The sequence below is a fragment of the Triticum aestivum genome, chromosome 4B, assembly GCF_018294505.1.
Source record: "Triticum aestivum cultivar Chinese Spring chromosome 4B, IWGSC CS RefSeq v2.1, whole genome shotgun sequence".
In the NCBI taxonomy this organism is placed as follows: Eukaryota; Viridiplantae; Streptophyta; class Magnoliopsida; order Poales; family Poaceae; genus Triticum; species Triticum aestivum.
Genome location: NC_057804.1, coordinates 26,560,910 through 26,632,593, shown reverse-complemented (window position 1 = coordinate 26,632,593; position 71,684 = coordinate 26,560,910). Strand labels below are relative to the sequence as shown.

Sequence of the window (71,684 nt, the reverse complement as noted above, 5' to 3'; positions counted from 1 at the left end):
CCATCTTACTGTGATTAGCTTGCCATGGTTGTATGCTTGCTCGATTGTATAGGGCCTTGGGGGCGGAACAGGAGCAGTGGCAGCAGCTGAGGCTTCAGGCTGCACAACAGGTGCTTCAGGAGCAATTGCCTCATTAGCTTCAGGTGCAGTGGCCTCATTAGCTTCAGGCACACTGATTGGTTCAAGCTCCACATTAGCTTCAGCCATGACAGCGTCATCGGCTTCATTATCGTTGGTGGTGGCAGCTTCAACATTTTCAACCTCCACTTGCTGAGCTGGAGGGTCGGGCACAGACACGTTCACTTCATGAACTTCTTCTTCTGGAATGGGGGGAGTAGGGACACGTTCTTCTTGTCGTTCTTCAGCGGCTGATGCAGCCGGGTTGTCTACAGCAGTTGTTGCTTCAGACACAGTGACATTCACAGTTGGAGTGGCTTCATAGAACACTTGACGTGCAACTGGTTGATGGTGCACTTCTCCTTCTGGAACGCTCGGAAGAGGGACTTGAGGCCTTGGTCCTTTGCGAAGCCTTTGTAGTATAGGCGATGCCTTTGGAGATGGGGTGGGCAGGTCCTCATCCTCTTCAACTTGGACGGATGGTGTGGTTTGTTGTTGTTAGGGAGTACTGGGGGAGTCTTATTGCTGTGGGCGATCAGCCCATGAAGCATCCTGAGCAATTGGCGTCAGAGGACGACCAATGCTGATGAGTTCGCTGTTCGTACGAACAGGCGATGATACCACATTATATTCGATTTGAGGAAGAACTTCATCATCTTCAACATTGTCATGATGACCAATGTCTTCAGCAGCGGTGGATTCAGCTGCTGGTATATCTTCAGCTTCAGGAGCCTCTGTGGAAGCAGGCTCATGAACAGTCATGCAGAGTTCTTGGGATGCAGATGCAGGACGAACCACTGAGATGGGTTCAACAACAAGGGGCTCTGTGGTAGCAGCCCGACTCTTCTTGGTCTTGCGCTTCTTCTTGGAGGGAGCGGCATCAGAGGCTTCAGTGTTCTTCCTCTTTCTGGCTTCAGCCTCGGCAGCCCTCGTCTTCTTTTGTTCTGAAGCGGTTGTGGTGACCTTTGGCTTCGAGCCAGTCATGCTGCTCGGGAAGATAATGCGTGGGGCTTCTTGGCTTGAAGGTGCAGGCTGGTCAGCAGAAAGCTTCTTCTTTTTCTTTGCAGCCATCCTGGGGTCAATGCCAGGACGGCCAAGTGACTTGCGCTTCTCAGCCTCATTGTAGGCAAGCACACACTTATCAGCCAAACGCTTCATGCGCTCACGAGAGCCTTGAGCTTCTTGGCGCTTCTTCAGAAAAGCTTCTTTAAGCTCATGCAGCATGACTTTGAAGTTTCGGACGTCTTGAACACTTAGCTTGGCCACATGCTTCTTGAATTGGGCCTTCTCATAATCAATCTTTTTCTTGAGCTCAACGATTCACTGAGCGAGAGCCAGCTCAGAAGCAATGGCACCATTGAAGGCGACACTGAGGCCAATGGGAAGCTGTAAATCTTCAAAGCTGACATTGGGGGTGTCGAACCACTCATCAATGAAATTGTGGATGATGGCCACATCAAAGAGAGGCAAGTTGTTGAAGATTTCTGCTTCTTCCTTGCTCTTTATCAGCTGCTCAAGAGCATCATCAGCAAGATCTTCATCACTTGACAGATCAATGGGTTCTTCACGCAGAATGGCGGCAGGAGTCAAGGCTTGATCAGTATGCCTGACAAGTTGCTTTTTCTTCTCCGTCTTCTTGGAGATACGGGATTGATCTTCAGACTGCACACTGGCTTCAGGAGGTGCAGTGGCCAGAGGCTTCGCGCGTAAAGCTTTTGGAGGTGCTGATTTAGAAGCCTTTAGCTTCTTTTGCTTCTGTGGCTTCGAAGGAGGAGCTGGGGCTTCATCAGTGTCAGCATCATTATCAGAATGATCTACCTTGGCACCTTGGACCAAGATGTAAGTGATGAGGCCATCAAGGTTTGCAAAGGGGCCAATTCTGTTTTCTTCAGCTTCACGTGTGCCATCATCACGGGGAGCAGAGGGACCAGGATTGAAGTCTAATCCCCGTGACTTCTTGTTTTCCTTTGCCGAAGCCTTAGCAAACTGGAAGTTGCGCTTGAAGAGATTGTCGTCACGACACCAGAGCAATGATGATGGGTCGGCTTCTTCAGGCTGTGGCCCACGGACCATGCAAGGATAGAATTCTTGCGCAATGGCTTCAGCTTTGTTCTTGGGGGGAAGGCCTCGATAGAGAATATCACCCCAAGGGCTCTTGATAGCATTTTTCTCTGCGTACTCCTGGGTGACGAACTTGTACTTGTACCACTGTTCAGCCCAATAGCGTCGAATCCATTGGATTCGAGTCTTGCGCTGATTGTAATCTTCTTCAGGATCTGTTTTATACATTTCTGCCAGATCATCAGGCAGATCCCTTGATGTTCCCCCACGATGCTGTCTGCCACCCTTCCTTGCTGATTTTTCTGCAGCCATGAACTTCAAGCTGAATGGCTTCAATACGTTCAGAGGCTTCAGAGATTTACGCTTGCTGGTCAAGCAGGAACTGGCTTCAGGAGAATTGATATGATGCTGTAAGTATTCTGCAAACGAATGCAGACTATGAGAACCAAGGGATTCTCCCACGGACATGTACCTGTGACAGCATTAGAGATGCGAGGGAAGGGGAAGAGGTCATATGCATTCTCAGAAGATTTTGAAGATAAATCAGTTTGAAGATATTGACCTCATGATGCGAAGACATTCACTTATATAGGTGAGTTGGTTCCAGATTTGTACCAATCCGTGAATGAGTACAAGTGAGGAATCAAACTAGACAGGAAATCTAAGTGAATTGACTCGGCAGTATGAGATGCAGACAGAATAGATCTAACATTGAATGGGCAGAAACTACTTTTGGTAAACAGGATGAATCTTGAAGATCAAAAAGGTGGTAAAAATAGAGTTATAATTACCGCACGAAGAACTGCTAGATGGGAAGAATAGGAGACCGAGCAGTTCAGCCCACCGTGCCCTAACTTGGCGACGGAGGACACCTACGGTGACGGCGGAGAGGACGATGTCCGCGGCCGGCGTGAGGACGGCGTCGGAGAAGTCGCGGCAGCTAAGCGCTTCGTCGCCGGCGTCATCGCGAGCTAGCGGTGGCGCTAGGGTTTTGACGGAGGTGGAGAGGTGGAAGAAGGATTTCTTTACCGCAGGGGACAAGTATTTATAAGTAGGTGAGAGACACAGCACAATTACGCTGGTGCCCCTGGAGGTTCACATCTGAGGGGTACGTGGCAAGCATGCAACATACTTAGAATTGTCCCACGTTCCCACGCCCGCCAGGCATGTCAGAAAGTTGTTCCGGCTTCTCCGGATTTCAACAATAAAGATAAGTCATTTAAAACAGATTTAATGTTTGTCTCTTTGCCTTCTGCTGACTAGGACGCAGAGAAGACATTCGACAGTTTCAATAGAATGCATATGATTTGGACAGATAGAGTTTGAGATAGGAAGCATAGAGAGGTTAGGGTCCGATCACATTCACTTAGTTCAAAAGATCCAATCTTGAAGACATAGCTATAAGTGAATGTTGTAGAGGACAGAACACTAGTATATATATATATATATATATATATATATATATATATATATATATATATATCAGAAAGCAATCAAATCATCATAGTGTAGAAGATCATGAAGATAAATTGAAACTGAAGACAAACCAAATGCGAAGTTATTGCAATATAACGCCATGAGTGAAACACTTCAAACAGAGAAAGTTGGTGGTGGCGTTACCCACCGTATAGGAAGTATTAGACCCAGACACGGCGCACAATTATCGTGGCGCTCCGAAGTCAAATTCCATGTTAATGTATTCACACTCAGAGTGTAAATCTTCATTGATTGAAGATATACATTACTTTGTGTGTTGCACATCTAAGTCATCAACATGCATAAGTGTTAGGATGTGTGCCTGATCACAGGACATTCGAGGATTCCAAGATATTTAGCTCACACCGTAACTTGCAAAACCTTTTCTCGTCCAAGGGCTTTGTGAAGATATCTGCCAGTTGCTCTTCAGTGTTGACATGCATGATATCTATATCTTTCTTCATAACATGATCTCTGAGAAAGTGATGACGTATTTCAATGTGCTTTGTCTTCGAGTGCTGGACTGGATTGTTGGCTATCTTGATGGCACTTTCGTTGTCGCAGAAGAGAGGTGCTTGGTTCAGGTTGATGCCATAATCCTTGAGAGTTTGCTTCATCCATAGAAGCTGAGCACAACAGGATCCAGCAGCAATGTATTCAGATTCAGCAGTTGAGAGTGATACACAGTTCTGCTTCTTTGAAGACCAACAGACAAGTGATCGACCAAGAAAATGACATGTGCCTGATGTAGACTTGCGATCCACCTTGTCACCAGCATAATCAGCATCCGAGAATCCAACCAAATCAAATTTTGAGCCCTTGGGATACCATAATCCGAGTGTTGGGGTGTAAGCCAAATATCGAAGAATTCGCTTCACAGCTAAGTGATGCGATTCCTTTGGTGCCGCTTGGAATCGAGCACACATGCAAACACTAAGCATAATATCTGGCCTAGATGCACATAAATAAAGCAAAGAACCAATCATGGAGCGGTATACCTTTTGATCGAACTCTTTACCATTGTCGTCGGGACCAAGATGGTGTTTGGCTGGCATTGGCGTCGTGTAGCCTTTGCAGTCTTCCATTCCAAACTTCTTCAGACAATCTTTGAGGTATTTTTCTTGAGATATGAAGATGCCATTTCGTTGCTGACGAATTTGAAGACCAAGGAAGAACTTCAGCTCACCCATCATGGACATTTGATATTGCTCTTGCATCATGTACCCAAACTCATCACTGTACTTCTGGTTGGTGCAGCCGAAGATTATGTCATCCACATATATTTGGCACACAAACAGTTCACCATCATATGTCTTCGTGAAGAGTGTGGGATCGAGGGATCCAGGTTTGAAGCCTTTGCTCTTCAGGAAGTCTTTGATTGTATCATACCAGGCACGAGGAGCTTGTTTGAGGCCATACAGTGCTTTGTTTAGCTTGTACACCATATCAGGATGTTTTGGATCTTCAAAGCCAGGTGGTTGTGCGACATATACTTCTTCTTCAATCTTGCCATTGAGAAATGCACTCTTTACATCCATTTGATATAGCAAGATGTTGTGATGATTAGCGTAGGCTAGCAGTATGCGAATAGCTTCAAGTCTAGCAACAGGAGCAAATGTTTCATCGAAGTCAATTCCTTCAACTTGAGTATATCCTTGAGCCACAAGACGTGCTTTGTTTCTGACGACTTGACCATGCTCATCTTGCTTGTTTCGATATATCCATTTTGTTCCAATAATGTTATGCATACGAGGATCAGGTCGCTTGACAAGTTCCCAAACATTATTCAGCTTGAACTGTTGAAGTTCTTCTTGCATGGCTTGAATCCATTCGGGTTCCATAAAAGCTTCAGCAACTTTCTTGGGTTCTGATATTGACACAAATGAAAAGTGCCCACAGAAGTTTGCTAACTGTGTTGCTCTTGAGCGAGTAAGCGGACCAGGCGCGTTGATGCTGTCAATTATCTTCTCGATTTGTACTTCATTTGCAACACGAGGATGAACAGGACGAAGATTTTGCTCTGGCTGATCATTGTCATCATTGGGAGGATTGTCTTCGGTCTGAGCAGTGTCTTCAGGTTGATTTGGTGCAGAGATGATAAGTTCCTCTTCAGGCTGTGCTTCAGAAGGCATGATTTCACCAGTTCCCATCAGCTTGATAGATTCGCTTGGAGGAGCTTCATCTAGTGTACTTGGCAGAATTTCTCTTTGTGAACCATTGGTTTCATCAAATTTCACATCCACAGTTTCAACGATCTTATAGAGAAAGAGGTTGAAGACTCTGTAGGAGTGTGAGTCCTTTCCATAGCCAAGCATGAAGCCTTCGTGAGCCTTAGGTGCAAATTTTGACTTGTGATGGGGATCCTTGATCCAGCATCTAGCTCCAAATACTCTGAAGTAACTGACATTTGGCTTCTTGCCAGTAAGGAGCTCATAGGATGTTTTGTTCAGAAGCTTGTGGATGTAAACACGGTTGATGATGTGACAGGCTGTATCAATAGCTTCAGGCCAGAACTTTCTTGGTGTCTTGTATTCATCTAGCATTGTTCGAGCCATCTCAATGAGGGTTCTGTTTTTGCGCTCAACGATGCCATTTTGCTGAGGTGTGTACGGAGCAGAGAACTCATGAGTGATTCCCATTGTATCCAGATACAGATCAAGTCCTGTGTTCTTGAATTCAGTGCCATTGTCACTTCTGATATGCTTGATCTTCACGCCATAATTGTTCATTGCTCGATTTGCGAAGCGCCTGAAGACATCTTGCACTTCAGTCTTGTAAAGAATTATATGAACCCATGTGTATCTTGAGTAGTCATCAACAATGACGAAGCCATAGAGACAGGCAGTTGTTGTGAGGGTGGAGTAGTGAGTAGGTCCAAATAAGTCCATGTGTAACAGCTCGAAGGGTTGAGATGTTGTCATGATTGTCTTCGAGGGGTGCTTTGCCCTTGTCATCTTTCCAGCTTCACAGGCACCACACAGATGATCCTTCTTGAACTTGACATCTTCGATGCCAATGACATGCTTCTTCTTGACAAGTGAGTGTAAGTTCCTCATGCCAGCATGTCCTAGCCTTCGATGCCAGAGCCAGCACTCTGAAGCTTTTGTGAGAAGACATACGGCAAGCTGTGGACCTGCTGAGAAATCTACCACGTATAGATCATCTTTCCTATATCCTTCAAAGACTAGAGATTTGTCAGATTCCATTAGTACAAGGCAACGATATTTTCCAAATAGCACAATCATGTTTAAGTCACAAAGCATTGAGACAGACATTAAGTTGAACCCAAGGGATTCAACAAGCATCACTTTATCCATGTGTTGATCCCTAGAGATTGCAACTCTACCTAGACCCAATACTTTGCTTTTACCAGTGTCAGCAAATGTGATTTGACTCTTGTCGGATGGACGTAAGGTTGAGTCCATGAGAAGACTTCGATCACCAGTCATATGATTAGTGCATCCGCTGTCAATAATCCATTCTGAAGCTTTTGGTGACATGCCCTACAGTGCAGTTAGGAGGATAGGCTTCACAAGGTATGTTGTGAAGCATAAGCATTTTATGCATACTAGGATTATCACAGCATAGATCAAGATTAGAACACACAGTATGACAGATAAGAGATTCATATGTGGAATACATAGTAAGTCATTTTATCATGCGTCCCTTTATGTTTTAGGTCCCCAGCAATAATATCGGACGCCATTGATTGCTGGCTGGAGACCACATTCTGCAAAAGAGAGTTAATTCTTCTTCACCACCCACATTTTCAGGGGTGGCTTAGAAGCAATGAGTCTAAGTGCAGCATCTGAGAATTTCGGCTTTGAAGCCCTAGCAAATAGCCTTGCAGGAAATGAATGATACTCATGTGAATAAGCAGAAAAGTTCTTAGTTCTATGAACATAGCGGTTTGAAGACACATGCTCATATTCATGAGTCTGAGTATGATTTCCCTGCAAAACATTGGCGTTAGGGTGACTCAAGTGAGTCCTGTGTTCGTAAGTAGCCGTTGGACCATATGATGCCTTTGGTCTGGGGTTTGTCTTCTTCCCTGGTGGTGTCATGATGACATTCACTGGAAGATTCTCAAGGCAGCTTTTGGGAACCCAGATCTTCTTCATAGGAGGTCCATTCCTGCAGTTAGTACCAATATACCTGGCAAACACTTCACCATTCTGATTTTTGAACAGTTTATAGTTTGCATCAAAGGATTCATCAATGATAATAGGATTAGCACAGGTAAATCCAGATAAAGTGGATGGATCCACTGAAGGTTCCTTTGCAGCAACCCATGTGGTTTTGGGATACTGCTCAGGCTTCCAATAGGAACCATCAGCATTCATTTTCCTCTCGAACCCAACACCCTCTTTCCTAGGGTTTCGGTTCAGAATCTGCTTTTTGAGGACATCGCAGAGTGTCTGATGTCCCTTCAAACTTTTGTACATCCCTGTTTCAAGCAATGTCTTCAACCTAGCATTTTCATCAGCAATACTAGTGGTATCCTCCGCAGAGGGGTTAGTAACCACATCAGTAGTTGAAGACAATGAAACAGCAGGAGCAGTGGAACATTCAGCAACAGATGTAGCGTTATCACGCTCAATGCATTTTAAACATGGTGGTTCAAATCCATCCTGAGCGGGACTGATCTGTTGAGCGCGAAGTGACTCATTCTCTGTTTGAAGGTCTTCATGAGTCGCTTTCAATTTCTCAAGCTCTTGCTTCCTTTGAAGATAATCATAGGAGAGCTTTTCATATGTGGTTGAGAGCGTCTCATGAAGACTTTCAAGTTCTTGGTACTTAGCATGAAGATTTTTTATGTCTTCTACTAAGGACTGTGAACGTGTCATTTCCGCGTCCAACAGGTCATCGCTTTTGTCTAACAGTTTTTGAGTATGTTCCATAGCCCTTTGTTGTTCAGTAGCAATTTTAGCAAGTGTTTTGTAGCTGGGTTTAGATTCACAATCAGAGTCATCTTCACTTGATGTTTGAAAGTAAGCATCGCGTGATTTTACCTTGGCACCGCGTGCCATGAAGCAGTAGGTGGGAGCAGGATTGTCCATGTCATCAGCTTCAGCGTTGGTGTGGAAGTCATTGCCTTCAGTGTTGAAGATGGACTTGGCAACATAGGCTGTGGCTAGAGCCAGACTCGCAACGCCAGGGTCGGACTCCTCTCCAGATTCCACCTCCGCCTCCTCAGAAGCAGACTCCTCCTCTGAATCCATTTCCTTGCCAACAAAGGCACGAGCCTTGCCTGATGAGCTCTTCTTGTGTGATGAAGACTTGGAAGAAGACTTTGAGGATTTCTTCTTCTTCTTGTCATCAGAATCATATTCCTTGCTCTTCTTCTTCTTCTTCTCATTGTCCCACTGTGGACACTCAGATATGTAGTGACCAGGTTTCTTGCACTTGTGGCAGGTTCTCTTCTTGTGGTCATGGGTGGAAGCTTCATCAATCTTGGAGCTGGATCGTGAAGACTTTCTGAAGCCCTTCTTCTTGGTGAACCTCTGAAACTTCTTCACAAGCATGGCAAGTTCCTTTCCGATGTCTTCAGGATCATCAGAACCGCAGTCAGATTCTTCTTCAGATGAGGAAATCACTTTTGCCTTCAAGGCACGAGTTCGGCCATAATTGGGACCATAGATATCTCTTTTCTCAGAAAGCTGGAACTCATGTGTGTTAAGCCTCTCAAGTATATTAGACGGATCGAGTGTCTTGAAGTCAAGACGTTCTTGAATCATGAGGGCAAGGGTGTCAAAGGAGCTGTCAAGTGATCTCAACAGTGTCTTGACAATTTCATGCTTGGTGATCTCAGTGGCGCCAAGAGCTTGAAGCTCATTTGTGATGTCAGTCAGATGATCAAACGTGAGCTGGACATTTTCATTGCCGTTCCTCTTGAAGCGGTTGAAGAGATTGCGAAGAACACTGATCCTCTGGTCTCTCTGTGTAGAGGTGCCTTCATTGACCTTGGACAGCCAGTCCCAGACTAGCTTTGACGTTTCCAGAGCACTCACACGGCCATACTGTCCTTTGGTCAGATGACCACAGATGATGTTCTTTGCAGTCGAGTCCAGTTGAATGAACTTCTTGACATCAGTAGGGGTGACACCTTCACCAGTTTTGGGAACGCCATTCTTGACGACATACCAGAGGTCGACATCAATGGCTTCAAGATGCATGCGCATCTTATTCTTCCAGTAGGGATATTCTGTTCCATCGAACACGGGGCAAGTAGCGGAGACTTTGATTATCCCTGCAGTCGACATAGCTAAACTCCAGGTGGTTAAACCGAATCACACAGAACAAGGGAGTACCTTGCTCTGATACCAATTGAAAGTGCTAGTTATCGACTAGAGGGGGGGTGAATAGGCGATTTTTATGAAAGTCTTCAAAACGTGGAAGTTTCGAAGACAAACAATAGAAATAACCTAATTGATATGCAGCGGAAGATAGACTACAACAAGCAAGCCATAGTCAAGTATGCAATAGCGTTAACGTACGAAGACTAATAGCAGCTAGGTAGTAGGATCAGGATGGAAGATAGTATGAAGCCAATCAACAATAGTAGTCAAGCAATGAAGTCAATCAGATAAGACAGATAAGCAATGACTTCACGAAGACAAACTCAAGTAAAGGAGGGAAGAGATAGAACCAGTCACTTGTTGAAGACACAGGATTTGTTGGACCAGTTCCAGTTGCTGTGACAACTGTACGTCTGGTTAGGGAGGCTGAGATTCAACTCAGAAGACCGTGTCTTCACCTTATTCCCCTTGAGCTAAGGACACTTAGTCCTCGCCCAATCACTCTGGTAAGTCTTCAAGGTAGACTTCCGAACCTTCACAGACTTCGTTCACCCGGCAATCCACAATGACTCTTGGATGCTCAGAACGCGACGCCTAACCGGCTGGAGGATACACAGTCCTCAAGTGTAATAAGTCTTCAGGTCACACAGACAGAAAGACTTCAGTGATGCCTAACACTCTTTGGCTCTGGGTGTTTGGGCTTTGTCCTCGCAAGGATTTTTCTCTCTCTCAAATGCTTCGAGGTGGGTTGCTCTCAAACGACAAAAGCCGTGTACAAACTCTGAGAAACCACCAATTTATGGTGTAGGGGGTGGGCTATTTATAGCCACTAGGAAACCCGACCTGATTTGTCCAAAATGACCCTGGGTCACTAAGGAACTGACACGTGTTCCAACGGTCAGATTTCAAACACACGCGGCAACTTTACTTGGGCTACAAGCAAAGCTGACTCATCCAGCTCTGGATAAGGTTTGCTCTCATTGTCTTCGCTCGAAGACATAGGATTTGAGTTGAGCATCACTTCAGTCACTCTGACTTAGTTCACTTGGACCCCACTTAACAGTACGGTGGTTCCTATGACTCAACAAAGAAGAAAAGGAAGCAACGAATCCACACAGTCTTCGCGCTCCATAGTCTTCACGCAATGTCTTCTCATGTCATAGTCTTCAATATGAATATCTTCTCATACCACCATTGTCTTCAATGTCTTCATACATTTTTAGGGGTCATCTCCGGTAGGTAAACCGAATCAATGAGGGACACTACCTGCGTTATCCTGCAATTCTCACAAACGCATTAGTCCCTCAACCAACTTTGTCGTCAATACTCCAAAACCAACTAGGGGTGGCACTAGATGCACTTACAGATATCACCCCTGCAGTAGACTCGGATCTAAATCCGGAGCAGGTTGCGTTGCCTAAGGATGGAGGGGTGGACCCCTCCCCGCAGGCCGCACACTCATCGGCGGTGGAGCTGAACACAGGTCTCACCTCTATGGAGGCCTGTAACCCCGGGCCCCCGGACTCGTATCTGGTTGTTGGTTCCGGTCCGCACACCCTCGAGCCAGCCGGGCCAGGTTGGGCTCCGGCAATGGAGTTTACCGATGCGGACATCTTCCAGCACTCGCCCTTTGGCGACATGCTGAACTCATTAAAGTCTCTCTCTCTTTGTCAAGAGGCTCTCGGCCGAACTATGTCCGGCTTGAGTGGGAAGCAGGCGACGAAGGAATTCGCTGCCCACCCACCACCCACTTCATAGCCACGGTCAATGATTTAACCGACGTGCTTGACTTCGACTCCGAATACATCGACGGTATGGACGACGATGCAGGAGCAGTACAGGAGCCACCGCTCATAAGGCGGTGGACAGCCACCTCCTCATACGATATATATGGTGGACACTCCAAAGGAAACCAATGGCGATGAGGCAGCGGAGGATAACCCCTCAGGAGGAAAAGCAAAGCATGGGCGTCTTTGGCGCCGCTCCAAGCCCCGCCACATCAATACCGGCCCCGGAGATGAAAGCAATCCGGATGGTGCCGAAGAGGAATACAGCCCTGATCATCCTACCTTCAAGCAGGCCAGACCGACCATGGTGGGATACTTGGAGAGGGACAACTATACACCCCCCCTCCGAAGACGAGGTAAGCCTCGGCAATGACGAATTCGGCATGCCTGAAGATCCAGTGGAACAAGTTCGCTTCAAGCGACGGCTCATGGCCATGGCAAGGAGCCTGCAAAGGAAGCAAGAGCAGCTTAAAGCTGACCAAGATTTGCTAGTGGATAGGTGGACCGAAAAGTACGGACTCGACCGCCCTAACAAAGGGCATACGCGGCACAACTGGCTACCTCAACCTAAGCAGGAGAACCAAAGGCACACAACCCGACGTCCACACACCACTACGGTCCAAGAAGGTAAGAAGGATACACGAAGAGGCATCCTCAAGCCTCGGCGCAATGGTCATAAACGTCAAGTCGGGGAAGCTGGTGCCAAGTCCAGCAACTCCCAGTCCGGTCAACGGACAAAGAACAGCTCAAGCCTATTCGGCCTGAGCCACACACTCGATCAACCGTGTGAAATTCACAGTACTCCTAGAAGGACGGCAAAGCATACCAATAGAGAATGCCGAATCCTCAAAACAAAAAAAACGGTCGTGTGTCGGAAACAATGAGGGGAGGCGTCTAGTCAAGAGACCCCCTAGAGCATAAAAGTACGGCCGATCGCCCCCGATCATACTCACCATAGCAATTCAATTGCCGTACCCCTAGACCTAGTAGTCCGGGGGCTCCATAACACACAAAGCCCCCACGGGTACGAAACCACAAATAACATCTTCTAAAGGATGCCAGCTGCGAAGGACAAGTTTATTGGCCCACCACCCTAATGGTTGTTTTCGAATCACCAAAAAAATGCCACGCCAAAGAGTAATTCTTCGGCACCTTCCCCTCCTACGGTAATTTACCGTATGCAAACGGGATGAACCACGTTGACTAGATTCCACGTGATAAACCATTAGGCCAACACTGTGTGATATAATCACGCCCACGGGCAAGGCCGGACCCCGCCCTTAGAGCGGAAATCATACAGCTGCCGGAGTAGCGAGTCGCGCATGCCTATCAAAATTTTGATATGACAACCAACTATCCGGACACCAACCGATGAGTCCGTGCTACTTCATGGTATAACGGTTGGGTTCACCAGGGTTCGATCAGGAACCCTTAGACCGACCACAAGAGGACGTTCAGCTGCCTCCAAGCATTTGCCTTTACAAACTAACTTCAACACAGAACAGGATTGGCGGCGTGGAATCGGCCCGGACACACAAGGGCAGGAACATGCGGGTAGAAGGCAGCTCGGATTCACTCTTGATCCACTCACAACCCCGTCTAGTCCGGACATCACAGGTTCCGCCAAAAACACCTCTTTTCATAATCATACATCGTACTCATATGCATAGACATATCATCCTACTACAATGCATAGACTTAAATAACACTTACCGGCCGTCGTTTATCGCTGACGCCTCTTTGCCAAAACAAAGGCAGCCACGCTTCGTGTTATGCCCAGTTATGCCAGGGGCTTCACAGTACGGCAATAAAGTCCGACCACCTTTTCGGTCGCTCGGCACCCAAACTTATAGCATTATATGAATCAGCTCCGAATCATGTCTTGGGTCATTGGTTGGGTTTGCCCGGCTCCCATGTTTTGGTACCTTACGTTCCGTTCTATCGGCTAAGGTAGCGTTGGGAGAACTACTGTGATTGTGTCCCGATTCTGCCGGACAAGCACCTTAGTAGAGAAAGCCGAAAACTGACTGTCATGATGCAGCGAGAGCTGGTCAGCTGTTCGAGGGGTTGAAAAATCCTTCAAGATTTATTTCGCACATGCCATTATAAATGCAGAGTGCGACGGATCGGTCTTCCGATCAGGCGCCAATAGAGCCCCTAGTTCGGCCTTCCGAACACTAGGGGTTGCGCCGACCATACTCGAATTCCTATGGCTAAGTGAGAGTAGTAAAGCCTTATAGTCCGATTGCCTGGTTCGTGGTGAGAAACACCTCCTTAAAAGGACCCAAATATGGGATAAAGAGTGTTCAGATATATCCCGAACACCCCCGTATTCTTTTTACGCAGGGGCAGAAGTCGACGACTGGACAACTCTCAGGATTTACATACAATAAACAGCCGCACAGGAAGAACATACGTTCAAACAAAACAGGCAATATATAATGACAGTGCCATTATCCCATATTACAAAGAGCGGCACGAATGCCCTCGGGGAAATATAATGTCTTTGGTACACTTATCCGCCGCAAGGTGGGCCCCTTTTAGTACACCTTCATAGTACATCTCGGGCTTGCGGTGCTCCTTACCCTCCGGCGGCCCCTCAGTCATCAGCTTCTCCATGTCAAGCTTCCCCCAATGCACTTTTGCACGGGCGAATGCCATGCGCGCACCTTCTATACAGACAGATCGCTTGATAGCATCAAGCCGGGGATAGGCACCCACAATCCGCTTTACGAGTCCAAACTAGCTGCTTGGAATTGACTCCGCAGGCCACAGCCGGACACCCAAGTCCTTCATGGCTAGTTCGGCCGCCTGGTGCAGTTCGACCAGCTGCTTCAGCTGATCGATAAAAGGCACCGGATAGTTTGGCGCCAAATACTGTGACCAGAAGTTTCTCTTCGCAGACTTCTTCTCCTCGGTCTGGTAAAATTGGGCGGCATCTAATATGCTGCGAGGCAGATCCGCAAACGCCCCTGTAAAAACAAGAATTCAGCTTGTCGCTTAGAGTTCTCCCCACTATCATGTAAAAATAGCCATGAATACAACAGGCCTTACCAGCCACAACTTTCCGGGCCTCCTGAATGTCCCGTACAGCACCTCGGGCTTCTTCCCGAGCATCTTCCGTGGCTTGGAGAGCTTGGGCGAGTTCGGATTCTTTCCCTACTAGACTCTGCTCCAAGCCCTCGATTTTCTTCATAGCCTCCTGGAGCTCCCGCTCAGTAGTGATGACCCTGGCCTCGTGTTTTTCACGAAGTGCCTGTTTGGCGGCAGCCTTCTCGTTGGCATCAGCCACAGCTTTCTTCAGTGCCTCATATTCGGCACTCGCCCCTAGGGCATACAACACAAATACTTTTCAATAGGCACAATTTCTCATTCGTGCCTAATGCAAGACAATGTTTCAACATACCTTGCTTATCCTCTAATTGCTTCTTCACACGGCCAAGTTCTTCCTCGGCCCTTTCCAGGCTCTGCTTCAGTTCGGACACTTCCGCATTATGAGCGGCCATCTTCTCCGCAGACGCCTGTTTTCAAACAAAAAGATACACGTCATTAACAAAGGTTCACACGAAAAAAGAGGATTTGATCCCCTCCTCGGCTCTCTATCTTTCGCTGGACAGTGTATCAGGGACTACTACTCATATTATGATGATTCCTCAAAGGTTTCTTAATAAACATACCTCAAAAGCGGCCAAGGCAGGACTCATTCAGCCTGCTTTCGGCAGACTGAATCTTTCCAACCACCGCACCCATGAGGGTCCGATGTTCATCGATGATAGACGTGTTCTTTAACGCTGTCGATAGACCGCCCGGCAGCTCTGCGTAGACACAGGTTACCGGTGGAGTAGGCAAACCTCCCTCCGTTGAGGGTGGCCGCTCGCCCGATCCGGGAGCCTTAGAGGCCTCCAAGACCTTATCCGGCTGTGGTCCGAACCTGAGATTGCCCCCATCGTCGACACGCCGTGGGGCCGCTGCCCCCATGTGTCCGGCTCCAGAGACATGCCCCCCTGCTCTTGGTCTCTTTGAGACGACACCTCAGTGTCGCACCTGGACTTCGGAAAAGGAGCCCCCGGAGGCGTCTCGCTCACCACAGCATCCGAGCTCAATGAATCCTCCGATGAGGACTATCCGGCAGGAGACCTCGCCGGGCTGTACAAGATGTGGCGACAGTTAAAACTACTGTACCCAGACGATCCTGGATGCATAGGCGCATTCGGATTTCGGTTACTTACGATTTTTTTAGGGGCTGGGACCTGGGATCCCACTCCGGGCTGTTATCGGCAGCCGGGGTGGATGCCTCTGGATGGGAACCTTTCCCCCTCTTTGGCGATTCGGCCTCCAGGGACGGGGAAGTCGCACGCTTCTTCCCACCTTCAGAGTGAGGCTCGTCCTCCTCTACTTCCTCCTCTTCGTCTTCGGAAGAAGGAGCGTCGCTGGAGTCTTTGGATTTGGCATCCAAAGCCTCGCAGCCATGGAGGACACTCCGGGTCTTCTTGACCTTCTTGGAGGCCTCCTTCTTTGGCGCCTCGTAAGGCGCAGGGACCAGCATCTTCGTTAGAAGAGGTCTGGCCGGTTCCTCCGGCAGCGGGGCCGGACAATGTATCCGCTCCACCTTCTTTATCCATCCTTGAGGTCACGATGAAACACGATTAAAATGTCTCCCTCATGACATGCCAACTGAAGCATGGATGGATAGGGCATGGTTGTAACTTACCGGGCTTGTAGAATGGGATAATTGATACCCCCGGTCCTCGGCGGAGTCCGGCCATGATTTGCCGGACTTGAAGAGCACCTTCCAGATATCCTTGTGGGAGGAATCATAGAGCTCCCGAAGGGTTTGGTGCTCGGTTGGGCCGAACTCCCACAAAGTGCAGGCTCGACGCTGGCAAGGGAGAACCAGGCGAACTAGCATCACCTGGACTACGTCGACGAGCTTGACGTCCTTGTCAACCACGCTCTGAATGCACGTCTGGAGTAGTGACAGCTCATCGGATGAGGACCAGTTCAGGCCCTTCTTGGGCCAGGACGTGAGCCGTAGTGGAGCTCCGGATCTGAACTCAGGAGCTGTAGCCCACTTTTTGCCGCGTGGTTCGGTGATAAAACCACTGCTGCTGCCACTCCTTGACGGAGTCGTTGAAGGTGCCCTTCGGCCAAACGGCCTTGGGCATCTTTCTCACCATGGCGCTGCCGCACTCGGCGTGTTCGCCACTCACCACCTTGGGCTTCACAGTGAAAATCTTCAGCCACAGGCCGAAGTGAGGCGGAATCCGGAGAAAGGCCTCACACACGACGATGAACGTCGAGATATTGAGAAAAGAGTTGGGGGAAAGATCATGAAAATCAATCCCATAGTAATACATGACTCCACGGACAAATGGGTGGAGGGGAAACCCGAGCCCGCGGATGAAGTGGGGAAGGAACACGACTCTCTCGTGAGGCTCCGGAGTGGGGACGACCTGTCCCGCTGGTGGGAGACGGTGGTCGATCTTCTTGGCCAGATACCCGGCTTCACGGAGCTTCTTGATATCCTTCTCCCGGAGGCCATCCATCTGCCTCCTGCTCCGGATCTGGACATCTTTGGAAAACTTCTCTTCGATGGAAAAGAAGAGTGTTTGGGTGTTAGGGCTCGAACAGAGGGGAATGAGCTAGCGGAAGGAGAAGGCGTGGGTAAAGAGAAAGAGACCTTATCTCTTTATAGGGGCGCTAAATGCTTTTTGCGCCTCCCCACTTGCCTGGTGGAACCCGTTCGACTCCCACTCGCCGTGATTAGCGATGCGGTTGGATTACCCATACCCGTATTGATGAGAATCCCATGATAAGGGGACACGATCTTTGCTTCGACAAGACGTGCCAAGGAAACCGCCTCGCAATATGCGCTGAGGCTGGATGTGGGAAACCGCCTTGATGACATGTCACGCTGTCTAGAAAGTTGCTAGCAGATTGCGTTTGTGAAATATCATTCTCTCGACGGCGATATGTGAGGATCATTTTGCGGATCCGGACACGGTTGAAGTGTTCGATAATTACCTTTGAGTATTCGAAGAAGGAACCCGCCTTGCAATGCCGAAGACAAGACTGTGCGCCGGACTCGTCGTCATTGAAGCCTGGTTCAGGGGCTACTGAGGGAGTCCTGGATTAGGGGGCATCCGGACAGCCGGACTGTATACATCGTCCGGACTATTGAAGCGTGAAGATACAAGACTCAAGACTTCGGCCCGTGTCCGGATGGGACCCTCCTTTGCGTGGAAGGCAAGCTTGGCGATCCAGATATTGTGTTTCCTTCCTTGTAACCGACTCCGTGTAAACCCTAGCCCTCTCCGTGTCTATATAAACCGGAGGGGTTGGTCCTTAGAAGGACGATCACAATTACAATCATACCATCATAGGCTAGCTCTTAGGGTTTAGCCTCTACGACCTCGTGGTAGATCTACTCTTGTACTACTCATATATTCAATATTAATCAAGCAGGAAGTAGGGTTTTACCTCCATCAAGAGGGCCCGAACCTGGGTAAACATTGTGTCCCTTGCTTCCTGTTACCATCAGCCTAAGACGCACAGATCGGGACCCCCTACCCGAGATCCGCCGGTTTTGACACCGACAACGGGCCAGAGTCGGTCAAAACTTCGAGTGTTGATGACCGACACGTAAGCGCACCTTGGGGTTCAACAACTATGGAAATCGCTTCGGGACCCCAAAACGGCGAGTAATAGTCCACGAAACGGGTCAGAATAGGTCAAAACTGTGAGTGTTGACGACGGACACGTAAACGCACCCCAGGGATCGTCAATCGTGGAAATCGCTCGGGGACCCCAAAACGGTGACTAATAGTGCACGAAATGGACTAGAATCAGCCAAAATTGTGAGTTTTGATGACCGACACGGAAACGCACCCCGAGGTTCGTCAATCATGTAAGTCACTTCGGGACCCCAAAATTGAGTAATAGTCTAAGAAATAGGCCAGAATTGGCCCAAACTGCGAGTCTTGACGACCAACACGTAAGCACACCTTGGGGTTCGACAACCATGGAAATCGCTTTGGACCCCAAAATGGTGAGTAATAGTCCAGGAAAGAGCCCGAAATTGGACAAGCCTAGGATTATTGAGGAACGATACATAAACGCAACCCCGTGTTCGTCAATAATGGAAATCGCTCAGGGACCCTAAATGAGTGAGTAATACTCCATGAAACGGGCCAGGATCGGCCAAAACTGCGAGTGTTGATGACCGACACATAAATGCACCCCGGTGTTCGTCAATCATGGAAATCACTCCGGGACCCCAAAACTGGGTAATCGTCCAAGAAACGGGCCAGAGTCGGCCAAAACTGTGATTGTTGATGACCGACACGTGAGGGGAACCCCTTGGATCTAGATCTTGGAGTTTTTGGTGTTCTCCTTCTTGTTCTTCCTCTCATTTTCTTCCCTAGCATTAGTTGCTTTGGTGGGATTTGGGAGAGAAGGACTTGGGCACTCTATGTGCCCTTGCCATTGCATTTGGTGCATCGTTTTGAGTTCTTCATGGTGATACATGGAAGTTAAAAGTTGAGAAGCTTATTACTCTTGGGTGCTTGGTACCCTTGAGCTTGTTCCTCTTGGGTGCTTGGGCGTCCTAGATGGTTGATGGTGTTCGGAGCTCAATCATTGTGGTGTAAAGCTTCGGGCAAGCGTCGGGGTCTCCAATTAGGTTGTGGAGATCGCCCTAAGCAATTTGACGGGTATCGGTGACCGCCCCATAGGGTTGCCAAAGTGTATGGGTTCGGTGACCGCCCCCAAGGGTTGCCATTTATACGGGTTTGGTGACCGCCCTCAAGGGTCCCTTGGTGGAATCACGGTATCTTGCATGGTGCGAGGGCGTGAGGATATTACGGTGGCCCTAGTGGCTTCTTGGGGAGCATTTTGCCACCACACCGCTCCAAACGGAGATTAGCATCCGCAAGGGTGTGAACTTGGGGATACATCGTCGTCTCCATGTGCCTCGGTTATCTCTTACCCAAGCCCTTTAATTATGCACTTTACTTTGTGATAGCCATATTGTTTCTTGTCATGTATCTTGCTATCACTTAGTTGTTTATCTTGCTTAGCATAAGTTATTGGTGCACATAGGTGAGCCTAGTTGTTGTAGGTTTTGTGCTTGACAAATTAATTGCTAGGTTTATTTCGCATTTGTTGAAGCCTAAAACGTAATTATTTTAAAGCGCCTATTCACCCCCCTCTAGGCGACATCCTCGATCTCTCAATCATGCCATGTCCATTTGCAATCCAACGCAAATTGATCGTATGCACATCTTCAGGTTGGCACGTTAGGCCAGGTCTGTAAGTGGCCTAGTGTAACCGTTCACCATTGCAACACATGCTTTGTTTTAAAATTTTCTTACAACAGACATCTTATTGCAGAACCTTTTTTGTGACAAACGTCTTGTTGCATTTTTTTGCAACAGACGTCTTGTTACAGTTTTTTTAAAGATTTTTTTTTTTGCAACAACCGTCTTCTTGCAGACTTTTTTTGCAACAGATTACTTATTGCAAGATTATTTCTAAAAACAAGGCTGCATCGCATCACACTAGTCGTTTACCTCCAAGATTTACAACAAGACCGCTATTGTTGAAACAGGTGCCTGCCTTCGCGTTGAGGACGTGTGGCACGCAACAAAGGTGGTGGACGGACCGTGATTATCAGCCGGGTGAGAGTAATCATTTTCCTTAAGCTTTTCTTTATTTTCATTTTTTTTCTAAGATTCTTCTTTTAGGACAGAAATCTTTTATTAGAAAAACTTTAGGCAAACCTCTGTTTCAGGGAAGAGTTTTTTATTTTTCGTTATGGTTTTTCTGGACCGTTTCTTCTTCGAGTTTTTTTTTGTTTTATCTTATTATTTTTCGTTTTGTTATTAGTTGTTCCTTTTTTTTCTTTCCTTTTTTATGTTTAAAATACATGGACATTTCCAAATTCGAAATTTTAAAAACAATTGAACTTTTCCCAGTTTTTTGTAAAAAACAATTCAATTTTGCAAAGAATAATCATAATTTGTGACCTTTCCCCAATTTATGAAATTCCATATTTTGAATTTTTTTTCAAATTTAGGATTTTTTTTTTGCGATGATCATTTTTTTTGAGTAACTTTTGCGATGATCAACTTGAAAAGGAACCCGGCGATGAAACAGTAGATGGGCCGGCCTAGGAGCGGGGGCACGTGAGCACCAGAACGGGCGCTACAAGCGCTGTATAGGTGCTCTCGTGGCATTAACCTATACTCACAACGGAGCCCAACTAGGCCAGCCTATTAGTACTGTAAGTGCAAGATTGTAGCACTTGCGGACATTTTTTTAAAGCGGGGACAGTTTTTAAATTTGTGAACTTTTGAAAAAAATAAGAAGAAAAAGAAAAGGTAGGAAAACATGAAAATAGAAGAAAAAAGAGAACAACCGGGCAAAAGAAAATCGGTTTATGAACCTTCTAGAAGCCCAAAACCGATTAAAAAAATGGATGGAACCTTATAGAATGTTCCCAAAACGTATGTTCGATGTGCTAAATAAGTTGCCCCAGTTTGATCGCTTGCTTGGTTGCTATGTGTGAAATGACAACAAGACGTTGCAACAAGTCTCACACAACCTTCCATATTTGATGCATACTAGTGGTTGGGGCGCCACACCCTGTGGCACCGTTTGAGAGGAAGTTATGTCACGCTTACATTTAAAAAAAAATATAGTCCTCGCCTCTATAGAAAAAAACATCTCAGAAAAAATCCTCACCTTCATCTAAAAATAATAAGTAAAAATAAAATAAAATTACCACCGCAGCCTACCAGTGAACGCCACTTTGCATAACCCTTCATTTAACAAATATTCCTCAACTTCATCTAAAAAAATTCAAAAGATTTCTCACCGCGGCCAACCAGCTTGCGCCACGTGGTATAGCTGGTTGGCCGCCATTCACGCGACGCTTAATGTGGGTTTAACTTCGTCAAATCGTTGTACAACGCACCTGAAAATGCTACTATGGGTCCGCCCAATTAGTTTATTTTTACATTTTCTTTCAAAAGTGTTCCTAAATTAAAAAAATTCATGTTTCTGAAAAATATTAGGATTTTTTTCTAAATGTTCACAAGTTCCAAAAAAAGTGGATATTTCCAAAAAAGAGAGAACATTAAAAAATAAAACCATGCCAAATTTTCAAAAAAAATATAACAATTTTTTTAAATGTTCACCCCCTATAATTTTTTTTACTTCCCTTAGAAAATATTCCTGTTGTTTGGAAATGTAACCAAAAACTAGAGAGAGAAAACAGGAGAAGTTAAAAAAATGAGAAGTCAAAATGGACCGAAAACATAGCAATGCTAGCTCCTAACCTTAAAATGGGCATGCCCAAGCGCGGTGGCTAGTGTGCGTCGGGAGAATATGCACCCACTCGTGTGGTGATGCACTCGATGCCAAAAAATGTGAAATAATGTTGCATGTGCACAAAACACATGTTTACTAAAAATTTCATCCTCAATTTTGGACCTACAACTCTAAAAGAAAGTCAAATCACGTTATGAATAGTGCTCATTTTAGATTGAGATATAAACTTGGCCAATCGACATGGCTGAAATATATCAATGTTTGTATTGTAGATTATTTTCAGATTTTTGCACACTTTTAATTTGACTTCTGGATATCAGGTGCACCGGTAGGACCACGAGGTTGGTTGGGCGCACCGGATTCGTTCCCTGTGTGCGTTACAAAGCAAGTGTGTTTTTTTAGGTCGGGCACTCAGAAAAGAAAAAAGAAAAAACTTGGCTGCTTCTGCCTGTGCTTCAGATCTCCTACATCCGTCCAAAGATATCAATCAAAATCCCATGCCGCAACGCAACCACGTCGAAGGCGAACATTTCCCGTCTTTGCTTCTTCCCTGCGATCACACCCGGCCCTTGCTGCGTCTCGGGCACGCGTCCTAAATTAAAATCATGCACCACGGCACGGCCACGTACCCCTGAGCCGTGCGTCAGCGCCGCCGCTTAGCTAGACTCGCCCAGTCCGATGCCAGCGAGTTTACGTGCGATCGCCACGGATAGCTCGTGGTCGTCGGCCGTCGGCCCGGGCCGGCCGACCTGCAGGATCCCGATCAGCTCTCCGCTTTGTTTTCTCGGCGGCGCGCGACGGCTTTTCCAAAGCCTCCGTCCATCCAAAGATATGTTGGCGGGCACGTGGAATTCCGCGAGTGCGCCCGTGCGCGTGAAGGCGCGGATTGGGACGTCCGTTGTGCGTGCTTCCGTTTGCGCCTGGGCAACTTAGTGATGCCAGGTTTTCCTTCCACTACAAAGTCACGCGAAATTTGGCATTATACGATGCAAGATGCTTAGGCCATGTACAATGCTATTGATGCTTCTGAAGATGCTTATAAAAAGATAAATTAAGGTTTTCTGCAGTATTAGTGTCCATTGGTACGCGAGGGTGATTAATTGAGCACCTACTTTCTACAAACAGTTTTGCTAGAACTCATGTAGATGAGATATAATTTGGTCTCATTCACCTTTTATAGTCATTGGATGTGATGCTATAAGATGCATGTGTGCTGACGTGGGTTGTATCTGTTCTTGATTTCAAAGTGAATGAGACCAAATTATATCTCATCTAGATGAGTTCTAGGTACTCCCTTCTACAAATAAGCACCGGTGCATGAAGAAACGTTGATTTTTTTTTAACATCAGTATAGACACAGTCGCTCATATACACGCGCATACACCACTGATTTTATTTTTTAAACACCTCTTCTAAGCATCTTGCATTGTACAAGGCCTTAGGTGGGGTGCTTGGTAAAATAAACCAAGCTTTACTCAAGCACCAATGCGATTTATGGGACGGGGTAGGGGTAACTCGACGAAAAAAGTAACTTGGATCAGTCAATTTGTTTTCAGCCATGCGATGCAAAACAAACGTGCTAGATGTCTTTTTCAATCTCATGACGCACTGTTCATCTTTTTTTTCAACCGGCTCACGAACCACTGGGCGAACCGTCAGCCGCCACCGCCAACGGCCGGCGGCACCCCCGCGCTAGCCTCGCCCCCTCCCCCTCAACCGCCTCACACCGCCATGCCGGCGCCGGCGTCGTCCCTAGACATCCCTCTAACCCTGGTGAATCTATAGTTTTTTTTTGCGAGTTTGCACCTTCACCCCACAGGGGCAGCCTGTGCCCCTAAGATAGACACCCGGCGAGCCTGCACCCGCACCCCTAGGATAGACCCAGAGGTCGCTGCTTCTCCGACGAGCCGCCGAGTGCTGCTTCCTTCATCTGAAATCGATTGATCCAAATATCATATTCAGGCGACTGGCATCCAGCTAAACTGTCGATTTATTTACTAGAACAGAGAAAGGACTAATACAAAACGGGTTTCTCTTAACAAAGACTAAGAGTAACCTCTTTGTATCTAAAAAAGAATTGCATTATCTAAAATATCCGAAGGTCTAGGTTTTCTCTAAGTCAAACACTTTGATCAAATATGTAGAAAAATATACCAACGTGTGTAACATCAAATTAGTTTCATTTTAAAATAACTTTTCAGACTTTATATATTTGATGTTGTAGATGTTTGCAATATTTTTCTATATACTCGGTCAAATTTATTGGATGTTGCAACCTAGAACTTAAAATTATTTTGGAATGGAGGGGGGAGAACTGGATTTCTTCTCTAGCTAATTTTTGACTAGTCACATAATTTTAGAGACATGCAAAAAATAATTGATAGAGACCACTCAAAGATATTATTAGTACAAAATACCAAAAGGATAGCAAGTACTACTCCCTATCAGCTATTTTTAGAGTCATGAGAAATTAATCGATAGATATCACTAAAAAATTATTCCAATACAAAATACTAGAAGAAACAAGTATTCTCCCTATCAATTAATTTTAGAGATATGCAAAAGTTAATTGATAGAGATGGCTAAAACATATTCTAATATAAATACTAGAACAGAAAAGTATTCTCTATCAACTAAGTTTAGAAACATGCATAACTGATAAAGATAACTGTAGAAGACATTCTAGCAGAAAATATTAAAAGAAAGCAAGTACTCATTATCAATTGATTTTAGAGATATGCAAAAATTAATTGAGACATATCGGTCAAATATATTCTATTCTAATACATTATACAAAATGCTACTTTGTACTCCCTCCATTCCTAAATATAATACCTTTTAGAGTTTTCAATATTTTTGCATGCGTGTTGAATTTCGTCAGACACCACTTTTCATCATGTATTGCAATTTCTTTATATCATATGATCATTGCATGATTGGATTCCAAGATATAAGGGGAGATCTCTACAATTTCATCCTACCATGTGCATTTGCAGTCCAAAGCAAATTCATTATATGCACATCTTCAGGGGGAGTTCCTCTATATCATGTAATCAAATTCTTCATACTCTGTACTTATACTTCCTATTATTTATCCCCATTGAAAACTTAACCAATTTGTCATCAATCACCAGAAATGGGGATATTGTAAGTGCATCTTGTGCCCCCTTAGTGGTTATGGAGTATTGAAGATAAATGGGTTAAGTGAGTAATGTATTTGCGAGTGTACACAAGAGTTCCATGAAGATTTGGTTTAACCGATGAAAGACAACCCCTAAAAATTTATTTCTTCAAGTGAATAATTTGTTGCGACATTTGAAGAAATTGAAGTGATGAATTGGAAGCTTGAAGACTTTGTTTTCATAGTTTTCTCTTCTTATTTTGAGGGAAACACCGTTCTGTATAAAGAGAGTCTAGGTGATACATAGACGTATTTTCGAAGTAATGCTCAAAACCTACACCTACCTATTTCTTAGAGTTGAAGACTTTGGGAATCTCTTGTAGTGTAGTCGAGTTCTTTAGTGCCAGAGACGAGTTCTACTGGTCGTTGACGAAATTGGTCTGACTGAGGAATTAGGATTTTGCCAGTGCGATTTGCCTACCGTGAGGAAATTGAGGGCCCCGATGAATATGAGAGTTCAAATTTCCAACTATTGTTGTGCTAGCCCCAGCTGTCGAGTGGACTCTTATCCTGACAGCGGTTATGTCCCAAGGGGCATTTATGACAATTCATGTCGGGTTCCCCTGGCTATAAATAGCCATCCACGACCATTTATTGGTTGGTTGCTCCAAGAGAGAGATTGGCACTTGTCATCTAAGAGCAACCTATATATCCTCCGACGACTTTGTGAAACCTAAGTGAGGAAAAATCCAACCAGAGCCATAGTGATTGAGCATCACTGAAAGGATTGATCTGTGTGATATGACGTCTATTACCTTTTAAGACCATCATTCGTCCAAACGGTTAGGCGTCATGTTCTGAGCATCCAAGAGTCATTGTGAATTGTCGATGAACAAGTCTGCGAATGTTTTGGAAGTCGGCCTTGAAGACTTACCACGAGTGATTGGGTGGGGTCTAAGTGATCTTATCTCAAGGAGAATATAGTGAATATTAAGTGTCTTCTAGGTTAAATATGAAGCCACTCCAACCAGATGTATAGTTGATGCAGCAACTAGAACTGGTCTACCAAATCATCGTTTCATCACCAAGCCAATCCTGGTTTCAAATTTGTCAACCCTTTGCTTTCGGTATTTCTGGTGCAAAAGAATTGTGATCTACATTTTGGAGAATTTGAAATGGAGACTTTCATCATGATGGTTTACATTTCTACAGTTCATTTTATGTATGCCTGATTGCTTGTATGGTTGCATATTCTTCACCTGCATCTATCTTGTATGCATGTTTTACTTTTCTGTGATGATTTAGTTTCACCTTTGTTTTTATTTCATCACTCTGATCTTCACCAAATTCATCAGAGTTTGACAAATTTTTAAAAATCTACCATTCACCCCGAGAGATAACCTGCACTTCACTATACACTATGTTCCCTAATTTTGAAGGCCTCATAATCAATTGAGGTCTTTAATTTCAAATTGGTCATCTGATTTTGACTGGGTCAACAATTTCTCAGAGAGCTTATTCAATACTTTTAATTCACTGTGCTTCCTAATTTTGGAGCTCTTGCAATCGAATGAGGTATTTAATTTTTGATTTGGTTACGATTTTGATTAGCCAATGATTTTTCAAATCAATTAGCAGCAACCGGCCTATGAAAACATATCAATCCTACGCACCCTCTTACCACATAGAGAAAAGAAGTGCGACCATGTGACATTGTAGCACCAATGTAGTACATGCAGCGATCGACGCGGAGAATTTCACACATAAACATAAGTTGATCAGCAGATAACATAGAATCACACTCGAAAAGGCCCACCAAAACACCGCACTATATAAATATAAATAAAACACACTCCATCATCTCCCCCCACTCGGCAACTATTTTCTGAGTCCCAAAATATAAGGTGCATTATTTTTTTGGAAACTCAAATTTCTTTCACTTTGACCAAGTTCAAAGTAAAAAATATCGACATCCGCAATAATAAATAAATAAAATATGAAAACTCATTTCATGGTGAATCTAATGATACTGATTTGATGTTATGGATTTTTATATATTTCTCCACTAATTTGATCAAACCTGAATAGGTTTGACTTTTCAAAAAACTAATAGACATTCTACTGTGAAACACAGTGAGTAAGAAATTTATGAAACCAAACAACACCAACGGCGCAACAAAACATTCACAACCTTTTTAGTGTAGGACTAAATGGCAAAAAGGCTTACATTTGTATACATAGGGGGTAGAAAAATATGGAACTGTCATAGTCCATTTCACTGCCAAACTTAACCATGGGTGGCTGCAGATATGCAGGGGAACAAGAGGGAAGAAAGCCAGGGCGTTGGTGCTGACTAGATCCTTTGCCCAAGTTGCCTCTTGGATATGCCTTGTGCTTACGATCTCAACTACACTTGGTGCTTGGTGATCACCACCCGTAGTATCCATCGGGTCCGGTAGGAAAGTGGCGAGACAGAGGCACTCGAGCGTCCCAAGGTAGGGCCTAGTTCTGCAATGCAGCCAACTCGTTCTTGTAAGCAGTAATATCCGGTGGCATGATGGTGTATCCATTTCTAGCATGGGAGTCAAACAAAGAAGGTGCAGGCAACAGAATAATATCACAAGTATTGTCACTAAATACCAAGTTATAACGAATGTGGCGAGGAGGCTCAGTGTTGTCGATAAAAGTGGTGATCTATCATAGACTAGTGATCTAAGTAGATCCTAGGCAACAAGTAATCATTGTGGCGTACATCAACATGGAAACCTCTCGCTAGGCGAGTAGCATAAATACCACCATAAATTTTACCCCTAGTCCTGTTAGTGTGCAAGCAGCGTGCAATGGTAGCTCCAAGGCTATAAGTGTTATCGTTGTGAAGTGCACGACGTAAAATGGCGAGGTCGGGGGCACTGAGCGCACCACCTTTCTCCCTAGCAGTCAAGCATTTATCTATGAATAAAGCAAAGTAGTGCACAGTAGAAAATGGAAGCTAGTAGCTGGGCTCTCGACACGCCCATATACTCTCCCATTGTTAAAGTACGGAGGAAACCCTCGAACTCCTCTGGTCGAGGCTCCATCAATTCCCTATCAGAAGGAATCAAATGTATCTCACAAAACTCAATAAGTGGTATTTCATGATGTTTAACATATAAATCAAAACGTACCATGTGAATATCAAGCCTATGCATGAAATAGAAATTTTGCACAAAGAAATTTGTACGGATGTGGTATTGGTCACACTCATCTGCGAGGAAGTCGGTCAACCCGGCAAATGGTATTGGTCACACTCATCTGCGAGGAGTCGGTCAACCCGGCATTTGCAATGAATTGCATGAACTCTGAATGAAAACTGGCATCGTTCATGAAAGCATTGTGTGGCAATTTGCATGGCCGGACCTCTGTCCTACGCGGAATGTTAAGGTCACAGTCCGGGGCATCCCCGGTGATCCCCTTGGGACTCTGGCTCAAAGAACTTCTCTGAAAGAATTTATTTTCCCAAGAACAAATTTCTGAAATTTTTGGACCATAAAAGGTGTCAACAAAAGTTTACAAGATTGATAGGAACTACTCATATGAATGTGTAGAGGCTAATCAAGCATTCAAACTACTTGGAACTCAAAGAATTCAACATGCAAGCTCATTTTCAGTAGCACCAAGAGCAGCTAATTATGCATAGTATAATCCACAAAAACAAAAACCAAGTGGAGCAATCGATGAGTCACATACCAAGGAGAAATCCCCCAAATAGTTTCAAAAACAGAGCTTCGAGCAAAGAGATCGAAAATCTCAGTTTTGAGAGCAAGAACACGAGGGAGAGAGCAATCGGGATTTTTTTTTCTGGAGGTAAGAGATAAAGTGACCTAAATGGATAGTGAGGCAGTCAGTAGACCTTCAAATTCTCGAGCTCTTCCTTTTGATGAACTTCCTCGACAGTCCGACGATGTGTTGAGGTGGCGCCTCCACCCGCTCCGCCCGCTTGCCACGGTGATGGAGCAGTGTGAAGAACACGATGGCGTTGACGTATCTCTGCCCTTGCAGGCGTCTGTGGTCGATGGAGATGAGTTAAAGACAAGGTAGATGAGGCCGTTGGGTGATAAAAGTTGCACTACCATTGAGGTCTCCGGTCAACTTCTGCTTCCCCTTTCAGGTAATAGCCAACATGCCCTTGCGCGCCTTCGCCGGAATCTCTGACCATCGTCGTAGGATGGCGTAGCCCTGTGGTTCTTTAGATCCGGCCCTGACAACCACCCCATCATGATTTCTAGGAGAGATAGGAGAGGGGATGGGATGAGGTGTGGCGCCGGTCCGGGGAAGCATAGGAAACGGGATGGTGGCGCTCCATGGGAGAGGAGGAATGGAACGTGGGGAGGGCTCCACAAACGGGGAGGCATGTATAGACCACAATAAGAAGGCGGTGTCTGGGGTCCTCGCTTGATTACCTACCATGATTGATTCCTTCCCAAGAATTTATTGTTTACCATTCTTACCAAAGAAGAAATTGATTGTCGTCCGGAAATTTAGTGCATTGCCAAAGAAATGATTAATTACTACCAAAGAGTGATCTGATTGCCAAAAATGAAAGCGTAGGAGGGGGTCGGTTGGACGAAGCGTGGGGGACATAAGAGGGGAAAGGGAACGCTACGTTTCTTTTAGGTAGTAGAGATTTCATGATGAATCTAATTATGCCAATTTGATGCTATGGATTTTGATATACTTCTCTACTAATTTGATCAAACCTTTATTCGCAAAAACAATTTGATCAAACCTAAAGAGGTTTGGCTTTTAGAAAAAACTAATAGACCTTCTATTTTGAAACAGTGAGTAAGAAATTTACAGAGACCCAACAACACTAACGGCGCAGCAAAACGCGTCCAACCCTTTCAGTGCGGGATTAAACGGCGAAAAGGCGTACATTTGTACACCGAGGGGGTAGAAAATAAATGAAACTGTCGTAATCCATTTCGCTGTCAAACTTAATAAGTACTTAACCCTCGCTAGCTGCAGATATGCTGGGGAACAGAGGGCAGAAAGCTGGGGGGGCTGGTGCTGACTAGATCCTGCCCAAGTTGCCTCCTGGATATGTCTCGTGCTTACGATTGCAACTACGCTTTCGTGAGAGATTGCTTTATGGGAAACAACTGCCCAGATTGTGCGCAATCAGCCGCACTACGTACCCCCCAATCTTCAACGTGTCAACAGATGTGGAAGTGTACGATGTATGCTTAGCCCTCCAAGCAAAAGCAACATTTTTGAGTGCACGCACGCACACACACAAGGCAAGCAGCAATGGCCGGAGCTGAGCGGGGCAGCGGCAATTAACGGCGCAATTAACAATCTCCAAAGAAACGCCGCACGCCACGGCCGTGCGCCCGCCGTATCGTCGGCGGGCAAACCGGGGTAGGAAATGGGTATCTCGTAGTAATAATCTCCTGCCGTCTTAAACCCCGGGGAAAGTTCCAACCTTTCCCTCCTCGGAGCAAGCTCCAAACGTAACCGACGAAGAAGCCGCACGACGCGACGCGGGCAGCCGGCCGGCCAGCGGCGTCCCACCAGAGACAGCGAGACATGCGCCGGCCGCGCCGCCCCGCCGCCGGGCTCCGGCCGCTGCTGCTGCTGCTCCTGCCCGCCGCCGCGCTCCTCTACGCCGCCGCGCTCTCCCTCCGCTACCCCGGCCGCCCCCTCGGCCCCACCACCGTCTCCGTCGCCCTCACCGCCGCCGAGGCCACCGGCTCCGACGTCGCCCGTCCGCGGCTCCCCACCCCGGCGTCCCCGCGCAACAGGCGCCGCCTCGACGTCTCCCGGATCGACGTGCGCGCGCTGGACGCCGGCACGCCGCTGCACGCGGCGGCCGCCCGCGCGTTCCGCGACGGCGCACGCCTCCTCCGCGACGCCCTCTCCGCCTCCTCATCCTCCGCCGCGACGCCCTCCCCGTGCCCCGCGCCGCCGCGGTGCCCGACCTCCGTCGCGCGGCCCGCCGACACGCTCCGGGCCGCCGGCGCGCCCCGCGCCCTCGCCCTGCAATGCGGGCTGGCGCTGGGGTCCCACGTCACGGTGGTGGCCCGGCCGCGGCGGGTGCCCGGCGAAGGCGGCCTGGCGCAGTTCGCGGTGGAGCTGCGGGGCGCGGGGGACGGGGACGCCGCCACCACCATCCTCCACCTCAACCCGCGCCTCCGGGGCGACTGGAGCGGCCGCCCCGTCGTCGAGCTCAACACCCGCTTCCGCGGCCAGTGGGGCCCCGCGCTCCGCTGCGAGGGCTGGCGCCGCTCCGACGAGGACACCGGTGCGTCACCTGCTCTGCATACTCTCACTCAATTTTCACCTGCAAATTTCACCCCTGATTACATTCCACGGTGACACATACTATCAAACATTTTCGTTAGCAGCAGTACACACGCACAGCAGGATCACTGCAGTTGTTAGTACTCCTACTAATTACCAACCAATCTGTGGGGAGCTCTAATGCTCTAGGCTATACATATATTAGTACCACCACTAGTGCATATGTGCTGGTAAATGGTAATTAACCAAGTGGCCTGTACATACGATCTGCATTCAGTGTCATGTTTCGTGATCGGTGCTTAACCTCATTGGGGCTCCATCGCAGTACCATGTTTGGTGAAACGGCTCTAGGTTCCTTTTGGAAAATTTCAATGATTTCGTAGCATTTGTCCTGTGCAGCGCAAAAGCGCGCTGTTCTCAGAAAGTGCAGCATCCTCACTCGCCATGTTTGATAACTGTACTGCCATCGCTATACCGCTGTTTGATCCATCCATGGCCCATTTCAGCATTTCCAAAGTTAATAAGAACAGGGGAGAAAAATGAGTGTATTCGAGCTTTGCGGAGTGATCCAGGGATTTTTGCTGGATGTTTCCGGCAGTGAAACAAGATCCTTCAGTTGATTCATGCACGTAGATTAGACTGACCATTCATTCGCATATTTTGGCACGTTGAATATGTTTCGGAAAGTGTAGCATCCTCACTCGCCATGTTTGATAACTATACCACTGATCTTGATCCATGGCCCTTGGCCCTTGGCATTGATGTACACCGTGCCGTTTCAACATATCCAAAGGTAACAACAAGAGGGGAGAACTACGAGTGTATTCGAGTTTTGAGGAGTAATCTAGGGATTTTTGCTGGATGTCAGTTTTTGCAACAGTGAAACAATTGAATGTGTCCAAAGAATCTGTAAGGCATAGTAACTGTTTACGGAGGAGTCAGGTAATTTTCTTTGAAGATACACGAGGACATGAACCTGGGTGGTGGGATTGTACATTCACTCCCCCACTGAGTTAGGTTCAGCAGACCTATTTGCCTTGATATAGATGACACGCCCGAATATCCATTTCAGCTCCCGAGCTCATCTGATCTCGGTGTGTTTTGATAAAATGTAGAATTGCCTCCTTGCCTCCTTTGTGTTGAGGACCCATATAGACACCTTACGTTTTTACCGGTTACTATTGCATCATATGGAAAATGAACTTGTGACGTTGTCACATTTAGTATAGGTCATCCTTGGTTCTGGATAGTCTCTTTGTTTTCCTAACAGCAGTCTTCGTGCTCTCATTTCCAACTGTATGATACCCGCTAAATGCTTATATTTCTCCTCCGTGTGAATAGATAGGAGGATTTCAAGATGCTCAATTTTGAACTCTGAAGTTCTGAACTGTTGCAGATGCTCAATTTTCAACCTTGAATTTCAAGACCTGTTGTTTTTAACCTGAACTTGCCAAGCTTTACATAACCTCCAAGATCCCATTTCAGATAGTTTTGAGCTGACTCGGATGGCAGGTGGCTGACAACTGTATTTATCATCTAAAAAAACCTAAGTAGATTGATGATCAGCAGTGGATGCTATACCATTACTAGATCATCCATACCCTGTCATATTACTCACACCGACAAATTTTGATGGCAAATTTCATCCATTTTCTACTTTGGCTTTGGTAACTAAAATAGTACTAGAGGACAATAACATGTGCGGTACTGCTGCCTGACCTCTCCTAATATAGTTTGATTATATTTGGTATTTACATGGTTCCTATGGATATCCATTTGATGGAATATCTATTTGATGGCCTGATGATAAATTCCTTGCAAATGCTTTAGGGCTGGTGATTCCCACCGGACGTCCATTTAGTATTTACATTACTAATAAGAGAGCTCTACTAATAATTTGAGCTGAGAAAATGTTTAACATGTGGTAGATTATCTGGTGATCATCGCAAGATTTTCTTATATTGCTTTCATGTGGCGCAGTTGATGGATTGGTGACATGTGAGCAATGGACCTGGAACACTGGTGGTACACTTGAGGAGTTGAAGAGTATGTTGCTGCGTAACCGTGTTGCTGGACAGAGCAGCAGGGGTTTGATAGATTGGCCTTATCCTTTTGTGGAGGGTGAATTATTTGCTCTAACAATAAGCTCCGGCTTGGAAGGTTATCATGTTCAAGTTGATGGGAGGCATGTCGCGTCTTTTCCTTATCGTGTTGTAAGTAGTGTTTCCTTCTGCAGTTGTCCTACAATGTGTGCTTCTATACTTCCTAGCTGGAACCTGTGCACATCTTTGCTGTGGTTAGGATGTAGATTAGCATTTCAAATGAAAATGTGGTTAGGACGTAGATCAGCTCCTCCCCACTGTTATTTTGGCAAGATTTGCTGATGCGCCAATTCATTGATTACCATTTGTTCTTTCAAGGGCTTTGACCTCGAGGATGTCGCTACGGTGCAAGCAAATGGTGATATTGAGGTTGAATCAATGTTTGCCGGTACATTACCTGCGGTCCATCCTAACATCTTGCAAAGAAATCTGGAGTTGCTGTCCGAACTGAAAGCCCCTCCACCTGAAGAACCTGTGGAGCTGTTCATAGGCATCCTTTCAGCAGGAAGCCACTTCACCGAGCGCATGGCTGTGAGGAGATCATGGATGTCTGCAGTTCGAAATTCATCAAGTACCATGGCTCGGTTTTTTGTCGCCTTGGTAATTTATTGTCTCGCCGTTTAGTTCCGGCAGCTTTCTTTCCCTTCTTCTCATGACAAGATATATAACCAAACCATGTTTCAGGGCAGAATGGAAGAAGGGAAGTTAATGAAGATTTGAAGAAAGAAGCGGATTTCTTCGGGGACATTATCATTGTGCCCTTTGTGGATAGCTACGACCTGGTTGTTCTGAAGACTGTTGCCATCTGCGAGTATGCGGTATGTAGCATAAGGGGTGGATTTAACATTGTCACACTGACTTTAAATTACCTTTTGGACAGTTCTTATGCAATCTCAATGTTCTTTTTAATTTATTTATACTTTGTCCTTGAAGGCTCGTGTTGTTGCTGCGAGGTATGTCATGAAGTGCGATGATGATACCTTTGTTAGGCTTGATTCAGTCATGGCTGAAATCAAGAAAATCCCAGAAGATAAAAGCTTCTACATGGGGAACATGAACTACTACCACAGACCACTCCGAGAAGGAAAATGGGCCGTCTCATACGAGGTGAAGTGAACTACTGCATTTTTCTCCTGTTTCTGCAAATCTCATCGGCAAATGTTATCTTGAAATTACACAGATTGACTACTTGCATCTCTTTTTACTCAAGTGATCAAAAGTAATTAAATGCTCACGTCCTGTGACAACATCCATAACGATGAACAGTATCTCCCAGAAAGACAAACCAGTACATAGGAGCTGCATTAAGTTTCATCAGAAAGAAGATACCAAACCAGTGTTGTACAAACTTTTTGTCGACCGCGTCAATTTCAGACGATTACTGCTCATGAACAGCATTGTTTTTGTGTCGCCACTCATCAGTCCTATTACAGTTCCTGGACTTAGCAACACAGACAGCGTGTTCATGTTCCTGATGTGCCAAATAATGGTACATGAGAACCACATGATTACATGAACGACTGGTATGCGCTGCCCACATGAATATGTTTATTGTCTCATGTAATCATGCTGGCTAACTACATTCGTTCGTTAGCGCAATCATTGGCGCGCCATCATTATTGACCTCGTCCTGTGCCGCCGCGCTGACCTCTTTGGTGACATTCCCCGCTCAAATTCCAGGAGTGGCCCAGGGACACCTACCCGACGTACGCCGACGGCGCTGGCTACATTGTTTCTTCCGACATCGCCGGCTTCGTCGCGTCGGAGATGGAGAAGGGCAGGCTGAATGTAAGCCCTCCGCACCTAAAACACCTTTCATCCTCTGTGTTTCATTCCATGTCAGTTATCAAGTGGCATTTGGGAATGTGATCCCATGTAGTGACTGCATCTCACATTCCACATTCCACACAAGCACTCGAGAGCCAGGCACCATCTGGCTGGGCTGGTTTAAAGTTTGGTGCTATGAATGATGCCGATTCTGATCGAAAATCGGGGGCCCAATCACGCGTGGGCCGAAAAGATGGCCCATGCCACACCACACCACACCAGAAAAGCCAAAAGTTGTATCCGTTCATCCATCAATCATCAATACATAGTACATCACCTTGTATTAACAAACGAATGATTGCGCTCTGCTTTGGCCATGGCAGCTGTTCAAGATGGAGGACGTGAGCGTGGGCATGTGGGTGGGGCAGCTCGACGCCGGCGGCGGCACCGGCGGCGTGGAGTACGTCCACGGCGCGGGGTTCTGCCAGGCGGGGTGCGCCGACGACTACCTGACGGCGCACTACCAGTCGCCGGGGCAGATGCTGTGCCTCTGGGAGAAGCTGCGGCAGGGCAGGCCGCAGTGCTGCAACGCCGGATGACATGGCATGGCACACAGCTCTTGCCACCGTGGGAGGGACGATCCAAGCTCATTTTTCAGGGGAGGTTGGGTATGACGTATGAGCTGAGCAGCAGCCTTAGGCAGCAGTGGAACCTGACAGGTTTAAGTTAATTACTACTCACTTGCACCGCCTCACCTCACAGCTCACATGTGATGTATGCACATAATCAGCCAGGTAGTGGTACAAACATTAGTTACCCCGTCAGGTCAGGTCAGGTCGATAGTAACCTATATATACTTACCAAATGATTATATACATGTTGTTATTATTATCATAATAAATAAACTAACTCTAGCCGGCTCTCCATGCTATTCATCATCATGATCGACGGTTGCACGTGATGAGTCCACAAGTAGCGCTGATCATATTTTGGCGCCAAGCCCATAACGCAGTAGAAAAGAATGTGCGTCTGTAAATTTAAGTAGGGATGCGGCCATGATCGGTCGACATGTGGTTGGGTTGTGGGGCAGCGGCGACATGCGCCGTGTGGGGGTGGTGGTGGTGGTGGTGGCAGGAGGGAATAGCACGCGCCGGAGTGCCGCTGCCGGTGCTGGTCGAGGTTGACCCTACTAACATGCGCCTCCTGCCTGCTGCGCTAGGCGTTTTGTCTGCGCCTCTGCTGCGGTTGTGTATACTACTCCCTCTGTAAACTAATATAAGAGTGTTTAGATCACTAAAGTAGTGATCTAAACGCTCTTATATTAATTTACGGAGGGAGTAGTATTTATTTAGTACTGCTGCTGTTATACTGTAGTACAACACTTCTCTTTCTGCTGCTGCTGCTGCTGCTCCTTGTGGTAAACTATGGTGGTCAGATACTAGGAGATGATCAAAGCGACATTGAACATGGCCATAATGTTGGCCCTCACGCGGTCACGCCCGCGTTAGCTTTTTTTTTTTTTTTTGAAAGATCCAGATCTATTGTAAAGGTTAACCAGAAGTACGAACCATCCCAATTATGAAAAAAAATTACATCCAGATCTCTGGACCACCGAACAACCACTCTAGTCGTCAAAAGAAGCCGCCGACGCCGGGCGCTATCACCATTCCCATACCGGTTTCATGCACGTACCCGTAAGGGCCAACCCAGGAGCCAACCCAGGAGCCGCAGTTTGATTCTTTGGCTCGGTTTGGAAAATCTGGCACCAAATTTCACCGTGACACCCCGTTTGCTTTTATTTATCTACCCTTGTCTGCTCATCGTTTTAATTGTAATAAATGTTGCCATAAGTACGACCCATTTGTGGAAAAAATTACCTCGAGATCTTTGGACCATGGAACTGTCGCCAAAACAAGCCGCTTACGCGGTGCTGTCACCGCTTCCATACCGGAGCCGGCCGACCTTGTCGATGACAGGCGAAAGAGGTTTCGTGCACGTACCCTTAAGGACCGGCCTGTTTTTGACTCCTTGACTCGATTTGGAAAATGTGGCACCAAATCTCACCGTCACGCCCCATTTTGCGTCCATTTACCCTTGTCTGCCCATCATCTCCGGTGAAGTGACGAGCAGTCGTTAGATCTGAAATTCAAGCCGGCCTTGCCCTTTCCTTTTCACCCCGTTCAATTTACCATGCATGCGTGGCCAAAAGCCAGCGGAGTTCTTCTCTCTCTCAAAAAAAAAAAAGCCAGCGGAGTTCTGAGCCTCTGATCGTCTCATCATGTGTTACGTGGACCTGGAGTCTTGGGAGCTGCTCTACTTCATCATGCATCCATGCTTGTGCTCGCGCACGGTGTGTGTGTATGGACAAGGGAGACGCGCCACCAACCTATCCGTAGACGCGGGTGGCCATGCTAGAAGGTATAATTTCAGTGGAATTTGGCACCTAGTAGTACAATGATTTAGTACACTGGACCTGCCGGTCTGGTGCTCGCACATGCTCTTTGCAACGTTCTCTTTGTAGCCCAATACAGATTAGAAACACAAATGTACAAGCAAAATGTCCGTACTTTCTCCATCTAGGTTTTACTAGCTTGCTCTCCGATGACCTCCTTGATCCAGGCAGCGGCGAAGCCAGCCTAAAAAATCCGTCGAGTTAATGCTATTTTTTTGAAAAATATTCTTCACAATATACAGTAAGTGTATGTTGTTCTTAGGCTATTTGTCTCAAAAGTTGTAGAGTCAACTGACCCCGCAGCTTACACATAGAGACGTTACTGGATTCAGGGATGATGACCATATGGCAATCAAGGGTAAAAAACAGGATCTAGGTTTTTGGCTGGCTGTTGTACCTTCGTGGGTTGAACACTCGATCAAATCTTCACCTCAAGAACTTCATTACGGATCAAAGTTTCCCAAGATGCTCACACTCGGTGACGATAGACCAAATTTGGGACGTGGGAAGATTTTGGCGGGCTAAAATTTCACCAAACCAACGAATTTTGGGCATCAACAATGCCTTCCCATCTGCCTCCCGCCATCAGTAAATTCGTCCTCTTGACTGTGCTCTGGAAAATTTGGGACGTGTGTAACCAAATGGTATTTAATGGTGTGTCTATCACATTCGGTCACCATTCACTTCATCATTGAGGAGCTTACAATTTGGTCTAATAGGCTAAAAACGCCTACACTACTGGATCATGCCAGATTGTGGCTTGATCACCTTTCCTCCCGCCTATCTTAGTGGATGTATGAAACGCTTGCAACACCCTTTGAAATATATTAAGGTGGAGAGCCTTTCCCTCTGGGTGACCATTTAAGAAAAAAAAATGACCTTATACTAAACTAGAATAGATAAATAAATTATATACCAAAAAATAGAATCATTGGGAAAAAATCATATACGAATACAACAATATAAATTTTATGGCATACAACTTATATTTTGCTAGTCAAATGTATGGTCAAAATTTGACACAAAATACGAGGAGAACCAATAAATCATAATACATCGAGCAATCATTATTGTGCTGCACATCTTTTTTTCGAAGGTATTACGAGAGTGCTTCCATAGGTCATGCCATGAGTACTCGGACCGCAAGGAAAGTAAGTAAGAGGACTGCTAGGTCAAGAGCATGAGAAAAAGGCTAAAAGCAAAAAAAAAAGGAAAAGCGATAAGTGACACTTGGGAAGCAAGGAATCAGGTGTTAGGAGCCACAGCGAGCTGATGACCGACCACCTAAAGACCATCGAGCATGCCACATCAAGCCAACCCCTGCCCCGCCGCCTACACAACAGATGACACCGCAGCAAAAAAACGCAAAGGATCTAAAGAGAGAGTTAGAAGCACGCCGTGGTGTCTCGGGCCGCCGACAGCGGAGAGGGAAGGGCCTGCCGCAGTTCGTTCCTCTCTTGAAACATGCTTTCACCCTGCTTTATAGGTACTAATAAAGCCAAATTCATTTGGGGCTATACTAATTCTAGGGAGAGCATTGCATGTGACAAAATAATATACTTTCTCCGTCTCAAAATAGGTGTCCCAATTTTTACTAGAGCTAGTGTAAAGTTGTATGAAGCTCGAGACATTTATTTTGGGACTGAGGAGGTTAACATTCCCGAAGCTACGAGCTATGGCCGCCCTGATCTCTAGAGCGGAAGACAAACTCCGCAAAAGCGGGGGTGAGCGCCAATGATCCATCACCAATCAGTCATACCCCCAATCACACGCCCAACAACCAAATCATCAGCAGCAGCGTCAGCTTGCTTGACTGAACAAAATGGACGCGCGCTAGCTTTATTTAGGCTTTTAGCATTGCCAGCGCACAGCAGCACGGCGCCACGAGCTAAACTACAAGCACAAGCAGCACTATAAAAATTATCAGGTCAAAAAGGCCTCCCCTTCTCCCCGAACGCACGGCAGCAGTTGTTTAACAGTCCCAGCCTTTGACTTTGACTTCTGGCCAAGAGAGAAAAAAGCAGTACTACTGCCCTCTGGTGGGGTAAAAAAGCAACAGTCTTTCATTTATTACCGCTACTACTACAGGGGGTTATGGTGGGCCCGCGGCGTCAGCGTCCTCGATGAGGGACGATGCACGCACGCACGGCCTCCACTGCTGCGCCCTCGAAGCCCCGCTGACCTACCGCCGTCGTCCTGGTCGTCGGAGGAAAGGGAGAGAGAGGCCACTGACGGATTTAAAATTCTCTGCCCGATTTTCTGCCAGGCTGCCTGCAGAGTATCCACTACCGCCACCACTACCATCGATCCGCCGTCTGGCCGTCTCGTGCTCCTGTGCTCGATTTTGGGGAGAAATGGGACGTGGAGACGGAGCCCGCGCCGGCCAAGGGGAGGTTGACCCCGCCGCTGCTATTCTCTGCTTGCGTACATTGTTCTTCTTGTATGGTACGCGCGCGGCTATGCAGACGCAGGGTCTACTGCTACTGCTATTGCTACTGCTACTGCTTATGGGGAGCCACGCTGATGCGGCCGGCCAAAGCCATTATATCACAGTGCAAAACGAATCTGATGCTGCCACCGTTACAGGAACACAATTGCGGTGGCAGTTTCAAGATCGCGCCGCCGCGAAAGAAAGGGATTCGATCAGGCCAACTCCACCGCGCGACCATATCCTGTCCGGACCCGTCCGTTTGAGGTAAAAACGGATAAACCAGACGGCCTAGCGCGCGGTAGCAAACGGACATTTGTCCGTTTTGTGTCCATTTTTAACCCATCCGCGGCCCAAGTTTGCGCCGCTTTTGGGGCGAAACGGATAGCGCGCGGACGGGCGGGACGCGCACGCTTGTCCGCCCCTGGCCCGCATATCGGTGAAAGAAAGCAACCCCCTTCCCCTCCCCGGGCCCCTTTGGCGCCATTCCCCCCAAACCTTCCCTCGTCCTGCCCGTCCCACTCTCTCCCCCGTCCATGGCCGATGCCCAGCCGAACTCCGGCGGGCTGCTGGCCGCCGACCCGCCCGGAATGGCCAAGAAAAAGAAGGGTAAGGCGCCAAGGAAGCCGCGGTCAGAGTGCACGCCGGAGGAGATCGCAAAGTTGGACGCAGAAACGGCGAAGAGGAGGAGCCAGAGGGCGGTCGCCAAGAACAACGTCGCCGCGGCCAGGAGAGCCGCCGAGCACGCTGCGATTGAGGCCGCGCGGCACAAGGCCGAGGTCGAGGAGAAGGAGGCCATCATCAGCAAAGCGCACGCCCTTCTCATGCATGGCATTTGTCGCCCGCCCGGTTTCTCTAGAGGGGCCGTCGGTCCGGCGAGCACATGTTCGTCGGTCGCCCGGCCTCCGCATTGCCAGTCGTCGATGTCGCGGAGCACGCCCTTGTCGCCCGGCTTTCCTCCGCCAAGGCACAACAGCCAAACCCGTTTCGGGGGGTCGCCGGACATGAGCGTGATCGTGCCGTCCACACCACGCCCCTCGGCCATCATCGACCTCAATGTCACCCCTGGGTCCAGCAGCGGCGGTCGGCCGTCTGTCGAGATGCAAAGAAAGCAAGCACGACCGCCGTTTACCGGCACCATGCCGTCCCCCCGCGTCTTGTTCGACGAAATGCCAACACCAACGGCACCGGTCGACGACCCCTACTACGACTAGTTCATGGAGGAAGTGATCTATGAGGGAGGTCACGTCCCTGTCTACGACCCCGAGGAGACCCAAAGTCAGGATGGCCGCGGCCAGTTCACCGCCGGTGCAGATGGCGATGACTACGACCATGGCGACTCGTGGCATGAAGACGATGACATCTATGTCGAAGGTGATGAAGAAGAAATCAATGACGTTGACATTAGTGGCAAGCCATTGTTCATCGATGAGCTGACACAAAGAGCGGAAGCACAAAAAAAGAGGAAGAGCATTCGCACGGGTTCATACACACAAGATGAAGACAAGTTGATTTGCCAAGCTTGGATGGAGATTAGCCAAGATCCAAGGACCGGCACGCAACAAAAGGGTATTGTTTTTTGGACGAGAGTCCACAAAACATTCCATGAAAGGAAGTTGTTTGAGCCCTACCAATTTGAAAGCAAACATGGCGTCGGTTCGATTCAAAAGAGATGGTTGTTCATACAACAAGAGTGCAACAAGTATCAAACCGCATTCGAAAGCGTTCAAGCATGACCCGTGAGTGGTACCGGCGTTGGGGGCATGGTATGCTCTCCTTCCTTGCCCTTTCCTTGCTACGGCCATGAGACTTCGGCCTTGTACATGGTTGCATGTTCACTTTGTTGTTGATCATATGGTGTAGGCATTTCAATCTTTGGAGGTATTCAAGGCCCGGCACAACGACAAGCCGTTCACTCTTACGCATTGTTGGACTATGATCAACAATTGTCCTAAGTTTAAGGACCAATACCGTGAGCTCCAAAGGGAGAGAGGCCTGAAGACGGCCAAGTTCGCCGGAGGTGGAGATGGCGAGGCGTTGAAGAGGCCGAGGGGCAAGACCAACTCCAAGGTTGACGACATTCGTGATGCCTTATCCATGGCATTGCATGACACTTTGCATGGCATGATGTCGCAAAAAGATGTGAGGGACGAGAAGAAGCGGCAAAGTAAGGACGAGCAAATGAAGCAATACCTAGAGCTCCAAACGAAGAAGCTTGAAATGGAGGAGGCGGCCAAGAGAAGGAAGATCGACATGGAGGAGGCGGCCCGGCAGAGGCAGCTCGACATCGAGGAGGCGGTCCGGCAAAGGCAACTCGACATCGAGGCCGACAACGTCAAGGCCAAGCAAAGACAGCTCGACATCGAGGCCACCAATGCCGCCACCAAAACGAAAGAGGTGGCCCTGGCGATCATGAGCGTGGACTTGTCGAAGATGAGCGAGAAGACGAGGGCCTGGTTCGAGGCCAGGTAGAAGGAGATGCTCGACGCCGACGGCCTGAACTAGGTCGTTCGATCGGCCGTGGCCGTTCTTTTTTGGAGGCTCGCATGGTTGCCCCCCGCCCCGCTGGACCGTTGGCCGTGTGCCGGCGAGAAAAATATTCATTTTGAAGGCCGGCTGTTTTGCCGGCCACTGGCTGTGTTACCGGCGAGGACAACCATTCATTTTGAAGGCCGGGCTGTGTTGCTGGCCGCTGGCTGATGCCGGCGATGGACGTGTAGGCCGCTGGCTTTGTTGCCGGCGTGCGTGATGAACTGCGGCCGTAGGGCTTGGCATTTGACATGTTTCTCTTTTTATTTTAAATGGACACGGACAGGATGGGGTAAAGGATGCGGCCGCGTGCTAGGCGCACGGCCACCGTATCCCCGGACACGACCCCATCCCACTGTCTAAAACGGACAAAATCCGGATAAAACGGACGTCCGTTTGGGATCGCGCGGTGAAGTTGACCTTAAGTACTTTTTTCTTTTTTATAAAGCTTTATTTATGGTAGGTCGTACGTAGTGCCTCCGTCGTCTTTGGTCCGGAGAATGGGATGGAGAGATCCCACGCGACACGAAACAGTCACACACGAACGAGGCTCCAGGGCTGGGCTGATGTGGATTTAGGATGCTACGAGGCCTAGACCTTTTTCTCTTCTTTTTTCTTCTTTTTGCGGGTGCCCTTTTCTGCTTCTTCATCGCCTAAAAAGGAGACGCCTGGGGATCATACGGAGTGCCCTCCACTCCACCCGCAGACAATCCTAGGCATCGGCATACGACCCTCGTAGCATTGACTGAATGGGAGGACTATTTATATTTATTAAAAAAAAGCCGCTCCAAGTACGCACACTCGAGGCTTTTTTTTTCTGGTAATACGTGTCTCATTCATATCATAAAGAACAAAGTACAAGTCACGTAAGAACCGACATGACAAAACTGAAGAGCAGAACATCTTTGAGCTTGACACTAACGCCCGTCACCTGCCTCCGGCACCACCACATCAGCCACCGAAAAAAAAGAATGACGTATCACCTCCTCACCCGAGCTCGACGCAGCTCCATCGCTGATATGCAGCTTTGCGGACCTCCAAGGTGGCTCACCAAAAGTGAAGTCATTGCCGTTGAACGAATCAGACCGGGGCAACACCCCGGACACGCCATCGAACTCCAGATCTAGCACCGCACCACGACTAAGACGCCGAAGGAGGAAACCATACCTGCCATCCACGAACCATGAACCCAGCACACGTTCCGTCTTCCAGATGTCGTCGATGCAGACCACAATCTGCATCTGCTCCTGGACTACCTCCCAAACTCCACGCCGACGCTGGAGCAAACGTCGTCGCAACGACGGAGCCCGAGGACACAGGTCCACCACGAGGATGCCGCCGCCGCCACGCCATCCTTGCTTGAACTTCTATACGCCAATCATCATGGCACCCAAGGCATTTCCGCTCTCGGACCTCTCTACGCGGAGTAGCAGTAGACCTAGTCACTCCGTGGGATTGGTCCACCGCTCTGCCTACCCTAAAACTCACGAAATGTCCAGTGTTACGTTTACACTCGAGATATTGTACGTATTGCCGCCTTCTTTGTGAAGAAAAAATGGCTTAGGTTTACCGAGGCAATCATCACTAGTACTCCTACATGCACATGGACTACTACGTACGCATGTCTCCCCTAGGCGACGGCTAGGGTTTTGACCTCCCCTCCGTGTTCACCTCGCCGCCGAGTCCTCAACAGAATCTCCCTAGAGTTCGACGACGCTAGTCTCAAGCCTACGCTATGGCATCTCCTTCGGATGCGTGATCTGCGACAAGTGGTGGTTCTTGGTGTGCAACCCAGTTGACCGAGATGATTTTTCTTCGGGCAGCTTGACATGGGAGAGGAAGAATCCGATGATCTGATAATCGACGAGGAGGACCTCGTGATCAATGAGTGTGTGTGTTGGCTTGCCGGAGCACATGTGCATACTAGATCTGGCCATGGGCAGCCCGGCCCGGTCGGCCCGACCCGGCCTTGTCCACGGGCCGGACTCGGGCCAGGCCCGGGCCCGCCATATTAGCGCATTAACGAAGAGGCCCGAGGTCCGGCGGGCTTTTACGCCGATGGGCCGGGCTTGGATAGGTATAGTGCATACTGAGAAATCTTTCAGCCAGGTGTCATTCTTGCATGGAATCCCGCACAGGAGGTGTTTTTCTGGCCGGTCGGCGCCATCCCTTCATGGTGCAGGCCTCTTGTTTCGATGACTGGGAATGTATCATCTATCATTGTTCATGGATTTTGTGGTTCTTGGCGGTGTTGCTTCTGTCGTATGACGGTTTGAGCCGTGCAGAGGACGCTAAGTTGGTGTAGTTTGTGTACATATAAATCTAGTTGCAAATTCACAAGCTCCCAGATGGCTATTGCAACGAGGATATTGTCAAGAAACTGATAAATATGGCTATTGCAAGGTATGACACATGCCATCCAACATACGGACTTGCCGGTCCTTGTTCAGTCGGACTCGTGTGAACATGGGCGGATCTAGAGGGTGGACAGGGTGGGCCACGGCCCACCCTCGGATTTCGGACCAGCCCATATACTACAGGAGGTAAAACTGTGAATAAAATAAAAGCCCAACACTCTCTTTTAACTAGGAAATTCGACACCGCACTGTGTGTGTGCTGATGTTCCGATCAGAAAGACACTCTACTCGTCCGCTGCTTCCTCCTGACTTTGCTACTACCTACAGCTCTTGCTACCCTCTCGCGGACTCTGACGCCCAATTACAACCGCTGATTTTCCAAAATCTCTTTGTCACGTTGATGCCCAATTACAATCTCATTGTCAGCACAAGAATATTTCTACAATGAAAGGATAACAGTGCCATGCCTTCTTATGAAAAAAAAATGTTCTTGTTACATAATACTATCAGATATTACATCAGACAATTTTTGTTGGTCTTTATTTTAAACACCCAAGTTTGGATCATGGATCCTCACTGCCGTGTAAAATTAGTGGCCAAGTTTTTTTTATGGTGGACCACCCTGCTTCAAAATCCTAGATCCACCATTGCGTGTGAAGCTCTCTCTATTCTATCCGGCGATACCTTTTTCCGCTCAGCATATGGTCATTTAGTTACTGAGATTAAGGCCCTCATATAAAAAGTAGGGATTTTGTTCCACAGAAAACTAGAAGAGTACAAAATATGGTAGCAGATCTGTTAGGTGTTTAATTACGGTCATACCGAGTCTTGCATGGCTGTTTGGATGGCCAGAGATCCTCTCCATGTATTAAGGAATTGTTGCCTCTAGATTGTAAACCTGTTACTCCCTCTGTCTCGGTTTGCAAGTCCTACGCGTATAACTAGGTTGCCAATTTTATCACCCTAATATTAACTATATAACACAAAAATTATACTTTTTGAAAGTAGAACATCTGAAGTTTATATTGGTATATTTTTTGTAATATATGACTTGTATTAGGTTGGTCAAATTGATGACCTAGAGGTACGCGCACGCCCCATAAACTGAGAGAGAGGGAGTACCACATTGGAACAAAGCCCCCATTTTCCTGGGAAAAAAACCCCTGAGGCAATCATCTTCTCAAAAGAAAAACGAAGCCAATTATGTCCCCCAAAAAAACCGTTCGGATTCGCCTAACGGTAGGTGGTTAACGTGCGGTGGAGAGAGCACGTGGACTCGAGGAGTCAAGCCAAATTTACTTGTATATTCTCCAAAATGTGGATGAAACGAGTGTTTTCCTTCACCGAATCACCATGTCCAAGGGAGGACTCCGAGGAGGATAAGTTCCCACAAGAAAACAATCCTATAAAATCTCTGCAAATTTCCTCTGGTTTCAAATGATCACCGGCCAAAGGAACACCGTGGGCTCGTGCGCCTGGTCCACAGCCATGCCGACCTCGATCTCGGCAATCACCACCAATGGCCTCCGCTTCGCGTTGCGTCGCGTCGCCGACCCGACGACACGCATTAAATGCCCGCCATTGCCACCCACCCCGCCAAAAGCGCGCCTCGTAGTACGTTACGCGCCCCCCTCCCTCTCCCTCGTCACCCCACCCGCCACAACCGCTCGCCGTCCGTCCGTCCGTCCCGTCCACCGCCGTTTCCACCCACCACCTCAACCCACTGCAGTGCATTCCTCCGGTCCTCCCACCCCGCGGCTCCTCTGCCCGGCCGTGCCGTTTGACCTCGCGCCCGCCCCGTCCCTCTCCATGGTCCATGCTCCCTGCCCTGCCCTGACGCGCGCTGCACTGCACCGCACGTAGCCCTGCCGCCGAGGACGGCGACCTCGCCTTGCCCCCTCTCCGGCTCGCCCCGCAGTTACTCGCCTGTCCCGCGGCAAAAAGCTTCTCCCCCGCCCTCGCCCATCCCCTGCTCGATAAAGTTCGCAATGCAGCTCCATGCCCGCCATTAATGCCCACCTTCCTTCCTCGGCACCTTCCCGGTCAGAGATTCCTCCTCCGTCTCGCTAGCGCAGTTGCCGTTCCCGTGCGTGCTTCCCCTGCTCGATCTGCTCTGCTTCCGTCCCGCTGGGAGCTTTTCCCGGGGCTTGGAGCCATCTGCTTGTCCCCTTCCCTCTCGTGTTTCCCTGCCCGCCCACGCCCTCGCACCCGCAGCCTGTCCAAAAAGTTTCAATCTTGGAGCCCCCTACTCCTCCTCCCCCCCCCCCCCCCCCCCCCCCCCCCCCCCCCCATCTCTCTCTCTCACCCGGCCGCAAGCGTGGCTCCAATAAAAGCTTCCCGCGCCGCAGCCATCCCCACTCCAGTCCACCTCCCGTGTGGGTTGAATTTTGGCCGGCTTCCGGTTCAGCCTTTCAGGTACCTCTACCCAGCGCGTACCTCGCAGAACCGATTTCTTCTTCTTGGAGTAGTAGAATTCCCTCCCTGTTCTCCGTTCTCCTCTGATTGCTCAAAGAAAAATACTAAAATGCAGGTTCTGGAGGCGCGCGCCGGGTGATTCCTCCATTGCCGAAAGCTTCCGCCGTCTCGGAGGTACCCCCGCCCCGCTGTTTTCTTGCTCGCCGGGAAGCTACCGGATTTTGGTGGCACCCGGCGAGCCAATTCCGGCCATGATCTTGTATTTTGTGCCGCCCGACGGATGGACGGACGGAACAGCCGCAAGGGTCCAAACACCTTTTTCTTCGGATGCTCTGCCTCTGCTAGTCCCCTCCGGCGCTGATTTCGAGCCAGCCAGGCGAACTGACGCTGGCTCCGCGATCTTGCAGGTGTGCATTTTGGCAGTCTGCCATTGCCGAGGGCGGGGGAGAGGCGCTTCGGTCTCGGCGCGGGGGATGGAGGGGCGGGGGAGGCGGCCGCGGAGCCCGGAGCGGCGGAGGCCGCCGGCGAGGAAGGTGCCGGTGGTGTACTACCTCACGCGGAGCCGCCACCTCGAGCACCCGCACTTCGTCGAGGTGCCGGCGCCCTCCTCCTCCGACGGGCTCTACCTCCGAGGTCAGTGCACGGACGGACGCCGCCGCCACATGGCCCCCGCGTGCAGCGCAGTCAGTCTGCTCGTACCACAGCTTGTGTAGTGGCGATTGATTGATTGGTTGGTTGATTGCTTTGGTGCGCAGATGTGATTCGTCACCTCAACATGGTGCGCGGCAAGGGCATGGCCTCCATGTACTCCTGGTCCTGCAAGAGGTAAACCAACCAAGCTACCAAGCAACCAAGCGAAATTCTTTGAAGAATTTCATGGAGTTCTCTGAATTTTCTGAACTCCATGCACTCCATGAGTTGTCTGAACTTTGGCGAGTTGACAAGAAGTTTTCTGAATTTTTGAGTTCCTGAATTTCCAGGAGCTACAAGAATGGGTTTGTGTGGCACGATCTCGCAGAGGACGACCTCGTCCTCCCGGCCACCGACGGCGAGTATGTGCTCAAGGGCTCCGAGATCCTGGACCAACCTTCTTCAGGTAATTCTTTTTGTTCCCTTCGAGCTGCCATTTGCTCTTGTGAACATCGACTGGGAGCTTGAGTGCTGATTGGTGTTGCCATACCATCTTTTGCCTGTTTGTTTAAATATGTGCAGGTCAATTTCACCATGGTAGTAATGGCAACCAGAAGCAGCAGAGCAGGGTGAAAGAGGGTAGTACAAGGTTGCCTTTGTCAAGGGAGGCCTCCTTCTCCTCCTCCCCACCCAGTGTGACAGTCAGAGAAGCCAAGCCTCGGCGCGTGCCATCGGTGCCTTCGCGGGACGAGGACGACTCCCCCTCGCCCTGCCGGGGCACCTCCTCGGAGACAATGTCGCCGGAGTCGGAGCCTCAGAGGACTGTCATGTCACGGCCGACGCCGGCAGAATTCAGGGTTTTCAAGCCCACCGGTTTGATGGATGCCGCAACTCAAACCGATGACCTCGGCAGAAGATCAGCTCGGAGAGCACCTGAGATGCACAAGAAGAGTCTGAGCACTGATCATGACGCTGTGGTTCGTGATGTTACCGAGTACCGGCAGCAGAGCCATCCGCGCCGGTCGGCCGAGCTCCAGGGGATCTCCAGGGATGTCATGTCCCACTGTGCCACTCCACTGAGCATGGCCTCAACCCATGGCAAGTCCGAGAGCTTGGAGTCGTTGATACGTGCCGACAACGCGTCAGCTAACAGCTTCAGGATTCTTGAGGAGGATGACATTGTCGTGCCGACCTGCCCGAAGCTGAGGCCGGCGAATGTGCTGATGCAGCTCATCACCTGTGGTTCACTTTCAGTGAAGGATCATGACAACATTGGCCTTGTTGGGGCTTACAAGCCAAGGTTCCCGAACCTGAAGTTCCCGTCGCCGCTGATTTCTCGCTCCATGATGATGGGTGAGCTCGATTACCTATCAGAGAACCCCAGATTCATTGGGACACGGATTGAAGATAAGGAGTATTTTAGTGGGAGCATCATCGAGACCAAGACGCAGAGAGACGTTCCCGCCGAGAGGCACTCGGTGCTTAAAAGGTCTTCTTCGTATAACGCAGAAAGGTAAATTCAGTGCTTCCGCGTTACATTTCGGTTGTGCTTAAATAGCTTAGAATTTAGAAATTTTCCCTTTTGTGCTTAGATAACTTAAGACTATTTGTATTACTTGACCTATGCCACTGGTTAAGAAAATAGGTTTGTGGCTAATTCTGTAGTGGTTACTTGACAGTTCATACTTTACAATCCTATAATGCATTTTTCCCTTGTGTGTTTTTCTGTCTCAGAAAATACTTGACAGCTTCATACTTCACCTTGGTGTTTTAAGCATGCCAACTTAGATTTGATTGATTGGGTGCTTCATTTTTCAAAATCATTTCTATTTTGTAGTCATGAGATGTCAGCGTTTGAAATATGGATATTGAAGCTGAACTTTTGCAGTGATTGCTCATTTAAGAGCATTGAGTTGCGCATAATATCCACAGAAAGGGGGGGTTAGGGTAGGCTGGGCTCGGCGAATTTAGAGATAGGAAAAGTGCCACGTACCATATAGATTTTATGAATTCAAGGACCATTGCTTTTCCGCCATTTAGTGATCCCCGGACTCTAGACGAGGCCATTTTGCAGTTAGCTCGGTGCCAACGGCACTGCTAAGTTCATGTCCTGCGTTGCCATGGTGCAGCTGGCATCCACGCAGCAAACAAAATAACAAAGTACAGGGAATCTACTGAAGAAAACCGAGGTCAGGGCATTGCAAAATTGGTAGACGCGCCTACTAAGCGAGATCGGAAATTTTACTTTTGCGCATTTCACCTTAGTAGTTCTGTTTTGGACAATGCGATGCATATTTTTGAACTAGGAACAGCGCCATACGTAGCTTGCCTTGCACAAATTCTTGTTAGTTGGTAGATGAAGAACATGGGTAGATTGGTGCAAAGCAGGAGTTACCGAAAGTAAAGGGTGACAATTTTCTTTCTTCTGAAGATTTTTTTGCCCTCCTGTTACTCCTTTTTGTCACTACTCCAATTCTACAGTTTTAATTCTATGGCAGTAGCTTCACTTGTTCATTGCCAGACACAGCACGAGCATATGTCAGATGTAGTTTAGAGGACCACACTACATGGCTGGCTGGCGAGATTCTTCAGTTGCTCAACTGAAAATGCAGCAGTAGCAGATATCCTATTGCTTCATACTGATGAACAGTGGTTGTTGCTATCCTAGAAGAATTGTCACTGTTATAGACGGACAGATCCGTGAACTGAACTGCAAATGCCAGCGCGGTTCATGCGCCGATCCCGATCCCGGCTGGACCATTTTCTGTTTCACCCTGTTAGAATCCAAAGAATTCAGGTAGCATACGTCTGAATTTTTGTTAGCAGGAGATTTGGTCGTTGGCACAACGGTTGTTTCAGTTCAGAGGCAGTAACATTTCCTTGGCATTTGCCTAGGATCTTACTTACTTACTTACCATGCGAGTTTCATCGGTTTCCAGTTAATTCATTCATGTGGTGGTGTTCTTGACCATGGATGGACGATCTCGCAGGGGCGGCGAGAACCTCTGCGACTGCACGGGGCCCGATGAAGAAGAGATGGTACCGCGCTCGAGGTGCCTGCCCCGGACGCCAATACTGTCATCCTTGCTGCACCCGAAGAGCGAGACGCAGAAGTCCCCGGTATCGGACTGCAGGAGGAGCTCCTCGGCCGGGCCGGACTCGATTGACGGCGGGAGCAAGCGGTTCACCGACGCGTCGTCGAGGGTAGAGTCCTTCAGGAAGGAGAGCAAGGAGAAGCTCGTCAAGATCGAGGAAAGTTAAGTGCTCCAACTCTTTGTCACTGCACTGGGTATGCACTCGAGGCTTTGATTTCCCCCTTGCAACATACCGAAGATCCCGCGCGATATGCGACGATGGTATTGAGGTTTTTGTTGTGGATCGTGTGTGCGCAGGCTGCCGTCGGGAGCCCGCGTCGTGATCCAGTGCACCGTGCCCTGCGACGACGGCGACGAAGATGCATTCTGAAGCCTCCTGGACTTGCAGCTGACCTGGCCACGTGACGTGGCGCTCTCTTTGCTTCTTTAGATGATGATGAATGAGTTGCTGACGAGTTTGTGTTTTCTTTCTTGAGATGTGTAGTGTGTTAGCTTTATTCTTCAGGCGTAATGTATATTTTTTTTTTCTGTTCTTTGGTTTTGTTGAAATTTTGTCCTCGTTATCAGTTGTAGTAAGTGCCTGTTAATCCCATTTTGTGCTCGTTATCAGTTGTAAGCTTTATGGTTTAATCTGTGCTTAGCAGAATTATGTGTGCTAATAGGTGTTTTTTGCATTAAAAAACTCACCAGAAACAGGAAATGCACGTTTCAGTTTTTTCAGCATAAGAAATGCATGTGTTTTAGGATTTTTTTTGAGAATGGCTAAATATATTGATAAAAACGTGTAATATTGGTACAATAATAAGTAGACCGTCCCCGCAAAATAATAATAATAAGTAGACCGAAGAAAGCAGTAATCAGTACAGTAAAAATGAAAGTTATGTCATGAGGCCAAACCTCCACTGAAGATTTTTCGTTGTTGCTTTGAAGAAACATGAAATGCTCCTATAAGTTTTCTCAGCACAGGAAATGTACTTGTAAGTGTGATTTTAAGCATATTCGGCCCAAGTTCAACTACTTGGGCTGTTGCTGTTAACAGAATTTTGGTAGGATCTTGGGCCAAACGAGCTTATTATTAAGATTAGAGGACTGGCCAAAATACGAAATCACTAATTAAGGAGTACTTCTTGCGGAGATCACTCTAACTTTCCCAGGTTGCGACAAGTGGCGCGCTGTATGTGCGCCACTTGTCGCAACCTGAGAGTTTTCCCTTTTTTCGTAGATACGTTTATTCAAAATGTTTTATCTCTTAAACCGTGCGCCCAAATCTCCAACCGCTTTCGCCGTTGGATTCCTCGCGTCGAAATCTTCAAAACTAGATCCCATGTTGATAGGTCTTGATGAACTTTTTTTTCATGAAAAAACCGAACGAAAAAACCAACGAAAAAACCGAACCGGGAACACGGGTTTTTTCCCTTTACGAAAGAGGCACGCCCGTGCCTCTGACGAAATCACAACTGTGCCTCTCACGAAAGCAAAACCGTGCCTCTCGCGAAAGAAAAAAAAAATAGAAAACGCGTGTCTTTTTCCTTTTCGAAAGAGGCACGCCCGCGCCTCTCGCGAAAGCACAACCGGGCCTCTCGCGGAAGCAAAACCGTGCCTCTCGCAAAAGAAAAAAAACAGAAAACACGTTTTTCCCTTTCCGAAAGAGGCACGCCGGTGCCTCTCGCGAAAGCACAACCGTGCCTCTGTCGGAAGCAAAATCGTGCCTCTCGCGAAAGAAAAAAAAACAGAAAATGCATTTTTTCCCTTTTCGAAAGAGGCACGTCCGTGCCTCTCGCGGAAGCAAAACCGTGCCTATCATGAAAGAAAAAAAAACACGTTTTTTTTCGTTTCCAAGAGGCATGGCCGTGTCTCTCGCGAAAAAAAAACACATAAAACACATTTTTTTCCCTTTCCGAAAGAGGCACGCCCGTGCCTCTCGCGAAAGAAGAAAAAACAAAAAACACATTTTTTTTCCCCTTTCCGAAAGAGGCACGCCCGTGCCTCTCGCAGAAGCAAAACCGCGCTTCTTGTGAAAGAAAAAAAAACAGAAAACACATTTTTTTCGTTTCCAAGAGGCTCGGCCCTGCCTCTCGCGAAAGCACAACCGTGCCTCTCGCGAAAACAAAACCGTGCCTCTCGCGAAAACAAAACCGTGCCTCTTGCGAAAAAATGTGTTTTTTGCGCGAAAAAATTATTTTTTTCGAATTTTTTTTGGTCGAAAAGCTAGGGAAGACCGGTGGAAAACCAAAACGTAAAAAAAAACTAAAAAAACCGTTTAAAAAGCCAAAAACGCGTGCCGAAAAATAAAAAAAAACAAAATTCGGAGGGAACGCCCAGAGCGTGACACGTGGCGAATTACTGAGAGCGCGCCAAGTGGCGCTGATCGTTGCGAGGCTCCGCTCGTTAATTAGGTGCTCCCGCCAAAATATCACCGGGAGAACTATATCTGGGTTATAGCAAGAGGGAAGCAGCTCTCGCGTGAAGGATTCCCTCCCCCGTTGTTCCTGGGCCGGCCAGTATTTGGTGTATCTTTCTCAGTCGTTGGCTTCTCGTCACTCGATCGTGTGTTGTTTGTTGGTTTCGGCCAGGTTTTTTTTCTTTTACTATCTATTTTTTGTTTCGGTTTTCTTTGTCACATCAGAGTTCTCTTTGTTTTTTTTTACCTTTTTTCGTTCGTCATTTTTTAACAGGTTTTTTCTTTCTTTTTTCTTCGTTCTTCTTTGTTTCTTTCACTGTTTTTTCTTTTCTTTCACATTTTTTATTTTTTCTTTCGTTTTCTATGTTTCTTCATTGGTTTTCTTTGCTTCTTTATCAGTTTTCATTGTCTCCATTCTTTTTACCTTGGTTTTCATAGTTTTTTTTTGTTTATTTGCATGTGCTCATTAGTTTTCTCCTTTTTTTTTGGCACAGAACAACAACATAATTTATACATGTTTAACACTTTTTGAAATACATGAAACATTTTTCTTTTACATCTGAAACATTTTTATGTACACGTTAAACCGAGCTAGTTGGGATGGGCTCCTAACTACTTTGCAGGGTATTTCTCCTCCCTGAGGCCGACTCGGTCTTGTGGTCCCTCTCGAGCTCCGGGAAGTTCACGGTCCAGTCCCTTTACAATAAGCTGACTGAGGGACCGACTCTTGACATAACTAGGGGGCTATGGAAAGCGTCCATCCCTTTGAAGATCAAAGTGTTTCTATGGCAACTTTCTGTGACCGTCTCCCTTCTTCGAACAACATTGCCATTAGACACGGCCCTTCGGATGGATCTTGCGCGCTCTGTGGAGCGCATGAAGATGCCAACCACATCTTTTTCAAATGCCATCTAGCCCGTTTTGCCTGGAATGCCGTCCGTGAGGCTTATGCGCAGAACTGGAATCTCAATTCGGCTTCGGACCTGCGTAGGATCCTTCTTGCTCAGAGGGGTAGCTTCGGGCGTGTGTTGTGGCGCTGCATAGGGGCGCTGTGCTGGTCTCTTTGGACCACCCGCAATAAGATGACTATCGAACGCAAGTTCCCTAACCACCCTGTTGACATTATTTTCAAATGCCACGTGTTCCTCCAGACATGAACTCTGTTGGGGAAACGACGTGATGCAGATCGGATGATGGAGGCCATGGAGCGGATCCGCACGATTCAGGTGGAAGCCCGTACTAAGATGATGCTCATGGCGATATTTTGGTGTTACTTCGGTCTGGCTGCTTGTGTGCTAGTTCTTATGTCATCCTCTTTCAGGCTGTGGCCGGTTGCATGTTTAATATTTTTGGCTTCGGCCAGCTCTTTCTTTAGGGTGTTTATCCTGTGCTGTACTTTGTTGGATGCTGCCTGCCGGTGGGCTTTATTAATTTAAAGCTGGACGCTTCGTGCGTCTTTGTTTTAAAAAAAACATTTTATCAAATACATGATAAAATAGTTTTTCTAACATGTATTTTGATGTCAATTGTTTTTCATATATTTTCCACATTTTTCTATATGCATCAGGACAATATATATGTACACGTTTAACATTTCCTGAATACATGATTAATATTTATGTAAATTAATATTTTTATGTCTACTATTTTCATAAACATTGTAATAAATTTATACATAAGCAACATATTTAACTACAAGTTTAACATTTTTCAAATATATGGTTCACCTTATTTAGACACATATTTTTTATGTCTACTTTTTCCAAACACATTGCGCTTTTTTTGCATACGTCAGGAACACTTTTTATATACACGTTTAACCTATTTCAAATATATGATTAACCTTTTTCCCTATATATGTTTTGATGTCGTAAATGTTCTACAATTTTCTTATGCATTTGAAACTTTTATCTATACACCTTTAACATTTTTTAGTGACCAATTATCTTATTTCATTTTTGGGTATAATGTGATTTTTATATATATTTAGAGTATTTTTGAAATACAAGAAGTCAGAAGATAAAACAGGAAATGAATGCAAAAATATGAAAAAGGAAGAAGAAAAAGTGCTGAAGGACTATGGTCCACGCTAAGCCGGCCCATAGTCGCAGTCGCGCTAGATCACGCTGTAAGCGAGACATAGTTGTGTCCAAATATCGCTCTTTACGAGTGATACAACGACGTCGATCTGCTAGGCTCATAAAGCTTCCGCTCGGTCCCCATGCTCGGGTGCGCCTATGCGGGAGCAATAAGTTAACGAGCCCTCCTTCAGGAACCTCACAACGATCACTTACGGTGGGGCTGAGCGCGCCATTTGCCGCACTCTCAGCCGCCATCACATGTCGCGCCCTGAGCGCTCCCTTTTGTTTTTGTTTTTTTATCTTTCTGCACGCGTTTTCCGCTTTTTAGATGGTTTTTCCCTGGGTTTTTTCAACTTCTCGGTTTTTCATTGGTCTTTCTTAGCTTTTCAAAAAAAAAACACGAAAATCGTGTTTTTTTGCTTCCTTAAGAGGTATCGTTTTACTTCCACGAGATGCATGGTTTTGCTTTCGCGAGAGGCATGACCGTGCGTGTGAACGAAAAAAAATATATGTATTTTTACCTTTTTTTTTGTTTCGCGAGAGGCACATTTTACTTTTGCGAGAGGCACGGTTTTACTTCCGTGGGAGGCATGACCGTGCCTCTCAGAAACGGCTTCCGGAAAGAGGAAGAAAGTGCTCCCGGTTCAGTTTTTTCGTGAAAAGAAGTTCAGAAAAACTTATCAACATGAGATCTAGTTTTGAAGTTCTCGACGCGAGGAATCCAACGGCATGATTTAAGAGATAAAACATTTTGAATAAACGGATCTACGAAAAAAAGAAAAAAAAACTCCCAAGTTGCGACTGTAGCGCGCCACTTGTCACAATTTAATGGGAGTGATCTTTGGAAGGAGCCCTCCTCAGTTAATGATGAGAAAAGTATGTTTTTGTCCCTAAAGTTCCCCAAAAGTATATACTCTCAAAACCGATTAAACTTGGTCCAAAACCAGATTTTAAGCACATTGACCGGGATTTGATCAGGTTTGAGCACGTTTGACCGATGAACAGTAAATTTTAAAAAATAGCAAACAAATTCAAAAAAAAATCTGAGATTTCATGACAACTAAGATGCTTTGGTGTGCTAGGTGCATGTAAATTTTTATGAACCAAAGTTTGTTATTTTTTCACGAGCTTCTCGAATGTCGGAAACCCACACAAATTTTCACGCATCTTGGTTGCCACAATATTTCAGTTTTTTTTGAATTTTTCAAATTTACTGTTCATCGGTCAAACCCGGTCAACATGCTTAAAATCTGGTTTTCGACCAAGCTTATCCGGTCTTGAGATTTGGAGGACCAAGTGTATACCAAAAAAATTTAAGAGACCAAGTCTATACTTTTGATTAACTTGAGGGACCAAAAACATACTTTTCTCATTAATGATTTCGGCATATGCCTCTTATAGCTAACAACTTGCCAAGATGGGCCGGCCCAAACACCGTGCGATCCGCTCTAGTTCGTACCTTTTTTTGTTCTACTGCTCGTTTTATTTTCTTCTTGCTCCTTTTGTTCAGAAAACAAGTCTATGTTTCGAAAGTTGATTAAATTAATAAGTCTTCAAGGATTTAAAATAATAGTTGTGAACTAAACCTTTTTAGTAAAATAATAAAAAACAATAAAAAATGTCCATGAACAATGAAAAATATCTGGAACTTAAAACAATGTTCGCAAAAACAATTAAAGATTGACAATGTGTACCCGAATTGGAAAAAAATGTTTGCATTTTACGAAGTGTCCACAAATTTACAAAGCAACCATAAATTTGGAAAACAATCTTTGCGCTTTAAAAGATGTTCTAATACTTTTTTAAAAAATTTACTAATTTTAAGATATATTTAAGAACAAAAAAGTGTTCACAATTTTTTATCCAACGCTTCCTCCTATTCCTATTGATCAGATCAAAGCCAAACCTATCTAGTCTTGCACCCTGTCACCCGCCGCTCTTTCCAAAAACAAAGAAATTCTATCTTGGGAACTAAGAAAGAATCGGAATGGGAAGTATTTATTTCTTGATTCTCCGGCTAGCATCCTTACTTCCTTCTTCAATGGAAATTCTATGTTTTAGCTCGGTATAAACCAAAAAATGAGAAATTCTCTTATTTGTAGAATAGTCTTCTTTTGGTTAAATCCGGAGAACCCAGTCGAAACTATGATTCATGTTTGTGGATTTTAATAGCTCTCCTATCTACCCGGAGATGATCTTCTACCTTTACTATATGTGTTCTTTACATATCTTTTGATTGTTTTTGAAATCATTGTGTCGTTACAAATTCAGTGGTTGCACCCTTGTGAGCAAGTTGTTGCCGGATTGGATAGGAGAAGTGAAACAAAGCTACGAAGGAGAAAAATTAGCGGAAGAAGTTAAGAAGAGCATTAGTGAAGAGAGAGGAGGACAAGATGGTTGGGAAGAGGAGGAAGGAGTATTACGGAAAAAAGGGAGGCTTTATGTGGGGACCACTGGAAATGCAAGAGCCAGGATAGCGCAAGAACTGCATGGGACAGCTACCGGAGGCCATTCAGGTATACTAGCTTCCTATAAGAGAACTAATAGGAACTTTGTCTGGCCAGGAATGGATGCCTCTCTTGAGGACAGACTGTGACGGTAAAGCAACAACATAACTCGCAATGGCCCTCGTGCCATGAGACATGGATTTTAGTCGACGTAGATTGGATCGAAAGATCGCACTTCCGCTCTTCTCCTATCGGACTAGTCACTTCCTACTCTCCTCAAGTGAACAGTTTAGCCACTATCCTCCCATATACTCTATTTTTTCATTGCTTATGAACTGGAACTTGTTGGTGCATGGATTTCACGTTTCGGCAACACTTTGGTTTGTGCATGGTTGTGAAAAGAAGGCTTTCTATACACTTATATGAAGTTCATTGGGGAAAGAAAGAGAAGCTTGCCTTGATAAAGCACATCCTTTCGCACTCCAATAGGCATATATTGTTACAAGGTTATGCCCAAAGGTCTCAAAATCGCCGGTACTACATATCAACGCGCAATGACTAAGATCTTCGATGAGATAATACATAAGATTGTCGAGTGCTATGTAGATGATCTCGTTGTAAAGGCGGTATCCTATGAAGAACATATTCAACATCTCAGAATCGTATTCGACCGCCTAAGGCAACATGTACTCAAGTTAAACCCGTTGAAGTGCGCCTTCGTGGTCTCGTCAGGCAAATTCCTAGGGTTTGTCATTTGACGCCGGAGAATAGAAATCGACCCGAGTAAAATCAAGGCCATACTCGAAATGCCTCCTCCTCAAAACCTTAAGGAGCTGCGTTCGCTTCAAGGGCGCATGGCATACATCAGACGATTCATAGCCCATTTTTCAGGAAGAATCCAACCTTTTACAAGAAAAACCAAAAAAAAGACATTCCATTCTTTTGGGATGAAAACTGCCAACAAGCCCTAGATGGCATCAAAAGCTTCAATCCGTCAGTCCTGGCTGCACCGATACTAGGGAAGGAGCTTATACTCTACACCACGGCCTTGGATGAATCTCTTGGGGCTCTATTGGCACAAGAAATGAAAACAGGAAAGAGAATGCCCTCTATTACCTCAGTCGTGTGCTCGTAGGAGCTGAACATGCGTACTCTCCTATCGAAAAACATTGCCTTGCACTGGTGTTCGCTGTCAAGAAGCTACGACACTACATGATAACACATCGGGTCATCCTCATCTCCAAAGTTCACCCACTTAAATATCTCATGACAAGACCAATGCTTACGGGAAGATTGGCAAGATGGGGCCATCATCCTTACTGAGTTTGACATTGTGTATGCGCCGCAGAAGGCTGGGCAAGCGATGGTGGATTTCCTAGCAGCACATCATACATATTTCTACAGTAAATAAAATATTTCCATGGATGGGATTGCACGTAGTCCATTCCACCTTTATCTATCTAGGTTATCCTTCTTTCTTAACAAAGCAGAATGTGATGATCGATCCCTCTATTATGGGATTTATGTTTATACCAAAGCCTCTACTTTAGATATTTACGTTGATGAAGGAAAGCCTTGTTAAATACTACTACTTTTGACTTCCTTTTTCGTACTCTTCTTTCATCCTCCTTACCAGAACACTTTTCCTTGTTCAGAAGAATAAGATACTAAAATTGTGGCTTACATATGGAAAATGCCTTCGTCTTGAAGCTACCAATGCACATCACGGTGAAATCATTGTCAATTAATTGTTAGATTCCCCATATCACCCATAGCCACCCAAATCTTTTTTTTGCCTCAAACTCTGCTGCCCTATCACTCCTCGATAAGTGTACTTACTCAGGTTGTGCACTTGGCTGAGCGAGATCTTCCCCTTTGGCATGAGAACCGCCTACCTACGCTAACGTAACTAATGCAGATGACGGAAGTTAGTAGTTCTCCTATGCCAACATGAACACAAACGAAATCGTCGAATTTAGTATAGAAAGAAAAGGAACCACGTCTATTCTCTTTTCTTAAGTACAAGAGGGATAAGTACTTATTCCTGGCTGGCGGTATCATTGCTGCTCCCCGCCTAATGCAGATCATTGTGCAATGCTTATGTGAAATCTCAATCCAAAACTTATTCGTTTCGTTGGAAAAACCAACGCCGACGTCAAGATCAGTCTCCTTTCCTTTCTCTTTTCGGGAGCAGAGCTGAAAAAGATGGACAGTAACGATCGTGTAATATCAATTTATCGGCCTCGTCATCGAAAGCGGCTTCCAATTGCTCAAAAATTCTCAGCTATATGGGGGACTTTGATGGTGAGCAAAAATAATTGATCAAGAAATTGGTAAACTTTCGCATGATCGATGGTAAAAGAACGAGAGTTCGTGCTATTGTTTATAAAACTTTCCACCGCCTAGCTCGAACTAAACGCGATGTAATAAAACTTATGGTTGACGGCGTAGATAATATAAAGCCAATATGCGAGGTGGTCAAAGTAGGAGTCACAGGTACTATTTATGATGTTCCTGGGATTGTAGCCAGGGATCATCAACAAACCTTAGCTATTCGTTGGATCCTTGGAGCAGCTTTCAAACAACGTATAAGCTACAAGATAAGCTTAGAGAAATGTTCATTTGCTGAGATACTGGATGCTTACCGAAAGAGGGGAATTTCACGTAAGAGAAGGGAGAATCTTCATGGACTGGCTTCCACCAATCGGTAAGAAATATTAGAAAATTTTCTATACCCCTATATAGTGTGCGGGTAACTTTGAAAGATGTTCGTTGGATGAAGCCAATTCGACGGTGCAGAGATGGAAAATCCGAGCACTACTGGTCGTTTGGATATCATCTATATTCCACCAGATTTTGCCACATGTACAATCTAAAAGGCTCCATGGTTGAACTTAAGCATAATGCACAAACCTCAAAACATAAGCACTTCTCCTTTGTTTTAGAATCTTCCGTATCATAATTGCCCTTTTTTTCTAGATGAATTGTCATTATTTATTTTACTTTATGCTTTACAACACAAAATTCCATGAATCTTAAAATAGATTAGCTTTTTTTATAAAAACTATTTGATTTTGAATGAGATGAACTATAAGAATTAAACGAACATCTACATCATGCATATATGACTCAAAGCTTACATTCTATAATGTGACATTTATTCATAATTTGGTTGCCAAATCTCATGCGTGCAATGCACGTGTACCTTACTAGTAAAAAATGTTTGTGTATTTTGAAAAATCTTCATGAATTGATATTTTTTCACAAATTTGATTAAATGTAGACAAATTTGGAAAATTTTCAAGAATTCAAAAAAGCTAGACAAATTCAAAGTGCTCCAGGCCAATTGGCCTTGGAATGGTTTGAGGAAGCTTCCAGGCTGGCCACATGGGAGTTAAACCATAGTTTCGAAGTTTAGTTATCTATGAACTATGTCCTATGTTTGAACCATTACTGTGTATAATCATGTTCGACGTCCTATGTTTGAACTAAGTTTATGAACCTCCTATATTCACAAGCATTTATTTGTCTCCAAATTTTCAGTCTGAAAATGGCAGAAAGCAAATGGGGGATGTCGATGGGCTCCATAGTTTCATGGACAAACTGATAATTTATGCAGACATGTTTGAAAATATTTGCAGATCGAAGAGGAAGAACCTTTGATGAATACCCTTGTATATGCCCTTAGTAGCTTTAGGGCATGTTTGGTTTGTAATGCTAAGATTGCCGCGCCTAATCTTAGTCATGGCACAACATGCTAAGCCCCTTTTTGGATTGAACGGATTTCATATAAATTTCGTCGGATTCTAATCCTTTCCTCTGGAAGCCCTTTTGATCATAGGAATATGTGCCAAATTCCTATGGAATACATTTTTTTTAGAGATCTAAGAAAAATAAATACATTTCCATACCCTCCACTCCATAGGAATCTAATCGTGAACTCCAACCTCATTTTGTTTTTTTCCTTTGAGAAGTCTAATGCACTTGCTCTCTCTCTCTCTCTCATCCTCCAAAATTCATGTGTTCATTTCCTGTGCATCATCCAAAGACAAATCTTATGAAGTTCAAATGTCTTGAAATCCAGTAGAAGCCCCAAGCATGTGTTTGGTGCATTGCCATAGTTATGACCTGCCACAACTTTTTATCTATATGGTTGATAGCTCTATTTACACGCATTTTTAAAGTTCATTTGTTGCACTTATCTTCATATATCATGTCCCATTGAACCAAGTACATCTCCAGTATGCATGATTTCTTGTTTTTACTCTTTTCAACTGAGAACATTGCATAGTTCGTGGTTTTATTTTGGAAATCCAACTCGGCTCTTGGGAGCATTTGCTCCTGTGCAATTTTTTTTTTGCAAATGTCATTTTTTGTGATGAAAATATATGTGTTCATTGTCACACTCTAATGCTACCTACAAATTTTTAGGAGGAAAGCCTAAGCATTTTGACATGCGCAAAAAAAAAAAACAAGTCCAACGTCAAGTGTTACCTCCAAATGTTACACTTGTTTTTGTTTGTTTCATCGACGAAGCATTATTATCTTGTTTCGCATGAAAATTGCCAAGCATGCTTGTTACAATAACAAGAACATCTACAAAAAAGTTAGCATTTTTAAATTTTATTCTGAATTTACTGTTCATCAGGGTGCGTATGCATCCCAGGGCCAAAACGGCCATCCTGTTTTATTCAATTTTATTACTTTTATTTGTTTTATTGTGTCTACAAGCTATATCTCTCTCATCATCTAAAATTCATGTGTTCATTTCTTGTGCATCATCCAAAGAAAAATCTGACGAAGTTCCTATACTTGAAATCTTGTAGAAGCCCCAAGCATGTGTTTGCTGCATTGCCAGGGTTATGACTAGCCACAATTTTGTATCTGTTAGCGCATATTTCTCCCTTAGTGGTTTTGGTGATTAATGACAATGCTTTTGCGGACTAATCGTGTGCATTGAACATTTCAGATAATTGATCATGTGGCAGAAGACGATTCGAGCCCCACGGAGTTCTAAGAGAAGACAATTATTTTCATTCGTTTCATTTTCGATGGATTTGAGTCGTAGGAGAACCATACTATTAAGAGAGGGTCCGCTTCGGAAAGGTTTGGGTGTTTGCACCCTTGTTCTTTCCCGCTTCGATGGAGCTACCCCTTTGTTTACTTGTAGTGCTCCTAAAGGCCCCAAGCGGTAGTACCGCCTGTAGGCGGCAGTACCGCGGGGCAGTGCCGCGCGTGGTACTGCTGTCTTTGGGGATGCGATTTTTTGTGTTGGGTTACGCGATAGTGGGTCGGTCGTAAGAGCGGTAGTAGTGCCCTTGCACTACTTCTCCACTTCCTCTTCCCCTTCTGGACTCTGGGTGTTCTCGGCGGTAGTAGTGCGACAGTGGGTGGGCAGCAGTACCGTCTGTAGGCGGTAGTACCGCTGGTGTGGCACCGCCTCTCCGAACCTAGTCTGCTCTTCTTCCTTGGTGCCCTGTGTTGCGACCCCAGCGGTACTATCGCTGGGGCGAGCGGTAGTACCGCTCCGGCGGCACTACCGACTCGTGGTCTTGCTCCATTGCACCACACTACCACTACTAGGGAAAACCTTATACACAGAATCTTAGCAGCAGCGTGGTTTAAAAACAGACGCTACTGCTAATTAGCAGTAGCGAGCTTCAGAAAAGAAAGCTACTAATATCTAAGTAGCAGTAGCGCTCTAGGTGAAACGAGCGCTACTACTATAATTGCCACGGTGTTGCCTCTAGGCTAGATATAGTAGTAGCGCCCTTCCAAGGGATGCTCTACTGCTAAAGTACTTAGTAGCAGCGTTTTTCCTCAAAACTCGCTACTGCTAAGTATCACCGCAACTAATTAAGTTTAGTCCCATACTGCTAAGCGAACAAGGTGTTTACCACCTTAAATATGTTACTTCTCAACCTATCTTGAGCACTTGGTCTTCATTGAACTATATGTGTATGATTTGTGGCTGCAATATGAATCCTCGCCTGTACCTATACAGGTACAATGAGGATTCATGTTGACTATTTAGATTCTACACAAAAAGATCAATGATGATCAATGTATATTTTTGATGTTTTTACATTGCTTAGACTTAGAGCGTTTTTCAGGACAAAGCGTTACTGATATTGGGATAAACAAAAGAAATAACTGCTTCCATTAGCAGTAGCGTTTTCACTAAAACGTGCTATAGATAAGTTAGCTATAACGCGTTTTCCTTATGAGCGCTACTGCTAGTTCGACTTAACCACCCCCCAGCTCAAAATTTCGCTAAGTCCTCCTTTCACCCCCGCCCCCCGGCCTGTTCCCCTACTCCTGTCGCCGCCGCCCGAGCCCGAGCCTGCCCTCACCGCCATCGCCCGAGCCCGCCCTCAACCTCACCGCCGCCGCCCGCCGCCGCTCTCGACCACACTGTCGCCGCCCTCGACCTCACTGCCGCCGCCCTCGACCTCACCGCCGCCGCCCGAGCCCACCCAGGACTGCCGCCTCCCGATCCCGAGCCCGCCCTCGCCGCCCTACCTCCGTCGTTGAGCACCTCCCCGCCATCGTCTCTCCCTCTGTAAGCCTCCACCCCTCCCCCACCCCCTCTCTCTTTGCTTAGTTAGTAGATGATTTTAGTAGTAGTAGATGTTAATTTAGGGTTCATAGATAATGATTTTTAGTAGTAGTGGATATTAATTAGTAGTAGTGATGGTAAACTAGTTGTATAATTAGCAGTAGTAGATGTTAATTAGTAGTAGATGTAGTAGTATATGTTAATTAGTAGTAGTAGATGTACTAGTTTCTTTCTATTTATAGTAAGTTTATATTTAGTAAGAACGAGTTGAATTAATAGAACTATTTTAGTTTTAGTTGAACTAGTTTAGTTTTAGTTGAACTAGTTTAGTAAGTAAATTAATAACTAGTTGAACTACTTTATTTTTAAAAAGAACTAGTTTTTTCTATTTATAGTAAGTTTATATTTAGCAATAACTAGTTGAATTAATAGAACTAGTTGAACATGTCATATTTGTTGTTATTTTTTAGTTTAAGCAATTATTTCATGTTTTGGTTACACCTCCGAGTGGCCTATGTTTTGCCGGAGTGTTGATTAATTTCCGTTCCAGCAAATTTCAGGCGCTCGATATGTCCTTTTTTAGCAAAGGTCATGCCGGATTTTTCCGTGAATTCTGGCATGACTTGTGCTAGAATATGTACAAGTTTAATCTTTGACTTATGAACATAGGAAATGTCGTACTCGGACGATGACAGTCTCCCGGGGGAGTGCAGCTGGTGCCACGACGATCGAGGTATGTGCGACAGGTTCGTTGAGCTGGATGAAGATCGGCGCTTCAGCATTAAGCTCGAGAAGACCTTCGATGTTGAAACGGTACGCAATAAAGACAAGTGTTTTTTTCGTAATTAAGCATGACTTCAACTATTTCAATGTCTAATTTTCATCTTTTACAATTCGACTAGCTTATCCCATGCCATGCAAGACGCTATGTCTTGGAGAGGATGGGTTTTGAAGACCATGAAAATTTTGAAACAAAGAAAATACACCTAAGGACCCATCATGATATGGATTTTGAAGTAAATCTGTGCAATGCTAAGAGCGTAACCCATTTTGGTTGCCAAAATTGGGAAGCACTTTGCAAAATATATGGTTTTTATGAGGGTATGATTGTCACCATGGATCTTGGTGATCCTGACATCGAGCAAGACAATATGGACATTTGGGTCCTTGTTGATACGCTTCCGATTGTACCGCTATGTGAGTTTCTCAAACATAGTTATTAACTAATTTATATTGTTTATTTCAAAATAGTTGACAACTTATTTCCATTGACAACTTATTTTGATTCTTCAAAGACTGTGCGGAAGATGGTAGACAAAACCCACTACACCGATGGCTCCGAATTAACTTATAAAGAGAAAAATCATCTGATCGCATTTTGTACTCTTCTCGAGGATTACAATAACTATTATCGAACTCCTCCAAATTATGGTGTATACGTGCCACTAGTGCACGTGTTGAACCACAGTAACTTCTCTGGAGATACCCTGGTAAGATCTTTTACTATTACGACATCTGTGCATCTTTTGCATACTTCTAAAACTAGTATATCATTGCTAACTATGAAGTTATTACTATGTTTTTCAATAGAAACTCCCGATGGATTGTGTGCCTCATCTGATGTATCTGAATGGCCGCCTTACAGTTCTGAACATACTGCCAGGTAAATCTAGGGAGCTCACCTGTGCATATCGGATTTCTAAAACCGGTGAACACATGTTCATCAAAGAATGGAAGAAATGTATGGACATTCGCAAGGAGGTTCTTGGAAGTAACATTCAGCGAAAGGCAAGAATTGGAGATAGACTAATCTCCATTCTCCATAATGGAGAGTCAGGGGCTATCTTGTTTTTTGCTATTTTACCTTAGAAAATATAGTAGGTCTTAATCGAATGTAGTAGGTCCTATGAGGTACAATATGTTTATTATGTGGTAATGTGTTAGAGTTGATAATGATGAGTACTTGTGATTACGATTAGTGACCAATTTGCTAAGTTGATCTTGAGGAGGTGTTATATGACAATGATGTATTATGATGATAAGTTGTTAATGATTTGATGATGATGATGATATTATTATATCATTGGGTGAAAGAACCGCGGATTAGTTTCAAGTGGATGGACATCCACTTGAAACTAGTCCACGGTTCTTTCACCCCGTGATGTAATAACTCATTATGATGTAAAAACAATCTCTAAATTCCTGTTGTATGAAAACTTGTGTAAAGGTGTATGAATACAACATGAAATAAAAAAGAAATAAAATACTAAATAATAGTAGTAGCGCGGGAAAGGAGAAGCGCTACTACTAATTACCAGTAGCACTCTTCTGGAGAAGCGCTACTACTAAGTCAATTTAGCAGTAGCGTGGGTCTATGCGCGCTATTGCTAAGCTTTAGTTGTAGCGCCTTATCAGTAGCGCTCCTGCCCGCGCTACTGATAGGCCTAAAACCCGCGCTGCTGCTAGGCTTTTCCCTAGTAGTGTACATGCACTACCGCCCGGGCGGTTGCACCGCTGGTTGCGGGCAGAAAACTGGGTAACAGTTGGATTTGCCCCCCCACTATATAAAGGGGGTCTTCTTCCAAAGAAGACCACCTCTTCCTCCCCAAACTTCATTGTTGCCCCAAAAGCTTATTTTCGCCATATCTCTCTCCCTAGCCAGTCTAACTTGTTGATTTTCTAGGGATTGGTTGAGAAGGCCCCGATGTACACTTTCACCAAGCAAAATTTGATTCCTCCCACTAATCCCTTGCGGATCTTGTTACTCTTGGGTGTTCGAGCACCCTAGATGCTTGAGGTCATCTCGGAGCCATATTGAATTGTGGTGAAGCTCCGTGGTGCTGTTGGGAGCCTCCAATTCAGTTGTGGAGAGTGCCCCAATCTTGTTTGTAAAAGTTCGTTCGCCGCCTTCAAGGGAACCACTAGTGGAATCATGGCTCCTTGAATTGTGTGAGGGCATTGTGACGCCCCCGATTCAATCGTACACTAATCATACGCGCAAATGTGTACGATCAAGATCAGGGACTCACGGGAAGATATCACAACACAACTCTAGACACAAATTAAAATAATACAAGCTTTATATTACAAGCCAGGGGCTTCGAGGGCTCGAATACATCAGCTTGAATACAACGAGTCAGCGGAAGCAACAATATATGAGTATAGACATAAGTTAAACAAGTTTACCTTAAGAAGGCTAGGACAAAATAAACATGATCGAAAAGGCAAGGCCTCCTGCCTGTGAGCCTCCTAACTACTCCTGGTCGTCGGTCTCCGTCACGTGGTAGTAGGCACCTTCGGGGTAGTAGCAGTCGTCGGTGGTGTCTGATACGTCTCCAACGTATCTATAATTTATGAAGCATTCATGTTATTATATTATCTGTTTTGAATGATTATGGGCTTTATTATACACTTTTATATTACTTTTGGGACTAACCTATTAACTGGAGGCCCAGCCCATATTGTAGTTTTATTGTCTGTTTCAGTATTTCGAAGAAAAAGAATATCAAACGGAGTCCAAACGGAACGAAACCTTCGGCAGCGTGATTTTTGGGAAGAATATGATCCGGGAGACTTGGAGTTCACGTCAGAAGATCTTCGAGGAAGCCACGAGGGTGGGGGGCGCCCCCTACTGGGCGCGCCCCCCTGTCTTGTGGGCCCCTCGAGCACCCCCCGACCGACTTATTTCGCCTATATAAGTCCACATACCCTAAAAACATCGACAACGAAGATAGATCAGGAGTTCCGCCGCCGCAAGCCTCTGTAGCCACCAATAATCTCTCGGGAGCCTGTTCCAGCACCCTGCCGGAGGGGGGATCCCTCACCGGTGGCCATCTTCATCATCCCGGCGCTATCCATGATGAGGAGGGAGTAGTTCACCGTTGGGGCTGAGGGTATGTACCAGTAGCTATGTGTTTGATCTCTCTCTCTCTCTCGTGTTCCCTCTATGGCACGATCTTGATGTATCCCGAGCTTTGCTATTATAGTTGGATCTTATGATGTTTCTCCCCCTCTACTCTCTTGTAATGGATTGAGTTTTCCCTTTGAAGTTATCTTATCGGATTGAGTCTTTAACGATTTGAGAACACTTGATGTATGTGTTGCCGTGCTTATCTGTGGTGACAACGGGATATCATGTGCCACTTGATGTATGTTTTGGTGACCAACTTGCGGGTTCCACCCATGAACCTATGCATAGGGGTTGGCACACGTTTTCGTCTTGACTCTCCGGTAGAAACTTTGGGGCACTCTTTGAAGTACTTTGTGTTGGTTGAATAGATGAATCTGAGATTGTGTGATGCATATCGTATAATCATGCCCAAGGATACTTGAGGTGACAATGGAGTATCTAGGTGACATTAGGGTTTTGGTTGATTTGTGTCTTAAGGTGTTATTCTAGTATGAACTCTATGATAGATTGAGCGGAAAGAATAGCTTCATGTTATTTTACTACAAACTATTGAATAGATAGAACAGAAAGGATAACTTTGAGGTGGTTTCGTACCCTACCATAATCTCTTTGTTTGTTCTCCGCTATTAGTGGCTTTGGAGTGACTCTTTGTTGCATGTTGAGGGATTGTTATATGATCTATCTATGTTATTATTGTTGAGAGAACTTGCACTAGTGAAAGTATGAACCTTAGGCCTTGTTTCCTACCATTGAAATACCGTTTACGCTCACTTTTATCGCTTGTTACCTTGCTGTTTTTATAATTTCAGATTACAAATACCTTTATCTACCATCCATATTGCACTTGTATCACCATCTCTTCGCCGAACTAGTGCACCTATACAATTTATCATTGTATTGGATGTGTTGGGGACACAAGAGACTCTTTGTTGTTTGGTTGTAGGGTTGTTTGAGAGATACCATCTTCATCCTACGCCTCCTACGGATTGATAAACCTTAGGTCATCCACTTGAGGGAAATTTGCTACTGTCCTACAAACCTGTGCACTTGCAGGCCCAACAACGTCTACAAGAAGAAGGTTGTGTAGTAGACATCAAGCTCTTTTCTGGCGCCGTTGCTGGGGAGGTGAGTGCTTGAAGATATATCTTTAGATATTGCAATCGAATCTTTTTGTTTCTTGTTTTATCACTAGTTTAGTTTATAAAAGAAAACTACAAAAAATGGAATTGAGTTCATCTCATACGCTTCATCTTTTTAATATCTTTCGTGAGAATGATGGTAAGGAAATTTGTGCTCAAGTGCTAGAAGAAGAAATCTATAAAATGTTTGTCACTAAATCTTTGAATGATGAGCATGATTGCAATGTTGTTAGTATGAACTCTTTGAATATCCATAGTACTAATGATGATTGCACTAGTAATGATGAAAATATCTCTTATGAGCATGTCAACTTTTGTGGAGTGCATGTCTGCATGAACACACCGAATAGAGAAGATTTATATTTCAAGAGGCATAAGTATTTAGAAACTAAAAGGTTGCAAGAAAGTCTTGATGTTTGTGCTAAAAAATTCAATATTTTTCGCGCTCCGTGAACTTTGCAATGAACGTGGTCATTTAAATCTCCAATGCAAATTGTTTCATGACCAAATCGTATCCAAAAATTGTGATAATTCGATTACCCTTGAGCATCATAAAGAGCTTAGTCTTCTTTTGGGGTTTGAAGAAATGAAACGTATAACTGAGGGTATTCCAAAATTTAATCTTGATAGATTTCTTGATTTTGATCTAGAGAAGATTTATTTGTATTGTGCGGTGAATTGCATTGAAAATCCTTATATTGCCAATTACATAAAGAAAAGAAAGCAAATAGAAGATGATGAGAATACTAATGAAAGGGAAGAGAATTCCCAATCTCCTATTATTTCTTATTATGAATCAGGTAAAGAGGAGGAGCTTTCTATTCAATCAATCCCATCAATAAAGAGGGTTGAACCCACACATAATGTGAAGAAGAAAAGGAAGAGAAGGAGCATCAAAGGTAAAAAGGTACCCCTCCCAAATGATATTGCTCCTACTACTCATTGTGATGATGATAATTGCTATACTATTGGTGCTATCCACACTATTAATGATGAGAGTGATTATGCTTATGATATGAAAAGGGCCAAGCTTGGGGAAGCTATGTTTGATGAGGATGAAATATTTGAGAATATATTTGCTGAAATTAATGTTTTCCCCAAGCTTGGGGATGCTACGTTTAATGAAGATGATATTTTTAGCCTCCCATGTTTTGATATGCAAAGTTGTTATGATGATAGCATGCCTCTTGCCTATGATGGTTATATTGATGAAAGTGGGTTTGGAAGAGTGTCAACTTTAGGAAGTAGTGATCCCACTATTTTGGAGGATGTTGAATCTTATTGTGATGAATATGAAAGTGGATTTGGAAGAGTGTCAACTTTATTTAGTGATGATTCCACTATCTTGGAAGAGGTTTCAATCGATTATGATGAGAACAAAGTTGCTACTTATGATGATTATTGTGATGAAACTTATGCTATAAAAAGTAGTGATGATTATATTTATAAAACTTGTCATGGTTATGATTACCCTTTTTCTGAATATTACTCTTTTCATGTGGAACAATTTATAGTATTCAAGTCTCCTATGATACTCCCACTATTCCGAATAAGAAGAATTTTGCTTGTGTGGAGAGCAATAAATTTTCTATGCTTGTAGATCATGAAAAGAATGCTTTAGGTGCTGGTTATATGGTTGAATTCATTCATGATGCTACTGAAAATTATTATGAGGGAGGAACATATGCTTGTAGGAATTGCAATAATACCAAGTTTCCTCTCTATGTGCTTAAAGTTTTGAAGTTATGCTTGTTTTTCCTTCCTATGCTAGTTGATTATTGTTCCCATAAGTTTTTTGCTCACAAAATCCCTAGGCATAGGAAGTGGGTTAGACTTAAATGTGATAGTCATATTCTTCATGATGCTCTCTTTATGTTTCAATTCTTATCTTTTATGTGAG

General features: G+C 45.8%; 2 protein-coding genes and 1 pseudogene across 5 annotated transcripts; all 3 read left to right on the top strand.

Moving 5' to 3' along the window:
- The first annotated feature begins 30,453 nt into the window (after nt 1–30,453).
- On the top strand, nt 30,454–36,255 carry LOC123090735 (hydroxyproline O-galactosyltransferase GALT5). Of its 2 annotated transcripts, XM_044512071.1 has the most exons (7): nt 30,458–31,473; nt 33,453–33,685; nt 33,893–34,174; nt 34,264–34,392; nt 34,508–34,681; nt 35,255–35,362; nt 35,725–36,255. In XM_044512071.1, the coding sequence occupies exons 1-7, from the start codon at nt 30,759–30,761 to the stop codon at nt 35,938–35,940; spliced, it is 1,857 nt and encodes a 618-aa protein (XP_044368006.1). In that variant the 5' UTR covers nt 30,458–30,758; the 3' UTR covers nt 35,941–36,255. The 2 variants fall into 2 exon arrangements, with proteins under 2 accessions (XP_044368007.1, XP_044368006.1); XM_044512072.1 differs by lacking the exons at nt 35,255–35,362; nt 35,725–36,255 and adding an exon at nt 35,008–35,247 and having other exon boundaries at nt 30,454–31,473.
- Nucleotides 36,256–46,716: 10,461 nt separating this feature from the next.
- Nucleotides 46,717–51,863, top strand: LOC123090734 (protein SOSEKI 3). Of its 3 annotated transcripts, XM_044512070.1 has the most exons (8): nt 46,717–47,522; nt 47,638–47,696; nt 47,930–48,155; nt 48,278–48,347; nt 48,503–48,618; nt 48,735–49,665; nt 51,143–51,409; nt 51,545–51,863. In XM_044512070.1, exons 3-8 carry the CDS (start codon nt 47,996–47,998, stop codon nt 51,615–51,617), a joined length of 1,617 nt encoding a protein of 538 aa, XP_044368005.1. In that variant the 5' UTR covers nt 46,717–47,522; nt 47,638–47,696; nt 47,930–47,995; the 3' UTR covers nt 51,618–51,863. The 3 variants fall into 3 exon arrangements, with proteins under 3 accessions (XP_044368005.1, XP_044368003.1, XP_044368004.1); XM_044512068.1 differs by having other exon boundaries at nt 47,638–48,155; XM_044512069.1 differs by having other exon boundaries at nt 47,638–48,155; nt 51,143–51,441.
- An 8,601-nt stretch (nt 51,864–60,464) lies between these two features.
- On the top strand, nt 60,465–60,887 carry LOC123089914 (ribosomal protein S7, mitochondrial-like; annotated as a pseudogene).
- The last annotated feature ends 10,797 nt before the right edge of the window (nt 60,888–71,684 follow it).

Bases quoted from the DNA above. Each gene is read 5' to 3' on its own strand.
- LOC123090735 (XM_044512071.1), top strand. From the start codon at position 30,759: ATGCGCCGGCCGCGCCGCCCCGCCGCCGGGCTCCGGCCGCTGCTGCTG. The intron at 34,682-35,254 runs GTGAAGTGAACT...CTCAAATTCCAG, and splicing joins AATGGGCCGTCTCATACGAG to GAGTGGCCCAGGGACACCTA. The intron at 35,363-35,724 runs GTAAGCCCTCCG...TGGCCATGGCAG, and splicing joins TGGAGAAGGGCAGGCTGAAT to CTGTTCAAGATGGAGGACGT.
- LOC123090734 (XM_044512068.1), top strand. From the start codon at position 47,119: ATGCCCACCTTCCTTCCTCGGCACCTTCCCGGTCAGAGATTCCTCCTC. The intron at 48,156-48,277 runs GTCAGTGCACGG...TTTGGTGCGCAG, and splicing joins CGACGGGCTCTACCTCCGAG to ATGTGATTCGTCACCTCAAC. The intron at 51,410-51,544 runs TTAAGTGCTCCA...GTGTGTGCGCAG, and splicing joins CTCGTCAAGATCGAGGAAAG to GCTGCCGTCGGGAGCCCGCG.